Raw genomic sequence first — 72,089 nt, 5'->3', positions numbered from 1 at the left:
AGTCGCATTTTATCCGCATTGCTCAGTAAAGCGCTCGACATAGTTTGTGGCCTAATAAGCTGCTGCGTTGCCGCATACTGGTATCACTGTCTATCGGCAATATTTTCTCTGGATGCACCAAGCAAATAATGGGTGACTGGCCAGCGTTTTATGAGCGATGCAGACCGGAAGAAGCAACCTTCTCGTAAAATTTTGAGTGAGAACAAGAAGGTGATAAACGCGGCTGATTTGCACATTGATATATAATGTCTATTGGTGTTTGTGGCTAAAGCGCCCTTAGGCGTTGATGCACCCACGCTGACGCCTGGTGGCACGTCTCCTCCATCACGGTCGATGACCATGAGCAACCGTCGTATGGAAGCTGCACTACGCTGCACACGCTAGCACAACGCGAAAGACGAAGCACGTAACTGACACACTAATGTAACTGAATCGTCACCGAGTCAAATCAGCGCGTACAGCGCGTCGTAATTGCAGCCTCCGCGATCAACTTCAGAAACATTTTCAGAGCTAATTGCGGAGGATGAGTACGGTGAAGACAACGGCAACGCCACCTAGGTGGGGCGTTGTAGTGTTTCTTGATTTTAGCGTCCCTTCCTGGCATCGAGGCGTCGTAGTGGTGAGACCACCGAAAGTGTCATAATGCAGTACTTTTCTTTTCTGCTCGTGAGAACAAGCTCTCTCCAAATGCGTTTGTGGCGCAATGGGTAAAAAAAAAAAGCCCAATGCGTTAGTGAGAACCTGTGTTACGGGATAGCATTCGCATTGCAGTGAGGACACGCTCGCGAAATTGCCATCGTCATCACCGTTACTGCGATTTCAGTGTCGTCATCATGCTCCGTAGCTGTCGGCGTCGTAGTTGCTGTCATGTCGTCGTTATGTTATCGTTATTGTCGCACACACTCTCGCGACAGACACGAGACGGCTCGCCTTAAAGCCAAACGATACACGTACGTTTGCCGGCGCGCGAGAGCTCGGGCCCGCGCGCTTTACGCATGCGCAGATGGTGCAGGACAGATCGCACGCCTCGAAGTGTGGCGCGAGCCCAGACATTTTCTCCAGGCAGATATCGGTGCCTTGACTGCCTCACAAAAGTGCGAAACGATGGCTATACCAAGGCGAAAATAGTGAGCCATGTGGACGCGCGCTAGCGCGTCTTGTATAGGTTCAAACCGCCATTACTCTCGAGGAGTGGCAAACACAAGGCGCGTGGGCGCGAGCTGTCGCCCGCCGGCACGCGTACATGTAGTTTGAGCGTCCTCAACGCGCGGGGACTGCTTCGTCCTCCCCCCCAACCTACGTGTAGGTTAAGAGGCAGGCACCCCAGCTCGGTGGAATAATAAAGTTTTCAATCAATCAATCATGACAGCTTTACACGAATGCAACGCCGTCATCCGGCAACGCCTACCCGAAACGAGGCAATAGTTAGCATCACAAAAATGCACGGCAGGTAGCCTGTACCTGAAGGCTTCGCATTGAAACGCGCGTCACCATATACAGGCTGTTTCAGCGAACACTTTCAAAATTTATTTAAGGTTGCCTGTGGCATATAGCCCAATTCTATAGCTAATGAGCTGGTCTACTCGAAGAGGCGGACATTACTTGCACAAAAAATTGAAATGCATAATCGACTAATTAAAAAAATTACTAATTAAGTTTTTAACTAATTACCTGATGGCCCATATTGCAATTTACAAATTATAGCCGAGGACGTTGCAAGGCGGATCCACTTAGAATTAATTCTCAGAATGACACCAGTCTCGATATATTAATTCCCGAACTTTGCGGAAAAATGCATTGGCGTTCCAGTTAATTTTGTGCTTCAATGCAAAAAGCGACGTTTTGTTAAGAACCTAACTGGAACGCCAATACATTTCTCCGCAAAGTTCGGGAATTAATATCTCGAAACTGGTGTCATCCCGAGAATTCCTTCCAAGTGGATCCGCCTTGCGAACTCCACGGCTACAATTTGTAAATTACAATATGGGCCATCAGGTAATTAGTGAAAAACTTAATTAGGATTTTTTTAAATTATTCGATTATGCATTTCAATTTCTTGTGGAATTAATGTCCGCCACTTCGAGTAGACCAGCTCATGAACTAGAATTGTGCTATCTGCCACACGCAACCTTTAAACATTTTTTGAAAGTGTTCGCTGAAACACCCTATATATATATATATATATATATATATATATATATATATATATATATATATATATATATATATATATATATATGGATCCGCATCGATGTAGATAGCAACTACACTAGAACCCTCACTCTTGATGACCAGTGCACGCTTTCGTACACGTCTTAAAACACTTAATAACCACGCATAGTGCATGCTTCAAGTTTCTGCCCCGCATGTGTTTTTCGGTGAATGTCGTCAACATGCAGGAAATCTGCCTGCTTTAACTAACCGTGCTGATCAGAAAGCATCCATAGTTAACCTAAATGTCAAATAATCATCGTTATCATCATTATCAGCGTATTTTATGTCCTCTGCAGGACGCCGGCTTCTCCCAGTGATCTCCAATTACCCCTGCCTTGCGCTATCTGATTCCAACTTGCGCCTGCTAATTTCCTAATTTCATCACCCCACCTAATTTGCTGCCGTCCTCCACTGCGGTTAATTTCCCATCGCACCCATTCTGTAACTCTAATGGTTCACCGGTTTTCTACCCTACGCATTACATGACCTACCAAGCTCCATTTGTTTCTCCTAATGTCAACGAGAATATCAGCTATCCTCGTCAATTGACGTCTATTACTAAATGTTGCAGTCACCTACTCGTGTAGTCTTTATGAGCTGGCGTTTTCAAATGCTGTTAGAGCACGAAATCAAAGAAACGAAGAGGAGGAGAAGCATTTGGAGAGGAGGGTCTTGTACTAACATTTGCTGTATTTGCCGGTTGGAGTACATAATTGGCACAGCTCTCTACATACGTTTTGATATGTAGGCACTCTGGCGCTCTGGCACGATTACGCCTCAAAGAACGAACACCTCGCCAGTGTTTGCTCCTACGCCTGGACTACTGTCTACTAATATGTTTCTGTTTCCTTAAGTGTAATAAATCGACGGCAACCAACGACGGCTGTAGAGACGCAACATTTTTATAACTGCGTCCAATTATTTTCTAAACGAGTGAAAAAGAGTATTTGACTTTCCTCAAACGTGTTACAGTTTACGGAATACCAGAGCAATGGATACACAGCAGAGCGCACGCACTGCTGTGTATTCATTGCACGCACTATGTTCTACCTATCTGCAAAGACGTTGGCAGTAACTCTCTCTAACAAAAAGTAGACTTCCTTTAATTTTTCCCCTTTCTGCGAGGACGACTACGTGACGCGGATTTATAAGGTGTCGTGGTGGAACAAAGCGTCACAAAGTGGCTCCACCGGCGCCACTGCTTGGGTCTGTTTTTTCTCCAGTATTCCGGTATTCCGTAAAGCGTAGTGGTACTTTTACGGATGGGCTCAAACTGTTCAGTTGAACCTCGACGTAAGACGTACACTGCCGTAACGAAATATCCGATATAACGAAGTTAAAATTAGTCTCGTCTGTATCCGCGTGTAACGAATATGCTTATAACGTATATCGGATACAACGAATGTATTTTTTGGATTGTATGCGATTTCGTTTTGCCTAGTTTTGACTTTATTGTCAGTTAGTTGAAGGCCAGCGCGCAGGGTATCGCCCAGAAAGGGAGGCGACCAAAAATAAAGGGACCAGCATATATAACTGCCACATCTGTGCAGGCGACGTCCTTGGTGACCTGGGTGCCACCCCGGGAGGGGCAAAGGTCGCGCGTGCCGCGTTCCGAAAAGGCAGCCACCGTGTGCGGCTGGATTCAGCGGTGACAAGAATGGGCGTATGTTTCACCCGCGTCCTCCCCAACCCTCTTTATCCACTAGCAGCTGGGCTACTCAAACACAACGACCGGAGAAGCATTAGACACATGGGTAACAGAAAATAAGATTGCGCACGCACACGTCACAAGCAACCACACACAGACACACACACATGCACGTACGCGCACACACACACGCGCGCACACACGTACACGTACGCACGCACGCTCACCCGAGGTCGCTAGTCGCTGCACCACCCTATCACTACCCTACAGCCCGCACGACTGCATACACACGGGCCATACCGCTACGACATCGTTTACTACGCGTAAAAAAAGTAGAACGAAAAATTACGGTTCACCACCACAGAGACCGGGTTGCATTGTGGGCACACGTGTCGCGTGCCACCTTTGCTTGCACAACGAAGAAGGCTGGTCTCCTTCGCTTTCCGCCATCTTTCTTTGCTCCACCCCGATCGGGGAAAAAAAAAAAGGAAAACAAGGGAAAACAAGGTCGCGCGATTAAGTGCTGTACGGGATCCATCCGCACGGCTGTAGATCCAGTTCTCTCCTACAGCGGATGTCGCAGTTCTCTCTTTCTTTGCGCACTTGAGCTTTGGTTGGTTTTTTTTGTTACGTGTGTCGCGTTCCCCCTTTCCGCTTACATCCCTCTTTCCAAAGCATTGTCGTCTGCTCATTGTGGGCCGTCGTCTGCTGCGTTGTGTTGTCGTCCGCTCGCGCGACCATAGCAGACGCACAATGTGGCGGTCGTCTACAGTTTGGGGTAAAAAAACCGGGACCTCCCGCGTGCGTCCCTATTTTTTTTTTCCTTCTTCACACTTCCCGCTGTGCGGATAGCGTCACACTTCCGGTTTCCGCCGCTTGCCACTGCGCCGCCATTGTTTGGTTTTCGGGAACTTTAAATCGCCCCCCCCCCCCCCCCCCCGCACACAAAAAACCGCACACAAGGGGGCGCACGACCGAGTCCATGGGCTTCCACCTTTGCGGAGTGGTGCTAACTAAACCGGAAGCTAGACAGGACTTATTTGTTTTTTTTTTGTTTTTCTGTCTTTCTTTTGGGCAGTAAAGACATCCTGAGGTGACACGTCTAGCTTCGCGGGAGGTCGAGGTCTAAGAGAAACATTCGCGAGCGGTTCACGAGCCATTTGTTTTTGTGATACGGAAGAAAGGGGTGCTATATTATAAGAGACAGGACGTGACATCTGGCAACCCGTTCGGCTTCTTATCACGCTTTTTTCAAAAGCTGCCTGAACGGATTTTTTTTTTTTCGTTTTGAAAAGGTATCATCTCGTGTTTTGCCCTTTTTTTATTTTATGCTTTCGCGTTCGCTAGGAAAGGATGAGAGGTGGACAACATTGCTTAACCCAAAGTTGGTTCATGGATTATGCACGAAACGACGAGAACTTAGAGACTATGAACTGGTTATTACTTGCGGTTGTGTGCTTGTATGTATTAACACAAAGTAACAATAATGGAGAAATGACATGACGTCTGCGGGTTGCAGAAGGGCGAAAGGTGCTGACGAGAGAGGCACATCACTAAAAAAAAAAAAAAAATCATGAGCCATTCCACTCTGTGAAGGTGGATGACCAGAGAAGCTGTTTGGCACACGACGGAGAGCACACGACTTGCGTCGTCTTGCATGGCGAGCCCCTTGCGTCTGGCCTCTCGGGTAAGATCTTCATTGATGTTTGCCGCCCGCCGCCACTGATGGCACTCTCGCATCTGTTCTCGCCGTCGCTATTTGTAGGCCCGCTGCTCCTCGGGTGTACGCACTGTACGCGGCCTCCCCATTACGACGGGAGAAGGGAAATTCAAAATGGAGAACGGCAGCTTGTCTTGCCGACAACGCGCGACGGTGCCGCCGTCCCGGGAGACCGCAAGGAAACTAGGCACTCACGAATTTGGAACGACGCCAAAGAGAGGGCGGTGTGAACGTAGACATGGCCGAAGCGGGCCGCGCAGCGATAAAATTTTGAGAAACCTTTACTGTCTACCAGAGAGCCTACTGATCTGGAAAATGGTGCCTATTAATAACTAATTTACTCAAATGCATACCAAAGTGATGAGACGTGTAAGGTTTTGCTTAGAATGAAGCGATTTTACATCAAATTCGGGACCTGAGTTTTTGCTTACGGAGTTGAAAAATCCAATGGAACCCTATAGCCATAAACAGCTTCTCTGTAAGAAGAAGAAAGTTTGACCAGGTAGTCACGCATACTATCGCATGCTTCTAACTACTTAAATTGGCACACGTGTTCTCCAGAGAATACTACATGGCATCACGAAAGCAAAGTACTCAATGTTCGCCATACGAGCACGCTAAAGAACAGCATGGTGTCTGATCCCTACTTTGTCACCGTGGAGTTGCTGACTACTCCTTGATGCTGTTACTCCCGCATCAAGTCACTCTTTTGAGCTGCGATGACGCAACATGGGACATTTCTAAGGCTTCGTGGTTGAAGGAAATTCTTCGGATCGCACGCTTACGTGTGAGAATCGGTGTTAAGTGAAGCTTTCCTTGATGCTTGCGCAAGTGTTATGCGAACGCAGCGCTGATGACGGAAATGTTTTTTAAAGAATGGCACAAATGGAATTTAAACTCACGCAAATGCTGCACTAATGAGGCAAATGCAATTCACCGTTTGTCCGTTCGAACACATAACCACGCACATATACCTCATCAGGGGCATTGGCAATAATAACCACATCATCATCATCATCATCATCATCATCATCATCATCATCATCATCATCATCATCATCATCAGCCTATATTTATTTCCACTGCAGGACGAAGGCCTCCCCCTGCGATCTCCAATTACCCCTGTCTTGCGCTAGCTGATTCCAACTTGCGCCTGCAAATTTCCTAACTTCATCACCCCACCTAGTTTTCTGCCAACCTCGACTGCGCTTCCCTTCTCTTGGTATCCATTCTGTAACTCTAATGATCCACCGGTTATCCATTCTACGCATTAGATGGCCTGCCCAGCTTCATTTTTTTCTCTTGATGCCAACTAGAGCGTCGGCTATCCCCGTTTGCTCTCTGATCCACGCCGTTCTCTTACTGTCTCTTAACGTTAGGCCTAACATTTTTCGTTCCATCGCTCTTTGCGCGGTCCTTAACTTCTTCTCGAACTTCTTTGTTAACCTCCAAGTTTCTGCCCCATATGTTAGCGCCGGTAGAATGCAATGATTGTGCACTTTGAGTGTGCAATGATTGTGCAATGACCACATACCCAGTGTATCAAGTTGTTTGCTCGGTCCTATACGGCACCCGCAAAAGGAGAGAAAGAGACAAAGTAAGCTCCGCTTTAAAACGTGTCACAGGATGGCGCAACCAACGCTGCCGTTGCCACCGACGTGTCCGCTATTCCTGAATTCCGTATACTGTAACACATATTACGAACACGCCATAACATTCGTAAAGGTGAAGTTCGGTAGATGCTTTCACGGCACACCGACAGTCACTGAATTGAGTGCAATGTGTTGCTTACCTTATATATGTCGACCTTATTATTCTTTCGTTTTATCACATAGAAAGAGAACCTTGCTTTCAAGATACGCACTTACAATGCAGAGTTAGCGCGTTTTGTATCCGCAAACACGCGAGTGTTCGAGGACGATGGGAAGAGCCAAGCTGCCTAGTATCGTCAGAGTAAATTCTGGAAGATAAGTACAAGCAATAGAGTTGCCATGTTGGCATACATCAACATCACTGGTCGGCTGAGGAGAGAACACCTATAAATGCCCTCAAGGAATGCGCGATCCAGTCGTCTGCTCATCAATTAATTATGTTTAGGTTTACATAAAGACCGTTGTAGACTTTCATGAAACGGGATTGAATACCGGCCACGGCGGCCGCATTTCGATGGAGGCGAAATGCAAAAACGCCCGTGTGCTTGCGTTGTAGTGCACGTTAAAGAACTCCAGGTGGTCAAAATCAATCCGGAGCCCTCCACTACGGCGTGCCTCATAATCAGAACTGGTTTTGGCACGTAAAACCACAGGAAGAAGAAGAAGAAGACTTTCATGAAGCTATCCGTCTGCTACCGAGTCTCGCCCGCCAGCTCTATCAAAGTTCATGGCCACGTTGATGGTTATTTACGATAAAAAGTGTGTAACACACACTTTTTATTATAAGTCATCGTCAACACACTTTTTTGTTACGAACGAGACAAGAGCGAGAATCAGTGGCACCTAGGGCACGTATAATTAACGGTACAGGCGTAATCAGCAGCAATATAGTTGAACAATATGCCTTTTGTTCAGGGGGAGATGCGACCAGTCAAGCTGCCGGTATGCAGCTTTTATCCAGCCATCCCCACCGCTTATGTACATCTTTGTACTTATTGGTAAAATAAACTTCATTTCAATTCAAATTCAATTCAAAATTAACTACATTGTACCATAGACTACGCTATTTCCAGCTCTTGGTAGAAAAAAGTAAAAAAAAAAAATGAGGCGTCTCAACCAAACAAAGTCGACGAGAAAGGACGTCGACTTACTACATGCGCGTCAAATAAGAAAGAAAGAAAAAGAAGACCAGTGAAAAAATTGACGCGAATAAAAAAAAAATAAAGGTCCCGGAAATACATGTCAGGTTTCACACTGTCCATAGCTAGTAAAATAATCCAAACAAGGAAAATAATGCAAGAAAAATAGGGTAATTATGCAACATTGCATCGTATTTATTGCCACGATTTCAGTACATATAAATACATGTACCATGTACGTCGACCTTGTCTTCTTTCACGTCGACATTGGCCGACACGCATTTTTTCTTTTCTTTTTGCGTACATGTGTGGCAGTGCTAATGGCGAAGTTACCACTCAAGCTTAACTTGATTTTGTATTATCTGCAAGCGCATAATTCTCAACAAGAACTTTAGTTTGAGGCAGTTCGTTTGTAATTGGTGCTAAATCCGAAAATGTCGCGACAGCCCATGGAAGAAGTAACGGGATAGATCATTCAAACACTCAAGGCAAGGACATTTAGTTGTCTGTAAAATATCAACAAAGTAACCCCAAACAAGTATTGTCAGGAAATAAGGCCCTTTCCCAATGAGCTCTGTCCTATTACGTTAACAGCTGTTGTTTGTTGCAGCTTTTTTTTTTTTCGGATGCCTGCCTTTATAAAATTTCATATAAATACCGCGTTTTATGGTTGGAAGTGTCAAATCTACGTGCTTCTGCGTTGTCCTCGTCTTTTTAAATTGCTTAAACATAGCATCAGGTAACGGTAAATGTTTCGTTTGAGGACCTTTATTCTCCCCCCTTTTTTTTAAAGGAGGTAGTGGCAAGGACACTCCCTCAATGAAACAAGAATTGGCCTCCATGATGTCAAGAAGGCCACTAACTGGCTTTCTTCTTCTTCTTTTGGCACGTAAAACCCCAGAAAGAAGAAGAAGAAAGCCAGATAGTGCATCATGGAGGCCAATTCCTGTTTCATTGAGGGAGTGTCCTTGCTGAAGCTCTGTGGGTTATCCTAATTTGGTTTCACCCGGTCTAGTATAGCCCCACTGGCTCTCGGCATTTTTGGCCGGTTTCGCGGGCCTCTCCAAGCCCAAAATGAATTGGCCTGGACGAGGATTCCAACTGCGGACCTTGAGATTGGAAGCCTAATGTTTTACCTATGCTCCACGCCACCTCTTGGGAAATTAGGAAATTAGTGGGCAAAACTTGGAATCAGCTAGCGCACGACACGGGCCACTGGATATCGCTAGGAGAAAAAAATTAAATGACGGGGTTTTACGTGCCAAAATCGCGATCTGATTATGAGACACGCCGTACTGGGGGACTCCTGAAATTTGGACCGCCTGGGGTTCTTTAACGTGCACCTAAATCTAAGTACACGGATGTTTTCGCATTTCGCCCCCATCGAATCGCTAGGGGAGGCTTTCGTCCGGCAGCGTACATAAAAAATAAACTGATGATGACGTTATGATATCACTCTTCTGGTGTAGACCCAAGTTCATTGACCCTTCGCCTCGTAGGTGACAACGCTTCAAGCACCGTATACGACAGAACGTATACGTATAGCTGGCGTCGGATGGCAAGTCGTGAGAAACGAGATCGTCGACCACGCGACAAGCGCAGATTAATCCGGTCAAGAAAGTGTGAAATCACTTCTGGCCCTGAAGCTCGTCGTGTGTTTTTTCGACGAAGAGACTACGACCGACCCCACGCCGGGTTCACGCGGCGACCCCTGCAGGGTCACGTGACATCCGGACCGGAAGTTCGACGTGCTACACGACGACCACTCCTGCTTGCGGTAGCCAAGCGAAGACAGCGTTTCGTCTTCTGCTCGCCAAGGCACGAAGAGATGAAGCCAAATGCAGATGAAAAAGGAAAATGTAAGAAAGACGTAATATCATCAGAAGTACTACGAAGGACTTCGCTCACCGTGATATTTAAACATGCGAGAGCAAAACAAAGAAAGAATGAGCCGGCAAAAGCGGCGAATGAACTAAGAGTGTAGATTCCATAAAGTAAATAGCAGGCTACAGATGGGGCGCCATTCCGTTTAAATCCCAGCGGCTCAAGCAGAAGATAGAAAGAGACAAAGAACGGTCGTCTGCACTATAATGCTCGCTTACAGCACGCAAAAATAAGAATAATAAAACTGACTCAGAAAGATTGCATGCACGTGATGAGAGTAAGCAAGTACCTTACAAGAGAAAGCTCAAAAAAAAAAAAAAAAACAGTGAAACAAGTTCGGTCCGGTGCTCCGCTTGGACCGGAAACGGTGTTTAGAGGGCGCGCAATTAGGCGACCTAATAGGTGTCGCACGGCCTCTGCCAACGACCTTTACGGCCTTCTCCCATACACGCCCACTTCGTCTCTCCGCCCTCTACACGGAGGGTGTAGTGGGGTGCGTACGCCGACCGCAAGGTGGCATAGCTAACCAGACCCGCAAAAAAAAAAAAAAAAAAAAGAAAAGGAAGGGACGAACTGAACAATGGAAGGAAACCAGAGAAACGTAAACTAAAAGGAAAACAGCTTCGTTGAAGAGGATGCGTATGTTTGCGGATTGTCTTGCTGCACTTATTTTACCAGCATCAGACGCTGGGGGCTTCCCTCCGGCTAACCAGAGAATGTAGTGCGCTTATTTCCCAAGATTAGACGTCCGTTCGCACCAATGCGCTTGCGAACAGGTGATCAGTTATCTGGTATTCTCCTGTACAGTGCTCAATGTTGTTTCGTATTATCAGTCTTGTTTTATCGGTAACATTTTCTCATTGTGTTCGTATTATCGGAGTTTATTTTGAATGATTCGTAATAATGATGTATTATTGTTTCTCCATTTCTCTGGCGATTTCCTACCCTGCTGCCTAACAGTGCTATTTGCTTTGTCTACTACTTGATAGGAGGTCTCGTACAACATCGTGCTCTGGGACCTCCTTTAGTATATGCATTTATGTGTTAGACTTAGTAAGTCAATAAATTATGTTTCTGGTTCTGATAAAACCGAGGACGTTGGATAGAACAGTGGGACATAACCTAAAGTACAGTCCACTCTTACAGGGAACACATAAACGTTCATAAAGCAAACGCAAGAGGAATGCTTGTTGAACTTTACCGGAAAAGAGGGTTGAAGCGCTATATGGGCATATTTCTGCGCACACGAGCAGAGCCCGCATGGCATAAATATCGTATCTCGCCTACGGTCACTCAGTTTGAACTGAGCGTCACATTTAAGAGTGAAGCGTAGAGTAGATCCATCGCTGGGGACCAAAAGAAGTTCGTATTGTTCCATAACTCAGCAAAACCTTTGCACGATTGTGTGCTTCGTGCGTGATACGCTCTTATTCATCGGCGCATTTTTGTCCTCCGCCATTACGTCCCTACGCTGTTCCCGTGTGAAAACCGAAAGGGAGTAAGATAAAGTTGAAAGAGTGAAAGTTTTACCGCAGACCGTGTCGAAGCACGTGACCCGTGACGCCACCGACGCCTTCACCTGCGTGCTACGGCACGAGGGTCATCTGTGGACGACAGATGTCGCATGACTACCGGTGCATCCACGAGTTGGCAGAGCACAGTCTACGCGTTGAGAACGTCGTCGCACCGCTGTTCACACCGTACACAACGCATGACCTCATTTCGGTGAGCACAGACGCGATGCGATCGCGTGACGACACACTGTCGGTGGCCTTCCGTGCGCTGGTGACGTGCTTAATGACGTCAGGGATGAACGTGTGGCGAGGGCCGCTAGGCCTAACGTGGCCGCTACAGCTGCTGCTTTTTGAAGCTCGGAAATATCCGAAGCAAGATATGCGTCTCTACTCTACTGCTGCTGACGGATGGACGTATTGATTGGTTATGGATGTAAATAGATGTCAATAGCTTCTCCATTTTAGGAGGGCATTCACTGTTGGAAATTGACATTGGATATTAATAGTACACCAGTGCAGTGATTTCGACAGGGTATTTTTTCGGATTCCTTTGTTCTAAAATAAACCTAATATTATAGACTGATAAAGGCCAAAAGAACAGAAGGATCCCGCAGGCAAGTTATCTTCTGCCTTCTGCGGTGACATTACTGTAACGTCCCCTGGTCGCAAGTAGGCCGCCAATCTTGCAGCGTGCGGTGAGATGTCGCTTGCGTGCTAACGCCGGCTTCATTTATTTCGATTCAGAACGAAGTAGACATCCATGAAGACGAACTCAAAGGGGCCAGAAGTTCTTCATAAAACATTGATCCACAAAAGTAAAATTTTACTTTTTCTGTTGCATACATATATCAATCAAAAATAATAAATGAAACAGATTTAAAAGCAAAAAGCAGACGTAAAAAGATACATTTATAACATTTGCACGACACAAACTACCGATTTACGCATTCCTAAGCTACAGAGTATGTGTTGCTTGCCGGCGCTGTGGAAATTTAGTGCGCTGTCACAATGTTGCCATTTCGTCTATAGCTTGTAAAAAGATTTTAAGTACCCTTTGCTATTGAAAAAAAAAATACGCAGAACCACTCAAGTTATTCTCAGCTGCGTCACATTTGAAACTGTTATGCTACCCTGCAGTGTCTTCGCCTAAATGCCATCCTGCAGGGTCAGTTTGAGGATCTCCTAAATTGTTGCTTCTATGGACTCAGGCCTGCGAGTTTCCATGTCATCGCCAACGATTTCATAACAGTTTGTTTCCATAGAATAACGATTTGCTTTTAGTGCAGCTAGCAGGGTCGCCTCCTCCAAATATGCAGATCTGGGCGTTTGGCTGAGCCGAGCGGTAGGCGTCTGTGGCTGCTGCTGACGTTCGGCTTAACCGAATGATCGGTTCGTGTTAAGCGGATTTCTCTCCCCCCCCTTCCTTTTCTCTCTTTTTTTATTGGGTTAATGAGAAACAAACCAAATGGTCACACATTCTTCTTTATATAGGAAAATTTGATTTGACCGTGTTCGGCCTCATGGGAGCCTACTGTATGTTTTATTGATTTCCAGTGTTGGGGAAAAAATATGCATGGGGAATACCGTAGTCTAAAGACTGTAGGGACGTTCGTCTACTTGCTGCAATGAATTGTTTTTGAAAACAGGCTGACGATGAAATAACAGAAGGAAACCGGCGGCAAGTTCTAGCTTCTCCACCTTTGGCGGTGGTATGTAACGCCCCCTCGCGGCAATTAGGCCACCTAAGTCGCGGCGTGTGGTGACATGTCTTACGCGTGTCACAACCAGCTTCGTTCAATTCAACACAGATTGCTTCTGTTTATTCCCACTGCTGCTACAAAAAGTGCAATAGTCCCATAGCCTAACGACAGTGTCGTGACTGCTTTCGGCAAGGAATATCTAAAGATTACACGCTGACAATGATAAAATGACAGAAAGAGACTACAGGCAAGTTTCCGTCTTCGGCGGTGGCGCGTAACGCCCCCTCGTGGCAAGTAGGCCACCGACGTCAAAAGTGCGGCAAATGTGAGAGGTCTTCCTTCGTGTCACGGCCGGCTGACTTTTTCTCAGGAAGAACCCGCTGGCGCGCCGAAAGTGCAGCAACGTGGAAAGGAGGAACGGCGTTGCGGAGTTCGCGAACGGTGGGAAGAGGTCAGGCCGTGACGTAGTAAGCAGTAAGGACAACCCTCCGGCCACCGGCGTACTACGGGTTTGTTTACTACGCCGCGGTGAGCGGCCGGAATGCCGATGCGTGCGTAGCGTGGAGTTCAGAGGTCGCCGTAGGGTGTGGTGAGGGAGAGGCGGAGAAAAGAGGCAGTGAAGGAAAGGTGAGAGGAAGGGAACGCCGTGGTTTGTAGGAGGAGGTTGGCACAGAGCTCCCGTTTATTCGCGGTTGGCTGGTCGCTTTCTCCTGCTGGCTCTTTAGCTCGTTCTTTGTTATCTTTGTTTTGTGACTTCCCTGCCTGCCCCGCTCGCACTGCGATTATCGTTCCCATTAATGAGTAGAGTTGTTTGCAGCAGGGCGTGCGCAAAGAAGTCGAGAGGGCGTCGTGCTGGGAAAGAGCTGAGAAAGCGAATGAAGTGACGATCTTCGCGGCGTAGCGTAGTTGATTATTTTCAGTTTTTTTTTCAGGTTAAAAGTGTCTTTATTGCAGTTTTTTTTCTAATGTTTTTTTTTCTTGTTACGGAGAGGTGGGTTATTCTACCATTCGATGCAGCAGGCCGCTCTGCATTTATTTGCGGGGCCTTATATGCAGCCCATTTAAATCTATCTATCATTACTTTTTTGCATTGTTTCAAATTAGGTCACGTGACGATCCGTGTTACACTCTTCCAACTACTGACAACGCCATTAGAGGCGTTGGCCTTATGATGGAGCAAGTCTATGTAATGCGAAGGATATCTCAACACGGCGTTGTTCGACGCAATGCCAGTGGCATGTCGATCGAGGGCCAGTTTTATTTAGGTTTGGTATAACAATCAACACGTCTTTTTTATTTTTTTAACCGAAGCGTATATGGGAATTTTGATCACGCTCTTTATTGAATTAATATCGATCAACGTCAACTATCATTACACCTGAAGGGTATATCGAGCTTCTAGACGCTGTTGCGTCCCGAATCGGCCGGGCGCATTCCTTGATTGTTTCCCATCGAGGCAGGCCCTTTCATGAGCGTCGCCGAGACGGCGACAGTGCCAGACACCGACGAGACAGGCAAACAAGCGCCCCAACTAGGCAGTGCGCATTCTTTAGGTGCTTCCCACGATGCCACCCCCTTCATCAGCCGCCGCCTACTTATCGACGCGGCGCGACAGCAGCTGGGACGCGATGACAAAGAAGCTCACGAAGCTTGCCCCCCTTCGTTAGACGCGGGGATTAGTGCAAAGGCCATTCTCCCGACCCGGGCAAGCTGACCGTCGGAGGGCAAGAAACAGGTCACCGACTTTCGTAGAAGGAGTGTCAACCCCCTGTTTCCGGATTGCCTCGTCCTTGCTTCGAAGGTGCAACATTGGAGGCGGAGTTCAGCGAACAAGACGGCCCGTCTGATTGGCCGCATCAAGGTCATCTGATTCCCTAGTCGGGTCAACTAGGGAAGACCGATGTTTTATAAAGGATACACCTTGCGTGCAGTGGTGTGTCCTGACGAGTTCTGACATGTGCTCAGACATGTAGTGAGCTGAGACTTTCAAAGTGCTCCCCCATGGAATGGGCTTCGATATTTGGAGCCACTGTAAATATGTAAAATAAACCCTTTTTTCTCTCGCTCTTACTCCCGGACGTACTCATCCCTTTGGCTGAAGGCTCACCGGCCTAAACGCTACCCGAGTCTCAACAACCCGTTCCTAACAACTGGCAGCAGCGGCGGATTAATCCCCGACCCGTAACAAACGGATGGCAGCGCTGAGATGAAACGCCAACCCGTTCATAACAACGCCCTTTTAGAGGTATCTAAACACATGGGGTCCTTCTCACATAGCTTATTGTGCGCAAGATTTTTTTGGCAGATGACGGAGCCTTCGCAATTACTCAATTCTCTGAAGCGCTTGGCATCCATCTGTCCGCTCTGAAGAAATGTGCTTACGCACTCAGGGCTGCTGAGTGCGTAAGCACATCATCACCGAAGATATGCGTGTGCCCGGCATACCAGCGCCCTACGAACACATTCACTAGAAGTATGCACCAACTCTCATATATGTCATCTCATCACTCAATAATCATTCAGTGAGCCTGAATACGTTCGAGTATTCTTAACAACTAAATATACAGCTCTTACACAACCTCACGTAAGCGAGTCGAGCAGCTCGCAGATTTTATTATTTCAACCCCTCGCCGACCAGCACAAGCAACTTGTACAGCTGCCTCTTCGACTCCGTTAGCAACAGAAATGGAGCCGCATGCAACGAAAACAACCGCGCGATTGAACCACAGAAAGGAAGGCCGTATGTTCGCACCTGACGCCGCAAATCGGGGCTATGTAACCTCTCCGTGCTCCAGCTGCCATGCGGATCAAGAAAGGCCACGCAGGTCACATAGAAAGGGCGGGGATGAGGTTGTCCACGCAAGCTACCGACCGGATGACCGCGCTGGCCATGCTTGACATCGTGGCATCATCCGCGCAAGGAAGAAAAGCGTAGCACGCATGTGTGGGTTTGGGGTTGCGTGCGCGCACATTTTCTTCTGCTAAGCGAAGCGTCGTCCGCTACTGGGACGATTAACCCCTTCTGCAGACCATTTATGTTTGTTCGTCTGCTTCTCGTCTGGAAGCGTCGCTGTGCCTTCTGCTTCTTCGGGAGCCATTGCGTGCTGGAGGGACGCGGATCTCCAGCCGCAGCTTCGTATACGACGCAGCGAATGAGACGCGATCCGCGAGACAAGTGGCTATACGGGCACGCTAAAGGCGTATACGACGTTGTGCGGTGTGGGTTAATAGGCGGGGGCGTAAGTTTGCGTGATGACACTGCCGAGATCTATGCGGCTTTCATCGCGATAATACGTGCCGTGTGCAAAAGAACAGAAGATCCGTTTTCGTCTTGCAGCTCGGACGCAGCTGCGACTCCTTTAGTCACGGGATTGTTGGCTTCCTTCGAAGTCCCGTAGAAAGATCCGGTTAAGAATGCCATGGCAGAAGCGGACATCCGCACCGTTCCAGCTTGAACGACGACTGAAGGCGATGGCTATCGCGTGCACGACCGCACAGTAGCTCCGTGATGACGTTTGTCTTCCTGGCTGAATATTGCATCTATGCAGGACTCCGAATGCTGGTAGGGTTTACAGGTTGAAGACCTTTTCGCCACTAGTACTCCTAACATAGTCATACTAGGTCAGCCATAAGAAAAAATTGCAGCGCCAGATTTTTCTATACAGTAATTCTTAGCATGTATGTCTTTGGCTCCAGAATAGTTTGGTACCCGCGTCGTCGCGCCTGAGCTGTTATTTGACCTAATCGATGTTTGAGGGCTTCAACGTTCCACAACAACACTCCGGCTATAGATTGTTTGCATTGGCGTCGTCAAGGCCGCCATCTTGGGGTGCTAGCGCATCGAGAAACTTTGAACAAAAAAACATGACCGCACGACAACGTACGACAGGCACGTCTTGCGCCGAGAGTGATATAATCCCGAAAAAAGGTCACCGTCAAAAAGCAAATCAATGTACTTGCGATATGGTACATTAAAGCCATCGTGGCCGCCACGTTTGGGTACTACAGCGCGGTGAGAAGCTGTGTACGTGACGTCATGTGAAAACTATATATTGTGACACGAGAACCCGGATAGATTGTGACCATCGGGGCCTGCCTAACACTGACCTAAATCGAAGCGCACAATCAATTTTACGTTGCACCCTTATCGCAATCCAGCCAGCTAATCACTGTCGAAGACACGTCAGTGTATACCGGTATCTCACTTTTCCAAGTCACACAAGCTATGCGTGTAACACGAAATCAGAGTAGGACATATTGGATACCTAAATCCTGTCACTTCGAAGAAGAATATGACAGTTGCGTTACCACCGCTTCCACTTCTGTCGGTATCACAAAGATATGATGGACTATGTTTAGCCGGAGGCTGATTGGGCGCGCATGCGCTATGCAGTGCTTTCTGCTGTGAATGTTTCCTACCAGCAGCCCTGTGTCAAGTAAAGGTTATTTGTAGTCCAGCGTTTGGGTGCTGTCTGCTGTCTCTGCCCCTTAATTGTGTTCCCCCCGTTTTCTATAGTATCGTGTTTCAACAACAGCCAGTAATCGATCCTGTGACCTCGTGCTCGGAAGCAAATCACCCTGGCCACCGTGGCATCTGCTGTATGCAAAGCAGCGCTGCAGTTTAAGTGACTATGACGGCGTTCGCACATTGCGGTCCCAAATTATCGGTGCCGTACTGCCCAGCTGGATTGAAATTGTCACAGGAAAACAGACCAAGCTAATACGTTCACTGTCAACCGTTCTTTCATCAGTGCGCCTGCAGGACAATTCAGCCGCCGAAATATGAAGCACTGGCCGCTGGAATGCAGAACACAGTGTCTGATGCAACGTGGAATGACGAGCAGTTTACCAGGAACAAGGTTGGTGAGTTGACTGGCTAATACTATATTTGCGACTCGTATTCGCAAGTTTATCATTTTCTCTGGTAAGCCAGGTGTCATCCTGTCGCGCGAAAATAGGCAGACGAAGGGACTATACTGTAATGTCGGCGTCAAAAGTATACTGGCCCCACGATTCACAAAATGAGAATTTTTTCCCCCGAAACTCAGGCACATACTTTTGGCTACATAGGTTGAAGCCTGCTGGATGACACGTGCTACCGTTACAGTGTCCCATTCACTTCGTTCTTACACACCAGAAAAGAATTGGAAGCTGAGGAAACTGAGCTTTCTTTAGTTCTGTTTATTTATTTATTTTTCTCGCCGGACCCGCGTAGCGTAATCTTCAGATGTTCTACTGTGCAAATGCACTTTCGAGCGGATAAGTAGCCGCTGACCTTGAGGCAGCAACAAACCACTACACCGGACACGGCAGGGCTCTTCGTTTTCGATAAGAAACAGCTAGTCCGCATCAATATCGTGCGAGCGGCATTCGACTAACTGTTGAACGATATAATGCCAGCAGCGACTGTCAGTGATCGATCATCGACATCCGTTCCGTTCAATCAATCCGCCTCAGACACACAAGTCAATCCATACTCTCGGAAGAAGAAAGCGCAGCGTGTCGCCTTGCGAACTCGAGTCCCTTTATCTTTCGCTTATGTGGAACGTCAGTAGCAGAAGCAGCAGCAACAGGTCACCTTCACTCGCTTCAAGTATCAAGAATCTCGGCGCTATAACAGCGGTTCATTGCAAGGTGAGCGTGTAGAGCAGCGACGAAGCGTGTCGCTGTAGCTGCGAGAAAGGAACTCACCTTTCCCTCCTCCTCCCTCATTGCAACAAGTTCCCACGTGACGTCACAACCGCCAAGCGCATACGGCGAGCGCTATAGGCGGCGCTAATGAGTGTGACGCAGCCGAGTGGCCCTGATTAACTTCGCGCCACCGATGTTTGCCACGCGAAGCGTGAAACGTTCCCACGGTTCCCGTAGCTGCCGCTGTAGTATCGTAGTGGGCATGAAGCAAGTGGCCTGTGTCTGTGTGCACGTGCGTTTTAGCGTGCATTTTGTATAGGACGCCCTGTATATATGATCTCACGCGCCTAGCCTGCACCGGCTGCGCTATGGTTTTCCGTGCGTCTCAACCTTCTGTTTCGGTGTCACCGACCAGTCGCCGTACTCGCTCACTGCTTTCGGCGCATCTTAAGCGACGCTTGCTCTTTCTGAAATGCAAAGAAAAAATAAATTGGGCAGGAATCACTGGAGAAGATGATTGCCAGATTCAAGCGACAGCTTTCTGGTGTACACCTGCTGAGATATGCTGCTGGTGTCACTTAAAGGCTATCTTTATCAGTTGATGCTATATCAGGCGTGTGGTTGCTGTGACGCTTCGCTCCGTCCAGGGTCGGCCCGCACTGCAAATCCCTATTAAACACACATCGTGCTCTCGCATCAGAGAAGAACTTTATGCGCACAAGACGAGGACAGAGAAGAGGCTAAGACACACGAGCGCAGACTTGCAACACAGTATGTGTATGTGTACGCAGCTTCTCGGGCAGTCCTGGACGACAAATCAAGGAGGCCCAACGTCTACGGGTTCGGTCCAGTTTACTCGGCCAGACAGCCGTCCATGTAAAGTGGGAGGAAGAACGGCTTCTTGTACCGTTGTGCGGTGTAATGTGGGCAGACGATGACCGACAGTCCTATGAAACACACGTCCTGCCGCCGCGCAGTGCCTTCCAGTTTCTTCGATAAGCTTCTTGCTCGTATCCGACTGTCTCTGGCGAACATCTCGTAATTTACATGCCCATGTCCGCGCGCGCTCTAAACGTGACGTCACGTCTGAAGGATATTGCTTTTAGGCGAAAATGCAGTGGTGGTGGTGAAACTTCATTTCCGAAAAGGGTCCTGAAGGACACCCGACTGTTTGTCAAGGTGTAAAGGGCAGCTCCCACGTCGGGGACGGGGAGACCTAGGTTCTCCCCCGCTTCGCGGTCCTTCTGGACAGCCCAGAGTTGGTGATAGGAGGCCTGCGTCGCGCATCACCACAACATGTGTCCTAAGTTTACATGTCCACCAAACTGTGCACAATTGAATGATACGTTCTAGTCTGGGTCGATTCGGCTCATACGCCAAGGATTGGGGCACGAGTTCGTCTGATAGCAAGCGGAGAGTGACTGACTGCGCCCTGTTAAGTCCCTTGTTTCGTAGAGAGAATTCTCTACATCCTAAATAAAAGCGCTTGGTGAGCTCATTATATGTCTGAAGTCGATCATTAAAGACATTAAGAGGAGACGAGGGGGTCTGCAGGGGAGCGCGGCTGGCAAGTCCTCGCGCGGCCCTATGGGCGGATTCGTTAAGGTTCCGCTGTCCTCCCACGACAGACAATGCAGTGACTTAAACTGAATGATTCATGGGTTCAATAGCTGGCTGATTCATTTTAACGTCCCAAAGCAATGACATACTTCCTTTACCTTAACACGTGACGTCATGGCTCGAGGCGGCGCCCGTATGTTGTCGTTCTTGTCCCGCCGTTTAGCGCTCTTCCAATGTTATGAAAATGCATAAACAGGCTCAATTTTCCACCCTTCTTGCCAACTAGGGGTACCGTCAGACTGGGCTCGATCGCCTTTGTAACAGAGCCAGGGCAGCGTTCTGCCTCCCGCTTCTGGCACGAGCGCCGTTCGCGCACACATTATCGTTACTGCTGGGGCAGCTGTGCACATACCACACCGCACTGCATACACTGATCTGCGCGGAGCGGTCATCATTAACCTTTTCAATGTCACTGACGTACCGGTACGTTCTCGCCTTTCTGTCCCGCCATGTCACTGACGTCAGATAGGAATGTGAGGAGCATACCAAAAGAGCATAAATTGCCATTGTCCGGGTCATTTTCTCCCTTTTGCATAACGAAAAATAAACCGTTGTGCTCTTTTTTATGATATCCAAAAAATATTCCCAACGCTGGAAGTGCGTCACCTCCGAAAAAAACCCAACACTGATAGGCTTAAGGGTCAAGCCAAAGCTATCTAATCATTTCATTGGGCGCTGACAAAACGCCGACGGTTTTCCTTCGCTCTTATCTCGAGCACCATGGAGATGCGACCAGCATGGGTGCGATACTTGTAGAGCCGCGAGCCATGACGTAGGCGCATACATGAAAAAAAAAAGCGCGATAGAAATATAAGAAAGGTCTGTATAACAACGCAAGTATAATGTACCAACTGTTTTTCAAAACAGTTGGTACATTTTTTCCAAAGTGGTTGAAAAGATCAAAATATAGGTGGTTAATCACAGATTCACGCACTCCTGTGAAAGCAGAACGATGGGCGGCCTTCACAATTTGCGAGGCGGGCTATCGACATCGCTCTCAACACTCTGCCTTGCTGGAGAAGAGTCTCTTTCTTTTTTTAGAGGCTGCTCCGATCGAAAAATTCTGCTAACAAAATATCCACGCGATTTCGGAAGTAACCGTTGCAGGTGTAAACACGAGCGAGGGTGAGCTTTTCGTTGCGCCATTAAAAATTGGGTCCTCAAAATCGGTTGTCAATTCCGTCAAAGAACCCAAGGTGGTAGAAGTTAACCTGCAGTCCTCCACTAATGACTATGGCGTGCCTCACAATCATGTCGTGGTTTTGGCATGTATACAAACCCCAGAATTTAATGTATATTTACATTTTCGTTCTACGAACTCTCGAGAACGTTTTTTCTTTTTTTTTCCGCGCGGTAGAATGTGCATTGTGAATATACTATGTACCATATGCTTATTACAGAACGATTAAACTCTGCGCCACTAAATCAGTGCAAGAAATTTGGTTTTCTGTGCGCATAACCCATGCAGCTTGAGAGAAGTGTTCGTGTGCCATTTAGCCAGAGCGCACATCTCGAAACGGAAACAAAACACGGTATGCAATAAAACATCTTTTATTATAATAATTTTCATTTCACAAAAACATCATAAGCTGCTGAACCTGCAGCTTTTGCATGAGATGAGAGAATCGCGAAAAAAAGTATCCAAAGCAGAACAAACAAGTGAGACAATGATACTCTTATAATCTTCTTTACAAGTGTCTTTCAAACACATGTCATAAGTATTATTTTTTTCTTTATCACCGTAATACCGGTTTCATTGCAAGAAAGCACTAGTGCATGTGCAGTAAAACACACATTAGAGAGTTTTAGTATACCGTTACGACGGTTGTCGCCATCCATGCGGGCGCTACCTATGCTGTATATATGAACAGCAACGCACTGGCGCGGTTTAGCTACTATGCGCGAAACTGGCAGGTATCGGTAAAGGTAGCGCAGTAGCGGCATGCTAAAACTCTCTAATATGAAAATTGACAGAAGAGGCAAAGCAAATTTTTCAAGCGCTTCATAACACCAGAAAAACAAAAGTAACCACGGCAAAGCACACAGACCGCAATATACTAGAGCAACTGTCTGGCGAACGGAGGTTGTATATGAGTAAGGGCACAGCTTAAATAAGGCATACAGTTTCTTTAACATGATGAATAGGTTAAGTCGGGAGCCTGTATTCACTCGACGCATAGAAATTTACTGTATATAAATGTAGATAACTATTTCAAACGCAACCAGAAAAAATATGTTCCACAGCTCGTAAAAAGGCTAAAATTCAGAAATGCGCGAGAACTTGTGAACATGGTGGTATAAATCTACCCTAAGAACAAAAGGAGTACTGACAACTCCCTTTTTTGGGAGTAACGGCTCTTCCCATCTTTAACTTCCTGTTAGACAACTATTATACTTCTCTGTGGGGTACATTTACTCCCTTTGTGTTCAAAGAGAGCCAATGCCTTCATCAGAGAATGCATGCCTTTAAAAATGAAATAAAAAGCAGTTAACTACACAACGTACTCCCTTTGTTTTAAGTGTGTAGTGCTTTTTTAAATTATTATGAAGAACAGTTTCAAAGAGTAACAGCAAGGCCACGCATCAATGGAATGTATTGAACATTTGGCAGTGAGGCTGCTATGGAATGTCATTGGTAACGCTGGTAAACGACATAAACAGTATAAATTGAACAGGTAACACACTTTTTCTAAAAGTTCAAACATCGAGCGAACAGTCAGTTGTACATTTGCGTTTTGTCGGCGCGACAAGGGAACAAACGCTTTGCATATTACGACAAACAATTGCAACAATGCTGCATCGAAACGTGTAGGTCATTAATACAAATAATTAACCATCACAGATTTGTGTATAGTAACAAGATCAAGAGAACGTGGTCATGAATCGCATTGTCCCATTGTGCGTAGCCCAAATCGTTCACTGAAAACACCTTCGTAATTCCCTCCTTTTTTTTTTTTCGAGACTTCAGTTGCATCAAGGCATCTATGTCAAAAACAGTGTGAGTAAAAAAAATAATCAGTGAAACGGTTAACAGTAAGTAAAATCACTAAGTGGAAGATAATGTGGCTTTTTCTTTGTCAGGTGTAGCACACGCGCAGAGTTCTTGAGACCATACTGAGCGTTATAGCTAGAGAAATCAGAATGCTTGGCTGCTAAATTGTAGCCTACTAGTCAGATGACGTTACTGGCTAGCTAAAACTGTAACGTCGTTTCACCAGCAAGTTGTTTCGTGGCGCATCTATCACTATCCTTATGGTGCTAGTGATATTCAGGGAAAGTGCACTCCAAATGATAAAAAGGTGCTAAGCAAGTACCTTACGTGGAAAACAAACAAGACTGCCGAGTAGCTAAAACTCACTACCGCAATTCTACCAACAAGCTGTTCTGCAGTTATCTATTACGTCGCGTCGTTCATTGCAGTGATTTTTCTGAGAAAGGCCATAGTGCAAGATAAAGGGGCCAGACAGGTATCTAAAGAAACCTCACTACCGAGTAGCTAAAACTTCCTAATGCCGTCGAGGCTGTTTCCACGGCGACGCCGTTCGGAGAAAGATGCGTGAAAGGCTGAAAGAAAGTTGTAAATGGTGCACGCTTAAAAGCGCTTCATAGAAATAAAAAAAGTCAAGCTACATAACTGTGCTTGACTGGCCTGAGTACACTTGTGATTACGCGCTATAGCGCGTGGCAGAAACTCACTAGATAACCCTACTGGGCGAGGGTAAACGAACAATGAAACGTAAAATGTGTTCATGAAATGAGAATGGCGGTGGTTTATGTACATGTCATGGTGCTTTACAACTGTGCCACCCTGGCGGTGATAATGCAATATGTTAATTATCTGAGTGTCTGCACGGGTGATATTCAGGACGTTTTGTGATAATTAAAAAAAAAGAAGGAAAGGGGGGGACTAGACACACTTGAACCATTCCGTTTTGGTGCAGTGCGAACTCAATAAATTATAATACAATGCAAAAAAAGCAGACATACAATAATCACGCGACAAACAAAAATGAAAAAGAGAAGTGCTCTTATAGAATATATTAAGAAAGAGCCTTGGTAAAAATCTACCTGACTCTGGGTGTTCTTCATATTTGTGATGATTTCAATAGACAGCCATAGAAGGCTTATTTTGTTTCTTGGATGGGATATTCTATATGGGACAATTCCTTTCCCTATAATAAGTATCTCTGTTAATTCATAGCACCGGTATGTAAATGCATCAAAACCCTCGAGGGGGCAGCATTTTTGAGACGATGCGGTCTTGCAACTCCAAGGCTGCTGAGGGTTAGCATGGCGCACCAAAATTACATGTTATACAATCTTTTGAGATCACGTGAGCTTTCTTCTGTTTTTGGAAAGCAGATACTCTGTTCTCGTTACTGTAGAAAAATCACTGCTGGCAAAAATCATGGACTAGTCGGTGTTTTGCGTACGCACACCATGCAGACTATGAAACTTTACTGTACTATACGCATATGCATCAAAATACTCTATAGTTAAGCAAGTCCTCTACGTGGCCTTGGCTTTGGTATGTGATTGTGCCACGTAACAAACGCGTATTTCAGACACACCACGCGAACACCCACAAACAACTCAGAAATAGTGCAAACAGAACTTTTCACATTAAATGAGACGCCTATCCTCAGCGTCTTGCATTTAACAGAAATTAAATACAATCACCGTAATGACATTTTTCTATCGAAAACAGCAAAGATCTGGCACTTGCAAGGACATAAAACAGCAACACTAAGTGTGAAACGCGGTCTAGAAATATCAATGCCCGTTAACTTTCATTTATATTATATTATATACAACACTTTTTTTTTCACCCCGCAAGCTTTGCGTAAGATATGTGTAGTAGCGTGCGAGCGGAGGTTGTATGAGATAACCACCATATCCTACTCGCCACTTGTCCAACGACATAAGTTAACACAAAGAAAAAAAAAAAGAAAGTGTGCTTTGCAGAGAAGAGAGAGCTCTGGGACTCTGCAGATTACCGAGATCTTTGAAGCAGGGTTAGCAAATCCTACTAGAGGTGATAAAGCAACCTCGTTTTCTTTTCGTTCCTGTACAAACACTCTGCAGAACTTATGAGTCAACAAGAAAGTCAAACGTAACCACTACGATTAACAATGAACGAGCACAACTGAGTGCTGAAGAGTTTCGACAGCACTGCGTCAAAACCTTGGATTCGGTATGCCGAAATCGACAGGTTCAGATCTACATTGACGAAATGTCCAGCAGTATATTTCATAACTATAAGGAGGCATCTGCAGAGGCGAAGTTTCTTTGGCTTCAGTGGCAGTAAGCGTTAGTCCAAAGGAAATAACTAGTGCTGGTCTTTGCTTACCTAAACAATGCCGCAAGGAAGTTGATGAGATCTTCGAGTATTTGTAGCCTAACATTCTGTTGTAACGTGAACAGGCAGTGGCCGAAAAGCCCAGCGCAAATCTACGCCTGCCACCAGAAGTTGAAGCACGGTGTGAGTTCAAAGCGAACAGATGTTTAGGTTAAGCTGATGCATAAAGACGGCAGCAACTGCTGTCAGAAGTGTCTACATTTTTACAGCAAGCCTTGTATGGGAGGCAGGCAGCTCAAATCGCAGCATAAATGTCTGACACTTCCGCTACGTTACTACTTCATCCAGATTTGACTGTGTTCTTTTAATTCAAGGCTACGAATCGTCGAAATGTGCGTTTCTACTGGCAAACTGACCGAAAACCAAAGGTTAAGAGATGTGTAGTGGTGTCTCACGGCTACAACACTCCTTAATTATAGCTGTTCGTGACGGCTGAGAAGTGACATATAGGTAGAAGGAATGCTGAAATTATCAGGTCGCACGTAAATGCTCAATGTATATCACTAAGAAGATGCATTGAAAGTCGCCAGGAAAACTATCGTGCTTCAGCTTCAACAATACGGGCCTCAAACGAACAGTCATTTTCAACCAACAAAAAGAACAGTTTCAATATGATGCAGCAGCATCAGCGAGATGACAATCGACTCGCAATGCATAAATAACAGCCCATACACTTCTTGCGCCAGAACATTTCGAAAGACATTGTAGGCAGGCAGCGCGACATGCCTGGTTAAGAACATGCATCGAGCGTAGCAAATAGCAAGCGCTTTACAAACAAAGGGACTGCTTGCAACTCCCTTTTGCAGGAAGGAGTATTTAACTGCATTTTAACTCAAATTTCAGCGATTCTACGTTAAAGTTCATTTTAGAGAGTTTTGTAGTCCACGATGAAGTGTTTTGTGTCTAATTAGAATGAATACACTCCACCGGGGAGTAGGCAACCTCTACAAATCAGTAAGTCAAATTTTATGCCATTTTAAGAGCTCATTTTACTCCACTATAGAGTAGGTTAACTGAGCCTAAAGGAGGTGAACACACTACCCAGAGACGTACGATAACATTTAAAAGTGGAGTCGAGTTTGACTCCATTTTGACGAGTTACGTACTCCACGATGGGGCATACGAACTCAGTATGTGCTAAGGAGGGTGAAAATATTCCACCAGGCGGTACGTGAAGTCGAATGCAAGATAAACAGTCGCTCCCAGCAAAAGGGAGTTACGAGAACTTCTTTGGTTCACAGAATGAAAAGCGTAATGTCGAACGCGATACGTAACAGGTTTCCGAAGCGAAGGACATAGAATACATAAAAGTACACAAAACGGATATTGGACACACGGGAATGACGATCGCCTAGAAGTTGATGTCTTGAACATCAGTTGGCGTGTTGGGTTTACTGGACGGCGTGTCGGCGATGCAGGGCGTTACGAGGGTGTTGCTTTTGCAGCTCGGGAACGGTGTGACTGCAGCACTTTTCGAGTAAGACTGTTGTTGCTGCTGCTGGAAGGCGGCCACACTGGTGGCCATCAGGGTTTCGATTTCGAGAACGCACCGCCGGATCTCCACCTATCAGAAGAGGTAAAAAAAAAGATACGTTTAAACAAAAGTACGTGTTTCATTTCGAAGCAAGAGTTCAAATTTTATCGAGAGTGCACAATAAAGGTAATACAACGGAATCTCTTTGATACAATTCTGCGTAATACGTTTCTCGGGACAATACGTTTTTTTTCTTCTGTTCAGTTTTTTCTTATATATACAATTAATTTCGGATAATACGGTTTTCGGATGATACGTTTTATTTTCAGGTTCCCGTGAAGATCGCATCAACGATTCCACTGTAATTCGATTAGTAAACGAGAACGCGGTATGCTAAGCTGAAGAAGGGACACCAGAAATGGACAGGGGACAAATAGCAGTTCACGACATTGCTGTAAGGGTCCACTTCTGTGTTTGTTCGAATGCGTATGCAGTGTTTCCCGTAGGCGCAACAGCGCGTTCTCTTCCTTATTACAGCATTTCCGAGCAGCATTACCGCCTATAACTCTAAAATGGCGGCCATACTAAAAACTGGAGTTATGACAACTCTTTTATCCGGGGGGCGGGGGGTAACCGTTTCTTCCGTATTTAACTTTTAACTCCACTTTCGAAAGTTCTCTTATTTCTCACTAAAGTGCATTTACTCTGCTCGTCCCCAATCGGAACCCTGAACAACATTTATTCTCTACAGTGGAGTCAAATTACGGGCCAGCAGCTACACCCACAAGTGTGTCGCCAAGACAAGACGCTGATTTCGACGGTAATTTCGGCGTATTTTCAGCACGGCATCACCGCCTCACGTCGAATATTGTGTTTCGCATCCTACCACGCGATGGCCAATCCCTTTTAAACTGAAACCACCTGGAAAGCATTTCGGCCGAGATTACGGCGTAGCCGTTAGGAAGGGCAAATACCCGGGGGGTTGTGAACGCTGAATATGCGCCGGAAAACGCGTTGCATACGCCTATAAGCGGCGAAAGAGGGTGTATATGTATGTAACGGCCCCTGGACCTTGAAGGTATTGTAATAAATAGTAAATAAATATATAAATATATACGCACCGTCCGGACATTGGTGATTCTCTCGAGTGACGACATGAGCTCGTCCTGTGCTTCTGTGGTGTGCAGTGGTGTCCTGAGTCCGTGAACAGCCGCGGCTACGCTCGAAGCGGCCAGCAGTGCAGGAGTGTAGCCAACGAAGTGGTACTCTGCCAACGGGAAAAACAAAGAAGAGAGGAGCGAAAAATTAGAGTGGCAAGCGTTTCGGCGAAAGGCAAGTATTTCAGAAGCATCTCACGAAAGAGTGTACATTACTAGCGGGTCTCACGTCACTTGGAAAAATCATGCATGATACTCGGTTGCAACTCAACAGAAGGTATACCGAAGGGAACCAAAATGTCACCACATAGTGACACCATAATTTTTATTATAGACATTTTTAAGGGGTTGTTCGTGGAAAGGCTGCCAATAGTGCATAATACGGCATTTGAGTCTTATTTTGTCATCTCCATTACAAATACAGACTAAAGAGGACGCTGCACTAATCCGCCAGGCACTTGTACCACACAGCGATACCCAGCTGGCAAACCGGCGTGTCTGGTATGTGACAAATGCCCCCAACGCACTCCAAGGTTACTGGGAATGCCCCAGTACACTCTCTTCTCTGCAGTTTTTAATACGCTCAAACATGTAAAGCGAATAAAGTGCCAACCTCGATATAACGAAGTTCTACTTGCAGCGAAAAACTTCGTTATATCACCAATTTCGTTGATTCGAGGTTGCGTTAATGCAATGAAACTAAGATCGGGAAACAAAAAAAAGTTCATTACATCACGAATTTCGTTAAATCGAGGTTCCTTATATCGAGGTTCGACTGTAAAATGACGACGCACTGGTCCACAAACTTTCTTCAAGCACTGAACGCTCGCGTCCGACCCAAGAGGTCCCCGTCGGGAATGCGGGCAACTTCCCACAACTCTGAGTCGCCGGTCAACGCGCGACACGAGGGGACATTACAACGGAGGGAAATGCGTAATCTGCGTTCATTCATGGGGCGCTTTTAAAGGCCTCTTCCGTTAGGGGAGCCCCGCCGCGAAAAAAAGATGTTTCCTCCTTTGAACGAAGTCAACCGGAGGAGGGCTACGGTACCGGGGAAGTGCGGTGGGACACAGGAACGGAAGACCGAGCGCGTCGATCGGAGACTTCGAAGAGGAAGGAAGTGAACTTCCGGTCTGCTGTGGCCGATTTCGCAGCGGCGCGGTGGTGTATATATATATCCACGCGGTGAAGTGACGCGACCGATACCTTCTTCCTCATTATTGTATTCTATCCCCATCTCCTGTCTCGTTGCTTATCAACACAAATTCGAAGAGCGACGTCGACACAGCTCAAAAAACAAACATGCGGAACCAGGGTGTCGTGTGTCTTGTCGAAGTACATGCCGCCCCCACTCACTCGTCCAATGAGAAAAGCGAAAAGAACGAACGACTCTTGTCAACGGAGGAGATCGCGTAGTCTCTGCAGTTAGAAAAAAAAAAGAAAGACGGTTTAGTTGAAAGTGGTAGACCGCTGTTTTAAAACGTTACGGAACTGTCTAAATTAATTTTTTTATGGTGGTCGCCTCGGTGGCTGCAACAGTATTCGAGCATTCCCGCAGCGTCTTCCGAGAGGTCTTCAAGCTCTCCTAAGGGGAGCCGCGCATAGGCAAATAGTAATTATAATCCGAAAGACCGGAAAAGAAAAGGTGTACAACCGCGCCGCAAATAGCAGCAGCCCACCCTACCACGCCCTGTAGTCTTGCTTCCATTCTCCGAGAAGAGCGGGCCACTGCGCAGCAACCAGTTTTTACGAGCGCGTCGCCTACAGCGTGTAACACTGGAAGGAACGGAGGTCCCGACCTTTTATTTCGTCCGCGCTACTCTACATAACCTTGTGCCTCCACGCTCTCCTTCGATACATACGCACTTTCGAGAACATCCCGGTAGCAAAAGTAAACAACGAGAAAGGAAAGCCGGAGCGAAGCCAAGACAAGCCCAGCGGGAAGTACCTATACGCGGGGCCGAGATCGGAGGAGAAGGGGACAAGGCGCCCCACCCATTTAAAGGTCCCCCCCTCCGTCCGTGGGACCACCTGTCCTGGTTTTCACCTCGACAGGGGACGCAGCTGAAAGCGCTCGCCCGTCGCCCCTGGCAACGTTGCGTTCGTCTTCGCTGGACGCCATTTTTAAAGTTTCCGGCCGTATGTTCCGGAAGCAAGGGCCGCTTCCTCCTCCCTTTTCATCGCTGCACACGGCCCGGCGTCCGTTCTCGCCACGCTGCAGGTCTAGGCCACGCCAGTGCGCCGGCTCGCTCTGATGTACGAATTCTTGCAGGAAACTAGATGGTTTCAGCGGCGTGTATACAGACGGAGGTCACTTTCAGCGCGGTCTTTTTGAAGGAACGCCAGACACGATGTCTACTCGACCGCAAGAAATTTGTCACTTGCATTGAAGCGGCTATTTCTCGAGGGGAACGTTCAGCACTTTTACACGAATAAGTGTGATTTCCTTTAAGATTTTTTTTTTTTTTGAATGCGTAAATGTTTTGCTCGTTGCTCCCGATTCCCTTATGTACACCACTTTGAATCCCTTGTTAGCTTCTCTTAATACTGTATTTACCATTCACGATATCCCCCGTTTTTTTTTCGTTTATTCTTTATTTCATATATTTATGTATGACGCAACGTTTGTATAATGTGTCCGCCCTATGTAAGGCTATCTTGGTCTTTAATATCTACTGAAAAGAAATATTTTATAAAAGGTAAATAAATAGCCTGCATTTCATTGCGTCTACCACATCCCGCAAACCTGGAACGAGCCCTTCCGTTCTGCATAGGTCAAGGTGTACAGAGGTCTACCCGGCCAATAACCATTATCGACAAAAAAAAAAAAGACGCGAAACGGCTGAGTCATCATGATTTCTTCCGCGCTTGCCAACTACCGCTGCAGTAGATTGCAGGGCGTAGCCGAAGCTTCGCAGTTCCAGCTACTCCCCCCCCCCCCCCCCCCTCCCTCATACTCCATTACGAGTGCACCGTTCATTATGATTTGGCTCTTTTGGGTTGTAGTTTCGTGCCAAGGTGTATCGCGCTGAAGCCCCTGGCATGGAGCCCTGGCCGGACATTGGCCGCGCCTGATAGACCGGGGAAGGCCGTACCACGGACGACGGTGACGGAAACGGCGGAGAAGGATAAATGAAAGAAAAGGGGGGGAGCGCGCATGGACGCTTCACAAAAGACCCGGCCATCTGTCGCTCCGAAGAAGGCTCTGACCAAGCGGCAGCAGCAATCACGCAACCGTGGCGGTCGTAGTCGTGTGCATCTGACCGCTCCCCGCATCTGCTGTTTTTTTTTTCTTTTTTTTTTTGCGCCAACAACCGCGATACGACGAATACGTCCGCAAATTTAATCAAAATATCGAGAGTGTTGATGTTGTAGCGAGAGAGACACAGCGACATGCTTTTTTTTACCAACATTCAAAAAGCATAACTCGACCCAACTCCAACGCTTCTTCGTCATCGCAACTAGAATGCGAGCTCTACCGATTCGCTGGCGTCTCTAGCCGACAACGCGTCGTCATCCTGCATATTAACATCAGGCCTATCAACGAAGTTTTCAATGGTTGGACCCGACAAATACTAGATGCTGATCCCGCACAACACTTCCCTCCCACCGAACACATACATCGGCGCATCCTGGCTATCGTAAATTTTTTTTTAATCTCCTGAAAAAGATTATATGTGTGAAACAGGCCTTGACTTTCTTTCATTTTTCGAAGAACGTCGGCCTCAAAAGAAAGTTTCTCGAAAAGGAAGATCAACATGCTAAGACGCGAACACGTAATACGAATGCCCAATTCAAAACGCAAGTAAACAGTCATTTTTTACTCATTGCTGTCGGTAAGCGACGCCGGGTGGGTTGAAAACGCGGTCGAAAACGACTGCTTGGTTTTTCGAGCCAAGAGCAAAAAACAAAAACAAAGCTAGATAAATAAAGTCATCGTTGAGCGAGTGATACCGGAGAACGCGAGAATAAAGCTCGCCGAGCCTTTGTGCTCGTATTCGGCGAAGCCCGTTCGTTCCTCAACTCGGGGCTGGGCGGACGGGTTCGCTGCGCAGGCGAACAAGCAGTAATACCACGCAAGGTGCGAATCGAGCTCGAAGCCGAGCCAAGCCGATCCAACAGATCGCGCTTCGTCGCAGCCAACACAATGGTTTGCGAGCTCGACACAATGGTTTGCGCAGGGGGGAGGCATCCCGAAAAGCCCTCCTCGACAGCTTTTGGACGAAGCTCGAGGGAACCAAAGGCTTCGTTCGATCTGTTCCTTCGCCATTGATGATTACGGGGGTCTACGACTCTGCGACGTTTGTTGGTTGGTAGGGAGCGCGACTCTGCCTTCCAAGAACAAGCAGCCGGAGTGACGTCACAAGATGGAAAAAAGAGGACAGGAAGCTATGGATGACGTGCTTGCGCCGTTTGTAGTACACAAAAAGCTGTCTACTATAGCTCGATTCCTTGGTTCGTTTAGTACGGAGTGCTGCGGTTGTTTATCGATAACCTAAGTAACTTATCCCCGAGTGAACGCTGTCCGAAACCCACGTGGTTACGCGTAGCCAGTTCGGGAACGCGTTCAAAACCGTCTTTCGCGTTTTTTTTAACGTCGTTTCCGGTTTACCAGGCTTCGCTGACAACGAGACTGAAGCGTGGCATCGCCACAAGTGCGATTAACCAACCCAGCTTAACTCAACGTTACTATTTAGAGCTCATTCAGGCACGCGAGTACTCAGAAAAAAAAAGAAGAGAGAGAGCTACGGTGAAGCGCATCGCCGACGCAGACGCGTGTGTGCGCTAGTGCGTGAAACCAGCGGTAATGATCATGTACTCCAATCGAGCCAGGTTTGGCGGAGCGAAGGACTGTACTAATAAAGGCGACTGGCTACAATGGCCGCGGAAGTTGTACGCTTGCATAAATGAAAAGAAAACACGCGGTGCATTGTAAACGCACGTGTAGTCGCGCCTGTAACTTTCAGCGCGCGGAGAGCATAGAAATAAGAGAAACATTGTGCCCGAACTGAAGCGAGTTGCGCGCAAGCTGCGCACAACCCTTTAGCGGGCGCGGGCACCGAGGTTGAACTCCAGGCTCGGCTTTATTTTTATCCTTGTCTCGCTACAATTCTTTCAAAATTCGCGATTTCTGCGAACAACTGTGCAGCTGGGCCACACGAGGGGGCGCTTACGTACTTTCTCCAGTAGAGGGCGGTCGCATTTTTCAGCCGAAACACATATGCGAGCGGGCTATATAGGTCCGGGGCATTGCACGTCCAACGCAGCAGTGCCCTTCGGAGTACACACCGGTTGGCATCGAAGTACAACGCCCCCGTACGTACTGAGTCGGCAGCTTATTAAGCAAAAGCAAGTCTGTGGTGAAGAAGATGGAGTGGATCGCCGCGCGAAAGAAGGGAGGAGAGAGAGAGATAGAAAGAACAAACTATACATATATTTTTTTATTTTTTGAAACAACCGCAAGTGGTAAAGCGGCACGATCGAGCAACATCTGTATGCATCAGCGACAGTCCACGCGGAACAGATGGAAAGCAGGCCGGTACATGTGCGACTTTCTGCTTAGAAGCGTAATCAACGCGTACACGATGCAGCTGAGCGGGTTAGGCTTTGATGTAGTACTTGTTAGCTATGGCATACTTTGCAGTCGTACCACGTGACAGTGCGCTTGAGGTATACACGTAGTAATAGGGAAAAAAAAAAAAAAAAAAACACCAGGACAGCGTGTTTACAGCAAAAGGCAGTGCACAGCGATAAGTGCCGACGACCGCAAGGTGGCGGTATACTGTCGGAATTTGAGGAAACGTCGTCAGCAGCTATCTGGCAGACCGCGATCGTCTGCCACAATCGCTACAGCAGACGACGAGAAAGTAACAACGCTCACATAGAGGCCACCCACGGCATTACGGTTCCGGCACCGAACGTTTCTCCGAACCACTCCACATGCTCTCCAATCTGCATTGGTCCAACGCTTGCTCAATAAAGCGTTTCTGCTATTCGTGAATATTTGAATAAATAAATGGGTGTTGGCCACAAGCACATGCTTCCTCCTAAAATTTTCATTTCAAATTAATTAAAACGCAGCTTCTCTTCGACGTACACCACACAACTCGACGTAGACGTGTCGGCTGCGAATGAAACGGTTAAGCTAAAGAAAAAAGCCGATCCACAGTTCGACAGTGCACCTGCTGGTGCGAAACTGATGCCACCCGCATCCGCACGTCGTCTGCTTCGCTCAGTGCAGACGACGTTGAGCGGACAATTTCTCACCGCCCCTCTCAAGTCCCTCCCAAAAGTAACTCACCACCCCCCCCACCCCCCATCTGACACAACTTGCCACTACCCGACAACTTTGTTAAATAAGTAACAGCGCCCTTACGAGAGCGGATGCGAGAGTGCACGAGCATGATGAGCCTGTTACCTTCTGGCCTTGACACGAGCAGACGAAGCACGTTGCCCTCTTAGGCAGCCCAGATGGCGCGCACACCGTCTCCACAATAACGTCACAGCCGTTGTGACACCGCTATGCAGGCCATAATTTTGCAGCCAGACAAAGAAGTCTGTAATACCGACGAGACCAAGACCAGGGTGTCTACAGTGTATTCTAGTTAGATGGTTAGGGAAAGCTTTCGGCTAGGGTGCCAAAACGCAAGCTATATATTCGTATTTTCGAGGTTCCGTAAAATAGAGAACCTATTGAGCCGTTTATTGGCATTGACCTGCAGGATAGCCCTAGCACGAGAGCCTGATACGAAACTGCGGTGCGTTGCTTGCTCCCTGAAACCCTTGGCACACCTTGCTTAAACATTGCTTAGACATCGTTGGATGTACACGTTCGAGGAGTGGTTTCCTTTTCTTAGGTTTCACAGCACTGTTTCCCGTATTCAGTGAACGCGCTTTGAGCCCCCAAACTAGATCTTAATAAGTACAGACTGCGTCTGTTTTCTTAATCGCATTAAATGACGGCTGAGCGCCCAGACGCAAAGCGCGCTGACTGTAGACGAACTTAGTACCATTACAGAGCGTTATTGCGTAAGCCTGCGACCATTAGGCGAAGACCAAAAGCGGTAGCTGTAGTTCCACTGGTAAGGTTACGATCGCTTTCATCATTTAAACAAACATTCCTGCCACATCTGCACCCCCTTCACAGCATTCACCTATGCCCTGCTCTATCACCACGCTCATAACTCTATACAGCAATCAAAGTGACACCCCCCCCCCCTTCCTTCCCCCTTCGCACTGTTTCCCCATCTCAATAGCAGACGACAAAAGCAGCAGATGCCGTCAGTCAAGCGCGCACGCACAACCACGTGGGTCAACTTCTGCGCAAAAAAATCCATCAAAAAGCCAAGCAAGGACAGCGGTATACGCGCAGAAGCGGACACGTTCTACTAGAGGGATGAGGAGGGAGGGAGGCGATGGCGCAGAAGCATGCTGAAGCAAACAGCCGTCTGGCCCCTCTGAGCGGACAGCCTGCTGCGGTCCGGACGACGACCGGGCCGGCTGTATTAAATGACGTCATGCGTGACGCCACGTGCCACGAGTGGCACGCGCCTGTTGTCACGACACGAACGCGAAGCTTCGGGAAGCCGATGCTGCTATTGACACTTTTTTTTTTTTCTGTCCTATGTTCCGTTTCCGTTTTTTTAAGTGCAAGTCTATTTGCCACGAAACTTGATGTACACTTATTTACAACAAAAGCTACAGTTCGGCGTTTCGGAGGACCAAAGTTTGGACCAGCCAGTTAAGGGGCACGAAGCCTGGAATATCAGGCTAACCTCTGCTAGTGGACTACGCTTCTGGGCAATAGCCAAATAGCAAAGTGGTCGTTCTTACGTTGCTAGAGACGGCTAAGCCATAAAAACGCGCAGGAGCAACAAATTAAGGATGACGTCGTCGCCCTGAGGTTTTCGCACCAGTTAGCCATGACGTCGTGGATTTTGAGAGCGGCCACTCGGGTGTGGTTAAGTGTGTTAATCGGTAAAGAAAGACAATATGTGGCGTACTAAAGGAATCAAAGACCGCAAGTTCCAAGGGTAGACGACGACAGGACTCGCCCAAAATGTTCGAGGGGGCGGGGGTGAAGAACTGTCTCCGGTTGCCACCGGCAGGTGGCGCTCGCTGCGCAAGTAGCGCGTTGAAACGTGCTTGAGGTGACTGCATAGCTCTGCTTCTTGCTACTATATGCGGCTTAAAACCAGCAGTCCTGCCCGAACACCCCTCCTTTCACGCTGTCAATCCCCGTACCCTGCCTCAATCATCCATTTGCTCTCTGCAGCGCCCCCTGGTGTGCTTGTTTACCGACACCCGGGGTTTGGACAGCGGTCTGCCTGCTGTGTAAACAGCGAGTAAAGGTTTAGAAATGGGGCGAAGAGGAGAGGGGCTTCATCCAAACGCTTGACGCGGACGCAAGCGTTTTGAGATAAGGCCTGCCCGAATGCTGATAAGCATCTGACGCGCGGGACCTTGTCCCGCCAGGCAGTGCCGCCACCTAACCGGGGGAATTTTCAGTCGATGTTAGAAAGGCGCTGCCATCAGGATAGCGGACGCGCAAAACGTAATACCTCTACGCGAGCTGCGGCGCGGCCGCCGAATGACACGTTTTCAGGGTTTCATTACAGCGTCGCACCACGCCGTCCTGATTATACATAGCGGAATCGCTCACGATTAGGCTTATACTACGGGAAGTTCGGCGTCCACTGTCTATGTCAACAGCCAACCGGTTCAGCCAGAGCGCGAACGATGAGTTTACCAGTTTAACATTCAACTTTTCACTGACATGCTATAGTTTTTGTTTCGAACATGCCTTGAGGCTTCTTATGCTATAACATTTGTGAAAGTGAATTAAAAAAATACATTTTCATTGTCGGTTCACTTTAAGCTACAACTTCCAGGTTTTCTATATATATAAGATGACGCACTATCAATTGTATACCGAACGCTTAAAAGAAAACAATATCACTGTAAGGCGGGCACGAACATCACGCAGCATGCTAAAACTTCGTAAAAGTTCAGAGTTCGGGCATTCAGGGCGTCATGGAAAAAGAATAAAGCCAAATCGCAGGACATGAGCGATAAAGGCAAAAAAAAAAAAAGAACAACCGACTATTACGCGCCGACCCCCGAATCTGTATGGCGAATCACGTGCACTGCCACCTGGCCAAGTACAAGTGGATACGACCGCAGTGTGAGAGGCTCGCACGCACACACACACAAGAAACAAAACATCGCGCTTACAAACACGCGAGACCTGGCACCACCACTAGCAAAAAACACAGCAGTTGGAAGTTCGAAAGCCAGCTTTTGAAAGCCAAGCCAATCCAAGTGCGCACGCAACGCGTCAGTAACCAAACCATACCGGGGCAACAGAGCAAAGAAAAAAGCATTCAAAAAAGACAGGAGTAACACATTTCCAGAGAGGAAGGCAGCAGCTGTGAACAAACTCAACAGCCGGCCGGTGAAGTGCGCGTGCCGAGCACGTGGCAGTAGCCGGCAATCTCATAAGCGCGATGGGTAGATATAGATATGGGCCACGCGTCTATATATACGGCCAGGGCTGGAGAACGGTACGGAAGCAATCGATTAGCGGCACGCACGCCGCGCGTGCTTCACACCTGGATGACGGCACTGAGGGAACGGGAGAAGGCGGGAGAGGGAGCTGGAGTGAGTGTTCCGGAACGCAGACAAGCCAAGCCAAGCCGAGAAGCGGGGAAGTTGACTTCGAAGAAAGAAAGAACAAACGACAGAAGGAAAGCAATAAAGCACTAAAGGTTCAAACTCAAGCTGGAAATGGACGGATTTAGAACAGAAGTGCAACTGTAAAAGACAAAAGCCAAGCCACGCCAAATAACGGAGACTGAACCGAAACAGACGGTAAACGAAGAAACAAAGACGGAAAAGGGAGGCAACTAAACAGAAAAAAAATAAAGAAAAGGTTCTTCCAAGGCAAGACAGATAAATGAGGCAACAAAATCTTCTGCGAGAGATAAACCCTGAACACAACTGAAACACAACTACAAAAACAAGAGACAAAAAATAAAGCAGCAGAGAAAACGGAATCCCTCCGAGGGGGAGTTAACAAGTAGGCTCTGGGTGCGTGACGCGGCTATTTTTTGGGGAGGACGGGGGGTTATCCACAGTAGCCCGCTTAGAGTATACCTCGGGTGCGGGGACTCCCCTCCCGCGTACCTGCAATCAAGGCTTTGCCCGCCGCAAGCCTTCGGTTTTGACAGACGGGTTCCCTTCCTCCCGTTAACTACGTGGAGAGCATAAGGCCTAATACAAGCTAAGCCCATTTCCTAAGTACAAGTCTATAAAGCAAAGCAAGAAAGACAACATAGACTGGCACGTGCAATCTACGTCGGTCATTTCTTCCCTTCTGCAAAGAGACAGGAGAGCGTCAGCTCGTGGATAACCTCTGCCGAAAAATCAATAAGCGTGCCTCTCGAAAGAGCTATAGGGAACTCAGAAGCGAGAGAGCAGAACGAACGTACGAAATCTAAAAGGGACCGGAAGCAGCTGGGTGCATGGGGTGCTTGCGGTGGGGGGTCCTATCAGCGCTTGTACTGCGCCCAGCGCGCCGGCAGCACCACCCCACGCCCGGCGAAGTTGCCTTCTTTCATTTCGTCGTAGAAACCCCGCTTAAGCTTCGCTTCATAGCTCCACATCTGCGCGATGCCCCTACAGAAGCAGAAGGGCGTTCAATGCAGACGATCTGCAAATGAAGTTGCAGAAGCATGGTGGAGCAGGGTAGCAGACGATCTGCAGCAGTATTTCATGCTAAGAAAGGGGGCACAGCACGCGACCAAGTTGCAGACGACTTAAATTCTTTATAGCAGACGACGACCCAGCCGTGGGGACCAGACGACGCAACAGCCCAACGCGTTTGGCAGCAGACGACGTCGTCGACCGTAGCTAAAGAGGCAAAAGAAGAGTTCGTCGGTACCCTGCCTGCAAAAGCGGTCTATCCACCCAAGTTAACAAAGTAGTAATATAAAGTATTACTTGTTCGAAGGCAACACAGGGGCGACGGGCTCCACAACAAAAAAGCTGCCGCACGCGCCGAGCGCGTGCCGGCTGCCACGCATTGTTGGAAGAGGAGAGAGAGGGAGGCATTACGGGAGAGTAAGTCGGAGGAAGGGAGAGCAGACCGTAAGAACTTCCGATGCATCCAGGTGTTCCGTCAGTCCAGCACATCAGGCCATTGTCCCCTCTCTTACTACATGCAAGGTACAGCGGGGCCACTGCAGGAGAGCACGTAGTATACGCTCGTATTCACGCGCAACAAAGCTGACAGGTCGCGCTGCTGCGCATGCGCCGTCTACATGCAGGCGCGTGGTAGGTAGATGAAAACAACGAAGGCCGGCGCAGGAGGGGGCAAGAATACCAATCACCAATTGAAAACCGAGAGTGGGGGGAGGGGAGAGAGAGAGGAAAGTTAAGATTGTTGGTGCATGCATGCAGCAAACGAGCTCTTTCGAAATCAGCAGAATAAGGAAAACGACACCGCTAGCAGCTTGGTGATCTGATGATGCCTGTGCGTCGCAAGACAGGCAGAAGCAACGCATTTTCGGACAAATGATGCTGAACACATGCCCTTACACACAGACTCTCTTCTACAGAAACGCAGCTCGAATTCCGTTCTACAGCGCCGCAACTGGAAAGTTAACTCAAACGACTGGAGGAAAGGTTTAGACATAAAGGGCAGACAAGACTGTCACAGCCAGAAGAGCTAGGCCTAACTTCTTTGAAGATCGGGGACTCGAGAGAAACCCGCATTTCACGGTTTTCGTGGTACAACAACATGGCGGCCCCGATGATGACGTCATCAGCAAGCCGCATACACGTCACGACATCAACTGCGGTGCAGTATATTGCAGAGATCAGTTGACCACTCACCGGTTGCGCAGAGGGAGATGAAGGTGTTGGCGTGCCTCCGCACGGTGTCGCCGCGGTCGGCGAGTCCCAACATGGCGACCAGGTGGTCTACGAAATCGTTGGCCACTACCGAGGCGACGTCCCAGTTGAGCCGGTTCAGGACCTGCAGTTCCCAGGCCTGCGACAGAGAGAACACGGTATCACTGTCAACAGGGTGTTTGCCACATTTTGAACACCTTTAGAGGGGCACTGTCAACGGGTTATTTACCGCACATATTATTTTCTACACCCTTAAGGGGCCACTGAAGATTTCTTCTCAGTGACAAGTGAAGCTGCATCAATTAATTGCGCTTTTTTAACAACATAGCGGCCACTCTCACCATGGCGTCGTAAGCTAGAACACATGAAAACAAAATCAAGAAACGAAAGGCACAAATGCCAACGCTATGGTGAAGTTCCCCCTACCAGCTCGCGATCACGTCACAGTACCTGGAACGTCAGCTAGGGTATAGTTAATTTTCTTTATCGGTAACAAAGAACTGTATTGCTTTCTAAGGAAACCAAGAACACAACCTCAGAAATTTCGAAAAGTTTTCCTGGCAGTAAAAGAGCCCAAACACTATAAAATAGTCTGAAACCGGTGAAGTCACGCTTAAGTAGCCGCGTTGAAGTTTCCGCACGAAATTTGAGCAAACTAAGTTTGCTCTTCGTTGTTTTTTTTTTGTTTTTGTTATTACCCAAACTTTTCCTCTTCTTACGGTACCGAAGGTAGAAGAATAAAAGGTCCGATTAGCGGCTGAATGAAATTATCAGGCAGCACAACTCAGCAGAGGATCTGTTCTTTTCCTGGCAACGTGCCAAAAGCTAACACCTACGAAGGCGACTTTCGGCCGTGCACCTGTCCCCCCCCCCCGTAATTTCGTGTCACGTGATTGCCGCACCTGCAAGGTGCGGTCAAAACGAGGGCTGCTCAACAAGACGTCATGTAGACGTGGAAAGGAGGTGGGTTTTCAACCTCGCTCTCTTTCTCCCCGAAACTCTACATTCAAAGCTCAAGGGCCCGTGGAAAGATTATAGTTAACAGGGCACGCTGGTACCGATTCATAATTGCCAACAGCGCGAAAATGCGAAAGACAACAGGAAGGGCAAATGCAAGTGCCCGAGAGCGCCATCACTACAAACTCAAGCATGTAACGCGAGACGTCACTGCAGGTGTCCTCGAGCGCGGTCATGACCCTAACTTCACGCGTCGTTTACCACCGCCACCTGTCGAAATAAATGTAAGAACGGGCATGAGAAAGGGGTGAGCCGAAATAAACATCACGTGTTGCCTACCGTTGTGCCTAAACAAGGCGATAGCCCCGAAACGCCTCGTAACTCCACCACTGCAGGTGACACAAAAGCGCACCTTGCTCGCTTTGAAACCGAAGTTTCTTATATACGCGACAGGTTGCCGGTCGTGAAATCGGGGAGGTCGCCGAGACAACGTCGGGTGCGGCCCAAAGTGAAAGTGGGAGAAACAGAAATAAACAAAAAAGTGAAAAGGTCGACGAATAAGCAAGCATTCCATTGGTCGAGCCACCTGTATTAAAGGGACTTCGATGGCACGACCCTCTCGTCTGCAGCGTGTGCTAGCATGTGGGGTTAAAGGGCAGTTGTGTGCCGCCTAGCGGCGCACAATGGGCAGAAAAGGTGCAGAAGGAAAGCAGAAGGCAAGCAGGAGATAAACAGACGACAGGCAGAAGAAAAGCAGAAGTTGATGCACAAGAGACGCACCAACACAGGTACGATTGATCAAACTTTGAGGAGCCCCGTTCAACGCGATTCACCAGAGACCTCTTCCCTCCAAGATGGCGGCGGCCAAGCACTGGCATACATTTCTCCCCTTACCCTATACACCCCCAGCGAAGTAGAACTTGAATAAAAGCGCTGTCAGATGCCCCCTGGAAGAATAGTGCAATAGATGCCTCGCACGCACGCACGCACACACCGCGTTGTGCTCACACGCCGAGGTCTGCGTGGTTTTGAGAGAGGAGGGTGGCTTCGAGGGCAACAAACGGAGACATGCACGCAGCGACTTGAAGGGTGAAGCAGCAACAGATGGTACGCGGTTGCAGGAGCCAACGGCACCGAGGTAGAAGACGATAGAACGAAGAGAGAGCGTGGGGTGATACAGCCCACGAAGAAAAAGGTAACACCAGCAAGCAGATAAAAAAGAATGAGAAAAAAAAAAAACGAAAAAAACGGAGGGGCGGTGGGGTCACACGCAAGATGTGCATCCCATGCTACGAAACGACGCCACAACCTGCCGTACGGCAAGTGCATGGGGGAACGGCTTGCAAGGTGATAGATACGCAAGCTGCCTCCCCCCTTTTTTTTCTCACTCTGTCCCTTGGCCCTTTACCAACTTGCATAATTTGCCCCCCCCCCCCCCTTTTTTTTTATTTCACGTCACAGTCGCCAAAGTCTCAACAAAGGGCTTTTTTTTTTCTTGCTTCAGTAAGTGCCCTCAGCGTCACCATTAATGCACGGTACAACTGAAACGACCCACTGCATCCTTAAATGAAAGCACTGCATTCTTAACGGGTCATGTTATCAAAAGATAGGCACGTTATTCGCAAATCGGATTACGTGGTGATGCTGTGGCTCCGGTGTGAAGTTGCATCCACTGCCGGTTCAGCGCCGTACGGACTGGCGCCTTAACTCCGCGGGAGTTGAGCTCCCACTGACGCCATCATCGCCATATATGCTAGATGTCCGCTTAAGGACCATGGCCTGTTACAGCGATACGTAATTACTTTTGCCTTGCACCAGTGGACTCCATTTAATGCCTGCGAATTTCGTAATGTGGTTAATCGTAACCACCTGCGTTTCTTCCAGGACAGCGCGTTATGGCAACCTCATGTCACCGTGCGACTTAATTCTCAGAACAATGCCCAAGGCGCGCAGGAACCCGACATCCTTCGGCAGATTCCCACAGTCTTCATTGTGACAGATCCTGCTACATCTGTGCGCTTTCGCACAGAAATCACTACAGTACGTAAGTGCTTCGTTTCCTTGCACTGACAGTTGAACGCTCGCAAAGCCCGACTCAACTTGTATACTTATAACGAAGGCGAACATCGTGCAGTGTGACGGACCCCCCGACACAAGTCTCAAAAAGTTTCCCACGAGAACGCGAAGGAAAAAGAAAGGGTTAAAGAGAACCAGGCGCTCAAAAGTAACAGGCTTCTTCCTCACTTTTCTGACAAGGGCTGACAGGGAACTGTCAGCGCGAGACAAGCTTGAGTGCTAGTGTTCACGCAGTGTTCGCTTTGATACTAGCTAAGACGAGTCGGCGCCATCTGCAAAATGTTCGTCAGCGGGACAGCTGGCACGCAAGATCGTGAGAAGAAGAAAACAATGTTGTCATTCGCGTGATCCCCCTCAAAGAAGAAGAAAAAAAAGCAGGCAGTACTTGCTAATAAGGCAACAACAACAACATACGTACATCAAACAGCGTGCATCAACGTGCATCAAATCGCGGTGGACCATGCTTGCTTAGGCTCAAGTGACACGGCGCTCGCTAGATGCCGCCGTGGTGCTGGGCGTGAATAGCGCGCGTGAGGCTGCCGAGCATAAAGACACTCAATATGAGCAGGACCATTCCGTAGTAAGTCGACGAAGCCAAAGTATGGTGGCGGAAAAAAAAGCGTATAAAATGGCTATAAGCTCTCTTTTGAGATGTGCAGTTTGCCGAGGATTCGCGCTTATACGGTTGCATGCGGCGTTTTTATATCCACACATAAGACGAGACAAACAGAGCTTCGACATCTGCATGAATGAAATCGTTCTAAACGAGACAGTTCTCATGCAAGAAAATAAAAGAGAGAGCAAAGCTCAGCTAGCTGCAACAACGATCTTCTGAAAATTAAAAGCAAGGACAATGCCACAACATGCATGTAAAGCAGCATCAAGCGAAGCGACACCGTCCAGCGTCTGCAAGGTTCAGGACAGCTGTATTCTGGGACGTCTTGACTCATCGTTTCCATTTGTTTCCCTCAGCTGCATAGATAGATCTCGTCACGAATGGCAGCTCGCGCAGGCTGACTTCGACAGCTATGACGAAGCCAGACACGTAACCACCGAAGGGTGTGCCACAGATTGCCGTCTGCTGCCGTCGCCAGACAAACAGCGCTTGCAGAGACGCGGCAAAGTCACGTGACGGGAGAGACTTAGCCGCAGCCGATGTCAAAGCCAGAAAAGAGGGAAGCTGAGTGTTCGTAAACCCTACCGTGGACCAGAAGCAGCGTTAGTCGGTGCACTCCAGAAGGACAGTAATAGCAAGGCAGATCTTCCATCATGGCGGAAGCACAATGGCGTATTGTACCGGGTACGTCGCAGCACGCGAACTTGGCGTCTTCTGGCCAACACATACATAGACGCAAACATACGCACGCACGCAAACACACACACACACACACATTTGGGATTTGCACCTAGTCACTAGAAGAGAGAGAAAAAAAAGATGCCCATTGTGCACGCCGCCTGGCTTGTTGCGCCCGCGGTCGGAACCCGAAGGCGCCGATCGTCAATCGGCTGCAGCTGGAATCGAACAGTGTTGTTTGCGGAAGGCTTTGTGCGCCTAGCGAGCGATCTTGACATTTGCCGGTGGTAGCTGTGATGGCCTTGTCGTATAGCTGAGTAGTGCGCAGACTGGGAGTTGTGTAGCCGGGTCTACGATAGCCGCTGGGATCGGACTGTAGTTGTAGCCTGTCCGTGTCATCACAGAGTTTTAGCCTGTCGGTAAACATATTGCACTTTAAGGCCCAACCACAAGGAACAGGTTTCCGCCGGATTTTCGGCGTCGGCCGGCTCTCGTACTTCGCTAGCATTTCGGGCGTCGGCGACGTGATCTGGCATGGACAGACTTCGGCGTCGACCGAAAGTAGCAATGCTCCTGATGACGCCGGCCAGGGTCGACGTCGAAAATTAGTCGGAAACTTCTTCCTTGTGGTTGGGGCTTTACGGGTTGCTTTGCAGTACGTTACGAGTCGCTTTGTAGTAACATCGGATATGTCTGCCGTAGTAGCAGCGGCTGTAGTGCCATCTTCAAGCACAACTCAAGAAGGAAAACAAAATGCCCTATACGCTAATGATTGTTGACGCCAACTACTGTGCACGAACACATCAGTAGAACATGATTTTTAGGAATTATAGTACTGTGTGTTATATAGTTGACGTCAGTGTCACAAGGTGGCGACACCGGCTCTGTCGCGCACATTTCTCTCTCCGGTTTCTGGTATTCCGTGAAAAGCAGTACGTTTGTAACTCTGCGTACAAGCTAAAACTTTCTGTTAACGGAATACAGGGGACGTAGCCGCGAGCAGCAGCCCTAGGGGCGCCCCCTCGTGCCTTTCAACTCCAGTACCACAGCTCACAGAACTGTCTTGTAATGACTGTGCACTGCTCAGACGCTGTCGTAAAGGTGTCGGTAGTGACGTAGTCATTAATACGTATTGATTCCTAGCTTTTCCTTCAAGGAGAACAGTTATGCAAAACATGAACGCTTTGTGGTTGAACGAAGTGCCACAGGATACCGCTACAAACGTAGCTGCTGCCGTCCACATCAACGGTGTTTCCGTAGACGAACTGATTAAAATTCCGTGTTACAGCATGCACGATTTTTTTCTTCCAGCGTCAAGTTCGAGTCGCTTTGTAGTAAGATTGGCTTCGCACGCATCCATTCATCCACGGGATAGTCTGAGCGGTGCCTTCCGGCCACCGCCCAAAGCATTGACAAGAACTAAGGAGGCTGGCCACCGAAAAACAAAAGAGAAAACGGGTATTGTTTATGCCAGGCAATTACGAATCACCAGACTGCCTTTAAGCAATGCACGCGCGCGCCCGGAAGCGAAAAAAATCGAAGTTGTCAGCAAAGAATCACGATAAGTTTAAGCAGAAGACGAGCGGTTCCTCCCGCACCTCCTGGCCCTAACAGTTGATTTGCATAATCGTTGGCCCACGGCACTCCACCGAGCCAGTGGAGAACCACTCCGGCAGGTTACCTCATCCTGCCTTCCCGTTAGCGCGAAGTCCCGTTTCACGGATACACACGACAATGCCGGATGTCGATAGCGATCTGAGCTACTGCGTGAAGGTGAGGTGAGATAAGACGGCGGAAAAGAAGGTCATTTGTCAGGTGGCGCAGAAATTGGCCGAGAGATAACCAGCCCCATCTCATCGGATAACCAGCAGTGTTGCATAAAGACGGCACAATTGCACGCAGCTGACTCGACATGGAGGAACTTCCTCCCATCTAACTCGCTAAAAAAGACGACCCATAGAATTTCAAGTTTTTTTGTTCCTTTTTTCGCGGTAGCTAGACTTTGTTGAGCTGAATCGGCGGGAAGGCATTGACCTCAGCCCACACAGGGAAGCGGCGAGGGGAAAACGAGGGAAAAAGGTGAAACGAAAGCGAAGCAGAAAGAATCCTCAACGTAATCGGAGACCACAGGTAAAACGCAAGCGACCAGAAACACGAATCAAATATGAAAATACTGATAATGTAAACCAAAGCCGCAGAAGCAAGCGGAAAGTAAACATCTGAGCGAGGAAGGTGGCTGTCAATAACGGGAAACAGAAGAAAAAAGAAAAAGAAAGACTAAGATACAATCGTACAGAAGGGTTGCAGACAAAACAAGCACGGACGGAAGACGAAAAGCAGACGAAAGCACAATGGTACAGAGGGCGCGGAGACGAAACAGACGGACAACGCTTAGCCAGCAGACGACAAGCAGAAGTGGACAGGAGAGAATGGGGGCAGGAGGGAGGAACGGTGCCACGCGGACGACGTCAAATGGAGGCGATAAAAGTAGACAACTGCCCAGACGTGCGGGGGAAAGTCCCTTCTGACGTCAACAAGCAAGCACACGTCGGCCACGCGTTCGGCTATTCATCGGACGTCAGGAGGCACGTGGAAGGTGAGGACACAAAGGCCAGTGCAAAACACGCACAAAAAAGTGAAGAGACGACCTCCCGGGGTCAACCCTTTCTTTAACAACGGCAGTGGAGTGAAAGTGTCAGAGATTGAACGCGTCCATCCTGAACTTGAACGGAGGTCCGGTGATCGCTTGGCCTTTCCCGACGCCTCCTCAGTGTCGCTTGTTTAAAGTGACCTTTGACCCCCGCTGTGAGGCGTCACGAAGGCTCCCTTTCCTCGGGCCACTATTCCTACTCACGTTGATTTGCTTGTTTTTTGTGGTGGCGGTTGTAGTTTTCCCTCGTACAACGCAGGATCCGAGCGAGCCATTCAAAGACTTCGGCTTTCGGACTGACCATGCGCCTGCCTTTGAAGTCACGTTCGAAACGCGACCGCTACCATAGGCTCCGCCTCCCGTGACCCCGCTTTACGGCTGCCGTAGCTCCCTGCTCCCTGGGGGGGTTCCGATGTCATTCGCTTCTACCATAGCGTTAGCCCGGTCCCCTCCCCTTCCCTCTCGTGGAGGCGTAAAACCAGGAAGGCAATCAAAACAAATTTGTCGCCTTTACGGTACGGGCGGGGTGAAACTAGTCTCTGATTTCACGATACGACGCAGGGTGAAAGACCGTCGAGGTGGCCTAGAGCGTACTTCTAAAAATGGCATAGGCCAAGCCCACTTATATCAAACGACTGTTCGTACTGGACGACGATAACATCTCGTTACAAATCTCACGTTAGAAATCTCGCAGACGCGACAGAGGCGTCACAGAGCTGTCGACAGCTAATGCTGTTGGATGATTGTAGCGATATATAGAGCGACAACTGGGGCTCACCTGTATCTCCTGTGCGGTGACCGAGCAGTCAGTGTAGTAGACGAGCGCGTCGACGGCCAGCGCGCGGGTCTGACGTAACTTGGAGGCCAGCAGGAGGCAGACGCAGCCCAGCAGCTGCAGGTGCAACTTCCGCACCGACACCAGGGACAGGTACCGGTCCAGCAGGTTCATGGCGGTCGGGAACACCGAGTCTTCGCAGCCCTGTTCCTCGCACACCTGCGCGTTGAACAAGGAACCCACGTCAACGGTCAAGTCCACCGTATAGCACAGCACAATTTCGCCGCAGCGGAATCTTCTGGTGAACACTTAGGGCAGGTATAGGTACACGACGCGAACGGTGGGGGACAAGGTCGGGTATTTCGGGGGACCCTCGTAAGGCTAAAGTGAGCCGTTACGAAGAACTCAGTTATGTGAAATGGGGGAGCGAGGATTCGGTACGGTGGCATTATACCGAATGCACGGCTGATGAATAAGTGGTACATGACAAGAGATCCCTCAGAATCGACAACAGCCGCCTCTGGTAAAATGAGCTCGAACAAGAAGCCCGGAAGACACCGGGGGATGTGAGACGCAATCCTGTTCATAAGTCAACTTGCACCGTGCTGAGTGAACAGCTCGACCACGACTGGAAATCATATTCTCGGACGATCACTTTGGGCGGTATACTATCGCTCCCGCGTGACGTAGTATATGCACGGTGCGTTGGATGACTCCTGCGGTTTCGCTCAACCACCCACTCAGCTCGACCAGCCAATCGAATCAGCGCACACTGAAAGTGATACCTACGAAGGTGACCGTCCGAGAAATACGTCCCCTAGTTAGCTGCTGGCGCGAGGATTCGGTCGAGCGACATCGTTACCACGTAGTTCCTGTACATGCCTTCGACGGAGGCCCTCGCGCCACACAAAAACGCTTAAAACGAGTTATGTAGTTGAAGGAAGCGTCACCACGTATCGACGCCAGCGTTGCTACTGCCGCACGCGGCTCCAGTAAGCCGACAAGACCCTGGTAATACGTTTACCTGTCCGTACACGTATTGCAGTTTAATGAATACCGGGGACCTCGACGTGAGCTGCTGCGCTGGTTACGCCGTATTGTAGTGCGATAGTTTTATTTATTTCTTTTATGTATTTATTAAAATTCTTTCCTGGTCCGAAGTTTAATCGGAGAGCACACAAATCTATTATTGTAGCGTCCGACCATAGTCTACGTATCTACTCAGTGGCGTTAAGCATCGGCAAGAATATAGTCATTAACGAACAGCGTTTCGTGTCATTCTCATTCAGCGAAAACTGTACACAAAAAAGAAAAATGTCCCGGTTTCACTCGAAAGGCGAAGCATTGATGGCGATAGTAAAGTATTACACAATTGCAGGAGGCAAGGTTTATAGTTTTAAAGGCCGCATAAATCCCAGTGAACGTTCACTTACACTTACGAAGAGCACCGGCAGCGGGGAGAAAACGCTGCGCTTCGCCCTGCCTATCGCTTCACCGCGTCACCTCCAACACGCTCCATCTCACAAGTAGTTTGCAGCACTACGGAAGCTGCAGGACTCCTTAGCCAATAGGAAGGCCGAGTGCCCCCTCAAAATGTGTTCATCCGCGCCGTGTCATATGCTCACTGCCCCAGTGATACGCGGCATAGACGCGCATGCGCTAAGGTCCTAACATGTCACCCATCGCTCTAACGCATCGTATACCAAGCAAGAATAAAACTCTCTAATCTCGCTAATAATCAGACAGTTACGCCTGGAACTATATTCCACTGCGCAAGGATATTACCTGTGTACACATGGTACCTTCGGCAGTGCTGCAACCGACTTGCGAGATGCGAGTTAAAAAAAAATAATAAAGATACACACCATGCACACATAACTGTTACCACAACAACTATTAGCGATTAAAAAGCCGCGTTGAAGTTCTTGTTTCCAATTTCAATCATGCGACTTGTCAAGTGGGCCAAATCAAACGAGAAAATTGCAATAACTGAACTTTCGCAAGCGGCCACCTCTTGCATTACATCTCAGCCTCTTAGAAGAAAATAATAGTCACAAATAAATCTGCGGGAACTTCATGCGAAAACATCGCGCTTGTAAATAGAGATCAAAGGATAGTATACGCTAAGCTGATGCGCGACAGCACCTCAACCATGCTACAGCGGTACCTAAAGTAACGATGCAGTGAAGACGTCACTTAACTATCCAATACGTTAGCAGTACTGACAAATCGGCCGCTCGAAATAACGCCGAGACGTTATCAGACACGATGTCTCACAAAGCGACATCTACTGAGGAAAAAAGGTCTCGGACACTGCCATCCAATATATGCTACCAGAAATGCAAGAAAGTCAAGCTTCAAGATAATTTAACTGATTACCTGAGCTCCGCGACTAATAGGCTAAACTACCACTCGATTGAGAAAAACTTTCTTTGACTACATGCGCGAGCGATATGAATAAAAAGGAGGGAAATAAACATTATCACCACCAGCCATATAACTGTCAAACGCGACGGTAATCGTGAAACTAACTGGGTCTACTGTAGATAAATAATGATGCAAACAAACAAACTAAACAGATACTTGAGGTGTTATACACGTTTCTGTTATTCCAAAATGTATACCTGATTGAAAACGACAAATAAAATCAGCGGCCTGACGCGTTTGTTAAGTTTGCCACTAAGACGGTTAATAATTTCTAATAATAACGTAAAAAGAAAAACGTCATCTCTCTAAAAGCGAAAGAGAACCAGAATTGAATACGGACGTGTCCCACGAAGCGCTAAATGAACACGTCCCTAACCCAGTGCCGGGTTATACAAAACGAAACTTTCGCTTAACTCGGTACTACGTATTCACACTTCATTAGCGGATAGTTCGAAGGCAACGATAGCCGCATTTAATCGCTTCCTGAAGGCTTTTAAAACGCGAGTGCTAAAAAATTTGAATAAAGCAGCGGAATGCGGCGACCTCGTACCACACTGCACTCACGCCATCGGCTAATGCGAGCACGTGGTGTTCAATACCATCAGGAAACTGTACGTACACGTAAAGACGCCGAACTGCTTTTTCAAAGCGTGTTTACGCAAGCCACAATACGCTGACTTGCAACTGGACTAAGAGCGACTTGGTGTTTTAACAGAAACGAACCCGACTTCGATCCATTTCGACGAAGCGGCACGGAAACCCCGTTTCACTTTTTTAAGGGCTTCGTCACAATAGACGGCAAGTCGCTTTTTTTTTTTTTTTCGCAGACTACAAAATGGTTTCCTGTGAGAGGCCCCTAAGTTATACAACAGAAAAACAGCGTCAATCTCGATGGTGTAACTTCGCGAATAAAGCTATTGCTCTTGACCGAAATCCGGCAATGCCGGCGGACGCGCCAGAGGGTCAGAGACCAGCCGCATCGTTAGCCGACGAAGTCAAAAATAAAATAAGAAAACGCTGAAAAAAAAAAAAAAGACAGTTTACCTCGGACATCCACAGTGCCAGCGTTTTCCTCATCGGTGTCTGAACCTCGGTCTGCACGCGCCTGCAGTAGTCACACGTGACAGCGTAGCGATCCTGAAGTCCCAGCAACCTCGCCATGACGACGGCGTCACCGACGATCGCCGAATCGTGCGATGCTCGCGGTGTCTGTCCCAGTTGCGGCGCCTCCATGCACATGAGATCGACCACGTCTTCCATCGCCGACGGTTGGTTCGCGGGCAGCAGTTGTCGCAGCGCCCAGCTTGGGTGGTTAATCCGATCACGTTTCAGTGTGTACGCAACGACGCGGCCAAGCGACGACGAACACGCCGAAGCGGACGAACTCCTAGCTGCAACTTCTCACAGTTGCTACGCACACGACCGAACGAGACGGCTGCAGGCAGTCGTCTAGTTTTCGAAGAGCGAGTAGCGGTGAGAACTTTCGCGAGAGGGTGGGGAGGAGGTGAGAGGGCAAAACTCTTTTTGGCGAGGAGGTCGCCCCTCGGCTTTCGTCTCACTGGTGGGGACGGCCGATGAGAGGAGGCTTTCGGATGAACACCAGGAGGGAGGTAAAAGTGAGAGAAAGGAAACAGGGTGGGTGTAGGGGAGCGCGATAGAATGAAGGACCGTCGGCAGATGAAAGAACGCTCCCGAAGAAGCGGACTCTTATTATTTTACTTTTTGTACATGCAGCACCGGTCCGTGCGCTGTCTGCTTTTTTTTTTTTTTTTGTCGGTTTGTGTGGCCGGTTAGCCGACCGCGGTTAGCGTGCCGCGTTCGGCGTTTACCGATGAGACAAAGGTGTGTTCACACTGGCGATTTACAGTAGTGGCGCGACCCCGTTTTGACGCGCTCTATGCTGAAGGCCAACTGCAACGATAGTCTACCTAGTTTTACGTTTGAAACTCGACTGGATAAGTCACGAGGAAGCTTGTAGAAAAAGGCGCATTTAATGCGATTTAGCACTCTTAGGACATTTCACTCACTCTCTGGTAGCTATGCATCGGTGTCTCTAGACATTTTCAGCCGGGTCACTGAGTAGACCATGGTCTAATGGGCAAGGCATCGGGTTGCTGAGCTGCTGGAACCGGGTTCCAAACCAAGTGTCGGACTAAGTTGGGTCACTGATTATGTGACACTAGGTATGTAACACTCTTGAATGACGACAAAAAGTCCTTTAAATTTTCCGCTGCTAGGAGGAATCGAACTCGCTTCCTATATATTCAGACAATCTTCTCTGAATATTTTCACACATGCATCTCGACGGCGTCGGTAGATATGGCGCAGCGTGTACGTCTGTGGGAAGCGCGATAGAGGAACCCGGTGGCATACACGCCTCACACATGACACGTTTCGGCGTTGGCGGCGTGCCTCAGCGTAACCGAGCGAACGAGCGCAGCGAAGAGCGAAAGCGAACGCGTAGCGCAGCGGGGGGATGAGAGACGCGAGGAGGAAAGCGGAGGAGAGTATGGCGAAAGCGTGAGAAGAAAAGCGTAGTGCTGCGACGATGGCTACGAGATGGCGCCAGAGTAGCGCGCGTCGTCTGCAGTTGCGGGTCACATTTCTGCAGTAGCTGCTCACTGAGAGATGGCGCCACTAGGACGCGAGCTTCCGTGTCGTCATCATCGACGTAGTCGCGTCGTCACATGTGTTCGCGGCGTCTTCGGCTGTTCTCGTCACTGTGGCAGCTGGCTGAGCTATCGCTATGGTATTTTAGTATAGCGCCACCGTTCTGCAGTTACTGACAGCGCTTGCCGGAGACGGCGCATGCGCAGTTAATGAATCGGTAACGGTAACATAGCAACACTTGCACGCTCATTGTACGCTGGTCCACATTGTCCGTGCCGCCAAGTGACCAAAGTCACTAGTGAAAAGCCAATTTTGTAGCTGTTCAGTAATCTTCCTGTACATCTGTGATGCCCGATAGCGTAATTTAGCAGTTTTAAGCCCTGGGAACTAGGATGCCACACTGAGAGTAGCGTAGTCGTACATTTTCGCAGCTAGCGGCTCTTGTCGCGTGAAGGGCGTATGGGATGATTAAAAGCCATTACGCACAACTGATTCCCCACGTACACAGAAAGTCTGACTTCTATGTCAACTGCAGCTGCTTGGAAATCGTCATTACAGACTTTTCAGAGTCATCATGCAATGACAATGACCAACACATCCTGGAGACACTTTAAATGCCTATATGACGTCTGACCACCGGAACCACTTGTTTCTCTTTGTCACAGACCGTATTTTGCTGTCTGATGTCATAAGCTGTTTTCCAAGCTTGAGAGGAGGTCAAACGCCGACGTAACTTTCATGAAGGTGGTGTTCTTGATGGACACCCCACCAGCAGGGTGTGAGGGCAACTGCCTCGGACGCATAGTACACCAGGTTAGGACGGCGGGGACACCCGCCATGTACCTCGAACTCGGTCACCTTGGCCATCTCCCTGAGCATATATGCACTGCTGTTTTGTGTGATATGCTTGGAACTTTCGCTTTAGTCGCCTACTAAAAGTATATGTGTCTTTTACTGATCATTCAAGTTCGGCACGCTCCTTTTCAAAGCCACACTTGTAACACGTACACGACGCGCACCAGGTTCAGAACCGGTTCCACTCTAAACTGGTGCACCTCACGCTCACCGCACGAGGTGCATTGTCACCGCGGCACGTCCACCACGCACGATTGCTCGCGACGCCCTCTCGTCTTCGCCGTGCACGTGCTGAAGTGTGCGCGACACGGCACGACGACCGCGGCTGTGTAGGTATACGCGCCAGAGTTTTTCGCAGAAGCCTCTCGCAACGCCGACGGCAGGTGTTCGTGTATCCCCGAGTGGTGTTCGGACTCGCCTGAGCGGAGTTACACCCCTCTGCCCCCGCAGAAGAGCGGGGCGAAAAAAGAAATGTCCCGCCTTGGCCTCGCTTGGGAACAAACTCAGCCACACTGAGCCTCTGAATTCGCCTCACGCGAAGTGTGTCATTGGTTGACGGGGTTATCGTACTGGAGCATAGTCAAAGTAGACAACTGGGCTAAGTTTGCGCATTTTCGAAGGCTAAGACAAATTTAAGAGCAATAAAAGACAAAGGGACGAAAAGAAACAGTAACTTCGTTTACTGATCAAACTGCGTGATGTTTGTAGACCGATGACATCACCCAATGAGCAATCATCGTACCAGAGAAACATAATTTAAACAGACGTGCTGTCAATCAAAGATAGCTGATCTCTTTACGGTTTAGTACCAATGAACGGGATGCCGTGGCTTGTCCCCTGCTTTTTTAGATACAAAACGCCTGTTCGGTATACGACGCGAGTTCGGCACAGGAGTTCGGTACGCTAAGCAAGCACGCTCGTGTTCTGAACATTTCATTGCGCGTAAGGAGACGTCCAAGCTTTAAATCGAGCAGCCGCCGATAACTGAGGCCACGACTTTGTTCTTGGCACTTGCTGGGCCCTGCATGCCGTGTACGTCGCTTATATCATAGTTTCCTACAAAAAGTAGAGTAAACTCTGGCACTGAAGCTGTTCAGCTACTATGGGAATAATGTTTTGTACAACATGCATGTGTATGATCTTTGGGCTGCGGTATAAGCCGTTCTTGTGGCGTGATTTATTACGCTTTGACCTTCTAAATTTCACAAGCGATCCTAAGTTTTCTAAACCCCGCAATGCTATAAGTATCTGTGCACCCGCATGATCATTGAAAACTGTTGCATTCTTAACTCAATATTTGTTGACTGCGACCAGTTTACAATGTCACAAATACATCTGAAGCCAAAGAGGGCGAAGTTTAGGCAAAATCATGCACTACCCATCATGCCTATGCTCGCTCTAACCAACTTGCTTGTAGCTCCCTCTGACATTAGTGCCAGGCTTCCCTCTTGTAGATCATTTTTAGGAAACTCTAAGGCTTAGATGGCTTTGGGTTTGAAGTCACGCGAAAACCTTAACGTGGCAGACTTTTCGGCTCCTCACGTGATTTAGATTCTCTGATCAGAAGCTCGCTGTTGCAAGAATTCACCCGAAAAATCCATGCCATACATTGCAACGCTGTACGACAGAGACCGTAAGCGTCACGTTCTGTCGCACGTAGGAGAGACTGTCGTAACGTTATGATTGCGGTGTTATGACTCTGTACGTTTCCCGTCCCCACGCTGTCAATAAAGCTTTTCTCTTGCCGCGTTGCCATGCATGCGTAGAATTGGGCGCGCGTTCCCACGCGATTGCCATGCGAGACCTATCATGCGTGTCGCCATATCGTTCCGGAGCCAATGGCGCCCGCAGCAGCAGAACGAACAGGGTACAGGTGGCGCTCCGCTCGAATGCGAGAGGTTGGATGGCGGTGATGTATAGCGTGAACGAGTGGAAGCCGCCCGCCATATTGGCGGAACGATTCATGTGCTCCACGATATCCAATCGACTGTGCGGCTCGGAGACATTTGACGGATCAACAAAGCCAGAGCTTGATCTACAGTGTGGTTAAACTTCGGTATTTAAACTTCGTACTATGCGGCTGGTGAGTACGGGGAAGTGCAGCAAGTCGGCAAACAAAACGAAGGCCACAAGCACATATATCTTCCGAAGGGCATTAGCGTCCTGCCTGAGAAACTAAAACAAACTAAACTTCACCTGAAAAGCGCCTTCAAAAATTCCGATGAGATTTTCTTGCAAGTAAACGTACTAAAGCAGAATGTGATGTGCATGTAATGTTTCGGTTTCCGAAGTCTATGTCTTGTGCACGTGAAGCGTTAATGTTGCACATTTTCGCTTGTATTGTGTACAAGTAATAATCTCTGCGTACTTACGATTTAAGACCACATACTAATCACTAAGATTTTATTGCACATATGTCGTAAACGACACTTTATAGTTATACGAACTCCTTCAAGAACACATTCCGACTTCTGGGGTAGAGACTGTGTAATGTCGATGTATTCTATTTTATATGGTTACCAACAACTTCTGTGTTGTTCATTTCTCGAATCTGGTTGTAACTTCAAATGCGCTGGTGACGTCAAGCAGGCAAATTTGCGGAGTGTAAAGTAACTAGAGCATTCAAATTTTTCGGCAAGCCTTTGTCGCGAACCATTTGGTTCTTTATTCCATAACCTCCTGAGCCAACGTGATCTTTAATAATATTGTGCAGAAATGTGAGCCACGACCATATATGCTGTAATTGGACAGGCAGATGTAAGCATAAATACCTAATTCGTATGGTCGTACTGCAATGGGAACGTCGCGCATACGTTAGCCGTTAATTGAAACTGACTACATCGGGGACACTGTGAAGGTAGCTAACGTCGCAGCCCAGGTGCAAGAACAGTGAAGTGGAGCACTTTGTCCACGTAATGAGAACAGACGAGCTCATTCTGGTACAGGTATTAAGGATGAGTTATGGTTTGCAACACGAATCAAAACCGATCTCTGAGGAGGTTCTACGATGTTGCAAGGTAACGTAATGAGGTAGATTTTGTAAAAAGCGTCGGCGGAACAATTTGGTGCATTCGGTTTCAACTTATTTCTGTTGCGCGCGCATGCCATGTGCCATCGACTTCATGAGAAATTAGCGGATCTAACCAGCACACTCCTCAAAATGTCAAGCACACATTCGCTTCTCCCTTTGCTTATTCGTTAGTTTCTCTACATTTGTGATTGATTTCATGTTGAAACATTACATTTGATCTCGTAACCAACCGCAGAAACACATTTAGAGGGGGGCGAGAAGCGCTGCATGTGGTCGGTCCACAGGGATAAGCCATGTGTGCCCATCCTCGTGTCGTCTGCTACGCTCGGATGGCCCGGTGGGTCACGTGACCCTAGCGGGCTGTTTTCCATCGGAACCGTGCAGGTGTCCCGCTTCGGACCAGCTCTCCGTTCCTGTTCTAACATGTCGCCGGTCCCGCAAGCTATTCCTTCACGCATCGCCAATCCTTATTGTCCCCTTTGTGACGTCACACTCTGGCGGAACACGTAGGCGAGCTTGACACTGCTCTGTCGCCAGCAGGCCGAGAGGAGTCTACGCCATCGCACGCATCGCGGCCTCTGAAACCAGGAAGCCGTGGAGATGGGAAATAGGAAAGGCCATGGGGATCTGTCGGACCCGGTTAATTGCTATCACTTGTCGCCTCACTGGTCCCGAACCTGCTGTCCTCTTTAAGTGACTCTAGCCCCTAACAGGTATCGCGATGAATGAAGTCTTGCCAGGAAAGCCATGAAAGTGTACATTATCCGATAAAGGAGCCTCGAGGAGGCAAACTTGCCACAGTCTTGTGGCTTTGCGGGTATCTGATTATACCGAGTGTTCCAGTGAAGACTTTCGGCGATTAGAAAGGTTCAGCCATTTTGGATGCATAATTGGCATTATGGAATACTGAAGATGCAGACGTAAGCAGCAGCGCTGGTGGCGCCTTTATGGGAGACACTGAATTCAACAACTGCGAACAAAACCAGCGCATTTCCTTCGACGTGGAGCGATACCTGGCGGCGCGCAAATTGATAAGCATGACGCGATGAATGCATCTGGCGTGGATACTGAGGGCCGTATAATGCGCCTTTACGTCCCACAAAACAAACACAGCGACTACCAACCGTGGCGACCATATACCTGTAGCTGGGACGCTCTCGTTTCACGCACCATTGGAGATGGTCGTCGTCTCTTCTATAGCTTCACGCAGAGTGATGGCTTCCAGCCGCGACCATCATTGGCTGCATCATTTCGCGTGCTGCGGCTGCTGCGAGCGAGTAAAGTATGCGTGGAAACCGTGACTACGGTTCACGTCTGTACGCATGCAGCTTGGCAACCTCGTCAGTCGCGGACTTGTTAAAGAGGCCGTAAAGCGGCCCGTCAAGGGGGCGCTGCGAGCGACTGCGCCTTCCATCGTTAGGCTTAGTTTACGCGGGACAGACGTCTACGCGCAGTCGCGGCAATTGCGTGCAGCGCTACGCGAGTGGCGCTTGCGAAGATACTTTTTCTAATCCCGAGCTGCTCATTGTGATGAAGTCTTGTATAGTGTACAAACATCTGGGGCATATTAGGGTGCCTCGATGTCCTCCTCGCCCACCGCTACGTGCAGGGTGGGAACAACCACGTCGTCTGCAACGGCGTCCGCCGTTGCATAGCCTCTCCATCCTGCACATTAACAATAAGGAATTCTCGCCTCAGCTACTCTCATGTCTCAGACAGACACGTTAGTTTTGACAGACAAGTCAAAGATCGCGCGACAATACGAGTAGATGCATGTCCGAAGTTTTTATCCCTTCCCGCGCTTCATGCTGAAAGATGGGCTTACGCGGTGCTTCACAACTGTCGCCATTAGATGGTCCTGAAACCGGGTAACGTCACCTTGCGCACAACAAAATAGTTCCCCGTCTGTAAGTGTCACACGAGAAAATGGTAGCTGCATTTCATGAGAAATGAAGCAATGCGCCGATCATGAGTATTGTTAGCTTGGTGCTCTTCTTGACGCAGAAAAAGTTCACCTAAGAAGAAATATCGATTTGCGTTGGCGGAGGGATACGTTCTAGATCTAGCTGATCTAACGAAAGTAACCAATGTTGAAGCTATCCCCATTGCTGCACACATTTGCCGATACATGGACAGCTCATGTAAGTGGGTTGAAGAACCCTTGCGCTTGTTGGGCACGCACGCCTGAGCACAAGTGGGCTTCGTAAGTGTGGAAGTTTGTGTTCTTTTTCTGGTGCTATGTGTTTACGGCCCGTGCCAGCTGACGAAGGATAAACCTGCGCACGACACTATATGATCCTTTAAGTAGCCCGAAATCGCAGGCCGATCGTGTACGTACACGTAATAAACGATTGTTGTTTCTGGTACCGGGATTTTATGACGGCGCGTTTTTTTTTTTTTTCCTGTTGTGTCGTCGAGTTCAACGGGTGTGGGCAATATTATGCAGCTTGGACAGATCGTTTCTCAAATTTAAAAATCTGTTATTGTCATTAGCTGAAGTTGCAGCTAGTTCACCGCCTCACCTTTTGAAATAATAATGACGAGATAGAACAGGGAGATTAAATAATCTGACGGAACCAATGTAGACGTTAATTCGATTAGCATTGAAGCAATGCAGTGACGAAACGCATTGCCAATGCAGAAACATGTATGCAGCCCAGCTCCTCGCGCTTTCCACTGCACGTATTGCGCCATCTGGAGGTGCCGCCGCGAAGTCCGCGCGTGACGTCACTTCGATTCTGCCGAGCTACGGAAAAATGTTGAAAGATTTTTTTTGTCATTGAGAGAGAGAGAGAGAGAGAAACGGAAGAGGGAAAGGTAGGGAGGTTAGCCAAGGACGTGCCCGGTTGGCTACCCTACACTTGGAGAGGGGGGGAAGGGGAAGAATAGATAAGGAGAGAAAGGAAAAATAATAGAGTCAGTCATTCGCACAGACAGTCACAGAAGAATGTCCGCTGTAACAAGCATTCGTACAATCCAGTATTCTTCACGAACTGCAGAAGGGCTTTTGCGCGCAAGAATGCATAGGCCGTGGCCCAAGGATCTTTTCTTCCGAGAGCGTTCTTTTATCTAACAGGCTGAGTTTAGCTTGAAGAGTGCGTCGTTGAGTGTCAAAGGATGGGCAGTGACACAGAAGGTGCTCGAGAGTCTCATCGCACCCGGACAAATTGCACGCCGCACTGTTGGCCATCCCTATTAGGAGCGAATAGGCGTTGGTAAATGCGACGCTCAATAGCCACAAGCGACACAGTAAAGTTGTGTCGCGACGGGAGGGTCCAGGTGGTAGGCGAAGTCTCGAGTCATTGAAGAATATCACATATGCAGTGGCACACACCCATTGACCCAGATGGGCGCCAAAGAGGTTAATTGAAGAGCGGCGGATACCCAGCGCCACGATACCAGTCACCCAAGTTGGTCCGACGGTTGGTTTTGAACCCTGCTCCCTCAGATACTCTACCCATTAGGCCATGAATATTCATTGAATCAAGTTTTCTAGAAAATTGTTAGATAGATAGATAGATAGATAGATAGATAGATAGATAGATAGATAGATAGATAGATAGATAGATAGATAGATAGATAGATAGATAGATAGATAGATAGATAGATAGATAGATAGATAGATATGGCCAGTATAAATGGCTGGCTCCTTAGATGATGTCCCAACCGAAAAGTAACAAGTTCAGACAATACGTGCAGGCAGCTAAAACAATGTAACAAGAGGCAAGATCAGAATTTAATTACACGAAGGAACAAAGAAAGTTGCTTTGCGAAAGCAGAAACTCAATAGTACGTCTAAACGAAGTACACCCGCAATGGATGAAGGAGGAACAATGCGACAGGCGTCCTGCGAAAATGAGAGGGGCAACTAGGTGTAGGGAGATTCTCGGAAGTCAAAAGAGACAAGATCGCCATAGTCCGCCTCTTCTCGGTTTCTTTAACGAGGCTCACGAAAGCAAAATCAGCATAGGGGGCACTGCGTGTGCATGGCGGAGGTATCTTGGCGTCTTGAATGATGGTCACGAAACTTTAATCGGCATAAAGGGCGTTGAGTACGCGTGGTACGTAGTGGTGCGAGGGCAGGGAATACAAACCTGCTGGCGTGCCCTCTCGCTGCAATGCGCTCCTCTCAATCTTGCCGCCACGCCACTTCCCCGGAGTTACCTCCACGCCCTCTTCCTCACACCAGTCCTGCCGCTCACTCGAATAGTTTGTCTTACGTTTGCTGCTTTCGTCTCGGTGAACGGAAATGCTTCGCACCGCTGACCCCGCATCGCGTAGTATAAGTTAGTCAGTACGCTGTGTGCTCCCCACAGAGTTGTGACCTCTCTCCTCTGCACGCATTCGGTCGCTCGGGCAGAACGCGGTCCCACGGTCCCTCTTTTTTTTTTACGTGAATGGGCGCTCGTAATGACGCCAGAATTACGTCACGCACGTACGCGTGTGCGTAAGAACAATGAATGGAAATACCCTTCCCCGCTTTCCTTTTCAGATCCTCGCTTAGCCCTCTTTTCTTTGTATTGAAATGAAAGTAAGAGATGACACCTAATCGCAATTATAGCGGTGACAGCTACTACTTTTCGCTTAGGGATACAGAGAGTACGAGAAGGTAACAATTAAAAGAAAAAAGAAATTGTATTTTCGCATCACTGCAATATAGAACGAAGTTCACACCGCCGTTTTTCAAACCACGACAATTTCTGCATTCGGACGGACACTTGACATAAACTGTAGCGCGCATGATTATCTGAAAGTGGGATCAAATATGTTTAACATTAAGCGTGCGACGCGCGGTGCTGTGTTGTCACCAACTGCGTTGCGTGGGAATGTCGCAGTGGCTATGGGAACGCATCCGATAATAAATTTATCGAACCTAATGCAAGAAGGGCTGACTGCCGCTTATTCGTCTGTCCTCAAATTCGTCTGGCCTGCGCCTTAGCTTGCCGAAAGGAGGTTGCACTCTGGAGGATCCACGTGGATCCACGTGATCCGAGCTACTTGGACGTTCATTGCACAGCCTCCTCCACTTGTCTGTCCATTCTGCACTGCCCCAGCCACAGGGTAAAACGATGGAGCCCCTCCTATAGGGACCTGTCCGGGACGTTTACGAGGCCCCGCACCCACCACCTGCGCGTGCTGGACTACGACCCCGGTCGACCACCTAACCTAAGACACTGAACCCATGGTCCTCAGCACCGGCCGCTGCTGTATACTTCAAACAGGAAACAATCCTCTTATCTTTTGGTTTAGTTTATGCCGTAGGGTATACTGGCGCCGATCAAAAAAAAAAAAAAAAATCCGCCTTCATTTTATTCTGTGAAAGTGGATGCACAGAGAAGCTGTGACCTACGTTACGCAAGCGCCACCACCGCAAGACGTCGCACCGTCGAGTTCAGTGTAGAGTCCACGACCTCGTTCGCGCCCTTTCCATTGGTGCATCGACGCCGCGGTCCACGTTCGCAGCGTCCGTACGCTTGCGCGTAATCCGCGTTCACGAGGTGAACGTCCCTATAATTTTTTAACAGTCTTGCCCTGATGTCGATTACGGTCGCAGCACACTCTGCGCGACCGATGCAACGGACAGAGCGCCCAATCATAAAGGACAGATACATCGTGTGCACACGTTCTCGACGGTACGACGTCTTGTGGTGGTGGCGCTTGCGTAACGTCGGTCACAGCTTCTCTGTGCATCCACTTTCACAGGGTAAAATGAAGGTGGAGACTTTCTTTTTTTCATTCTAGTAGACCCTCCGCCTGGCGCAAGTGCGTTATTCAACAGATTCAATTTTTCAAAGTGCGTCACAAAATTTGTAAAGTGCGACTTATACACAACCTGCAGACATGATAGCATCGAGACGAAAACTTGTCTTTGTCGACGCGACGGTGTCGACGCGACGGACGCAGAAAATTTGCCGGGGTAGCCATATACATCATCATCATCATCATCATCATCATCATCATCATCATCATCATCATCATCATCATCATCATCATCATCATCATCATCAGCCTATATTTTATGTCCACTGCAGGACGAAGGCCTCTCCCTGCGATCTCCAATTTCCCCTGTCTTGCGCTAGCGTATTCCAACTTGCGCCTGCAAATTTCCTAACTTCATTATCCCATCTGGTTTTCTGCCGACCTCGACTGCGCTTCCCTTCTATTGGTATCCATTCTGTAACCCTAATGGTCCACCGGTTATCCATCCTACGCATTACATGGCCTGCCCAGCTCCATTTCTTCCGCTTAACGTCAACTAGAATATCGGCTATCCATATACAGCTTCGCTGCAAAAAGTCAATGTGCCAAGAGTCGGGGTTTCTGGGTTTCCTACCGTTGGTGGCATGGTCGGCGCCCCCCGTTCTCGAGGCACGCCGGTGGTCGGCGCGTCGTTCAATCCCTTTAAACACCTGCGCCAATCAGCGATCCATGAATCGCCACCCGGTCGCTGCTCTCCACATGTGCTACTTCCACATTCTGTTCTTCGTCGTCTACTCAGCATGTAAACGTGGGGCTCCGTGCGCTGGAACCAAGGTCCTCTCCGCTCGCGCTGCTTCTCGTGTTTGTTGTAGACAGAAACAAAATCCGCGGCAGTGCGAGGGTCACTGCGACAGAACGCAATGGTCGCCGCACGCAGCCGAGGCACTCAAGGCGCCGTCGCGTTTGCATACGTGAAGCAGTGCCCCAGAAGTGTCGTGTGCGGACACGTCAGCTGTGAGTGCGTGGTTTGTTCCAACACTCGTTGTGGAATCGAACAAGCAAGAACAGCTACATCGGGCACGGTCAAACTTTCGCTTTTGACAACGAGTCACTCTTAGGGGTTCTGAAACATCATAAATATTGTATTTTTTCTGTGGGGAGTGTTCGTTTAGCTGTAACAAAATGTACACCCGTCGTCACACTATGTTTCGTCTAAGAATAGCTTTTTTTTCACGAAAGTAGCAAGAAATGGCATTTTAATCGCGTGAGGCGGGCGTTGTCCAAATAGAAGTAACGGTTCAAACCTCCCTTCGTCTTGTGAAACATAGAGAGAGAATAAACGTTTATTAGTGATTCTAGGGTTCGGGTCTTGAGTGCTTAGTCTTCTTCATGAAGAGTTTGCTGGATGAAGTCGACCAAGGATTCCCGAAACTGTGGCCCGGCAACCCGTCGAGCCACAGTTCCGGGAATCCTGGTGGTCCACTCTTCCCAGGAGTCTGGTCGGACGAAGTGAGAAATCAAGTGGCTTTACGTTCGAAAGAAAGCTAATGGCGGAAATAACAAATTTAGAGATCAACATATTCTCTTAAACGAGCCCTGACATGACATTTTAGACTTCTCATTTTTTTTTGTCGCTTTAAGTCAAGGTCATCGAAACACTAGAAAACATACTGGCAAACCTCACGGCGTCCTAACTGATTTACCATGTACGGTTTATTACAACGTGTTTCGATTTCGTTTCTCTAGAGATGTCTGTGTGTCGTGACGTCATAACACAGAAGGTGGTCACGTGGGGGCAGAACATCGCTACGTTGTGGCACTCGCTCCGGCTGCCCAGGTATCGATAATTTTTTGTTATTTCGCAAAATGCTTTACAGATAGAGGTATACAGAAGGAGGTCCCTTCGTAAAACTGAATCGGGACCTCCTGTTCTTGGTTAAAAGTTACAATGGCAAGGACAGTAGCAAACAGTAATCTGCTATGCTGCGAATCGTTATGAAGGCCGATGTAGTAGCTGATTGATTGATTGATTGATTGATTGATTCATTCATTCATTCATTCATTCATTCATTCATTCATTCATTCATTCGCTGCTATGCACTCCGTGTACCGTTCGTGCGAACAGCGAAACCGATCATCAGCGTGCCGCTTCAGTAGGTCGTGCCGTAGGTCGACCCAGGAGAATGACCGACGCGCCGCATGTTTAGCGTAGGTGCCAAGCAGGTGTTCGTCGGAGGAACGGAAAAGGGGATCGTCCTGGAGTGGAAGGAACTTCCTCCGCTGCGCCTGCTGCAAGTGAGTCCCCCCCCCCCCCCCCCCCCCCCTGATTTCTTCCTCCTGGCTTAGTGGCGTTATAAGGCCTTCTGGCAGAGGGGCGTTCCGTGTCACCGGGCCAACGTCCCACGCACGGTGCCACTATAGCATCTCGCCGTATACAGTGTGTTTATCGTACGCAGAGTATACGTAACGCTTTGCGTACGACAATCTTAAGCAGAGCCGGCCGGGTCTATGGCCTGGCGCTATACCAGAGCTATAGCAGCCGGGTCGCTTCGAGTGCGAGAGAGCAGATGCGATTAATCGGCGCCGTCCGTGCAACCACCCTTTTGTTTATGTGTGTATTTCTGTTGCACCAGTTGCAGCCGGCTTCCCAACGACAAGACAGCTGAGCTCAAGGACCGCTGTGGTTTTGCACGCTTGGCTGGTTCCGCAGTGTCGCCGGCTGGTTTTTTAGTCTCCGTCACCAATCCACGACGTTCGCGTTTATCGAACTGTTTTACTCGAGGAAAGGAAATTTGCACCTTTTACGGAAACTGAAAAGGAGAAAAAATAGTGAACGCTATGTGTAGCGATAACAAGCAACAGAGACGACATTAACGCTAGCTTTCCTGGAGCAAAGTTTTCAGGGGAAGGATAATATTGTACGTCGGCAGGCAAAGCGGGTTGTTGCGGATACTAGAACGTGACGTCAAAGGTACGGTGAGACGTCAGAGCTGGAGTTTGAATGCGCTGCGGTTATGGGGCAGAATTTACGAAGCGTTTCGTGAGAGCTGTTTGCCATTGGATGGCGGCGCGCCTTCGCTTGTGATATGCCAAACATCGCGATTGTCTGGCAACTCATCGACTCTTATCATGAGTTTAAGCGTAAGAACGTCCTTTGCGAATATAAGCCTCGATGACGCCTAAAAGAACACCGACCGAAATTCTTCGGAAAGAGTTTACAGTTTCGAGAACTCCTTTATTGTTCAAATAAAAAGAATACAGTAAAATAAAAATAATAAAGAAAATCGTTGAATATTAGCTCCAACATTTCTCCCATTTCATTCGGAAATATTTTCTGATATGGCACACCGCGCTGACATCGTTAACCTAGATGGTTCTAAAGTGTGTATACATATAGATTTTCTTAAAGTTTAATAAGCTAGCAAGCAGCAAGCAAACAAGATATCCGCAAATGAAGCATAAGTCGTCTGTTGGCTTTAATTCAGCGACCTTCCGAGTGTTACTGAGGTGTTTCCGCCTAATACCGGAGGGAACTGTACTCAGTGCTTTCAACTGCCTCCTCTATCTCAACAGGGTCAGGGGAAGGATGTCGCAGGTGTTCACGAGCAGCGAGCGAGAGAGGACGCGAACCCTCAACCTCTTTGCTAGCAACAACGACAGTACCCTCCTCTTCTCCTCCTCATAAACTGCGTTCATGCGCCGCGACATAGCGTCGTATACGTTCCAACGGTCAACCAGCGCTGGATCCTACGCCGGATAGCGCGGCTGTTTGCTCGGGCGGCTTAATTGGCGAGCAGGTGATCGCTGCCCATAGCGCCGAGTGCCGATCATGTGCCGGGGGTTCGCTGGCACTGCAGTTTATTTAAAGAGTGGGGTCTCTGACCACGCAGCTTGTGTAGAAGGTGTGGAGGAGAGAGAGAGAGAGAGAAAAGGAACGCCGTGGAGGCGCGTGTCGGAAGGGGAATCCCCCACTTGTCCCGCGTCAACTCGACACGACGCCGTGGATTTTGAAAGCGTCTAGTTGAGTCTAGTTATCGTAGTCTATTCTAAATAGAATAGAACAGACTTTCTTTAGATAACGCACTCACGGTACAGTTGTAAAATAGGTCGACGTAAAAGCAAGTTAATGCCCGACAAAAGTATCAAACTCGTCGTCTCCCTCAGAAATATAACGCCTAGAGCATAGCAGCAAGTGGAATATATATATATATATATATATATATATATATATATATATAAAGAAAGAAAGAAAGAAAGAAAGAAAGAAAGAAAGAAGACATAGATGTGGAAAATATGAAGTAGTTATTATGGGTACATTTCCTACACACACGTGGAACATTATTAAAAATGTCAAACAAGTCATCAACGTGAGCACTACACTACGTTTTAAAATAACGTATATAATTCAGCCAAGATAAATTTGACAACTTTTCGTGCGTCTAAATGTGTTTGAGAAGAGGGGAAAAATATAATTTTCAAGTTATATTTCAAAATATAACTTGAAAATTATGACATCCCCTGACGCACTTCCGAAAGCCGCAGAGCGCCCCACTCGGCTGCGGGAGGTTGTGGGTTCGATTACCACCGCCGCCGGGCACCCTTCTTCTTCTTTGTGGGGTTTAACGTGCCAAAACCAGTTCTGATTATGAGGCACGCCGTAGTGGAGGGCTCCGGATTAATTTTGACCACCTGGGGTTCTTTAACGTGCACTACAACGCAAGCACACGGGCGTTTTTGCTTTTCGCCTCCATCGAAATGCGGCCGCCGCGGCCGGGATTCGATCCCGCGACCTCGTGCTCAGCAGCGCAACGCCTTAGCTGGCTGAGCCACCGCGGCGGGTCGCCGCCGGGCACCCACCGGTTCAAATGGGCACAAGCGTACCCCGGCCTGGCGTTCGGCTTCCTTCAGGGGTGGTACGCTTGGGAAAAGGCGCCTGCGCCCTGAATTCCCCGTCGAAACCCTCGTGAGCACAGAAAATTTGACGGAATGATGGAATGTTTCGCAAGGAAATATTTCGAAATAAGTTTTAAAAATGCCCGACGATTATGCGAAATTTGAGCGCAGCTGTATACGTGTTTTCATTTCGCGATATATTGAGGCAAGGAATTTTAGAGCAAGATCACCGCACCTACTGGCAGTGGGCCGGTACGGTCAGCGTCTTCGCGGAGGGAGGGGCAGTACGGGAATGCTGACATGATGATCGGCATCGGAGCCAGCAGTGGAAGAAGACGAAGGCACGAGAAGTGGCACGAGCGCGTTCACGCGGTTACGCCGAGGAATGGCGACGCTCAACCCAGGAACGGGGGCGCTTAAGAGCTGCGCTCTGAAATTTGCCAAATTTCGCCCGAAGGGCGAAGCATTGACAGTGATAGGAAGGTTTATCATTGCGCTTAAACTCCTCGGACGGTGTTCTAACTATACCCGGGTGCGACATGTTGGCCCGACGCAACACATTTTTCCTTTTGTTTTGCCATATTAGTAATCAACCCTTCACCGTCGAATGAATGAACGTACAGTTTAAAACGTACTTTGCCATGCTAAACATCTTTAGTATGTCTCTTTAGCGTCCGTTTAAAGTGAATAGTCGGACAAACGAAACAAAGCGCAACAAACAGCACTTCCGTTACAGCTACGAAGCAGAAGTCTGTAGGAAATACAACGGTTCCGGCTGCCCGTCCCGTTGGCAGTTTGCTTCTGCGATGAGCGGTGAAGGTGGGCGGGTTCACGGGGGACCAATTTTCTCGGCGCAGGTGCGTTCGGCGCGTTCAGGCACGAACACTGCGGAACGTTCAGTGGCGGGAAACTTGCGTGCGTGCGTTGATTCGGACCTCGGCACGCGCAGAGATGCCGAAGCACGCGAACGTCGCATACGTAAACGCGAGGCACGTCTCATTGGAGCGGCTTAGAGACAAAAACCATCTCCGTGTTGAGGAACCAGGAAGGGGTGGGGGGGGGGGGGGGGGGGGTAGTCTGTGAGTGTCCACATAGTGTACATGTCCACGTCGTCGTCTGCTGCTGATGCGCTGATTGGCTGGGCTGGGGTACACGTCAGAAGGAGACAGGCGCCCCAGCCCATCAGCACTTCAGCAGCAGACGAAATGGGCATGTACACTAGGTGGACGCTTACAGAATGCCCTCCCTGGTGCGCCGGTTGTACCGGTCATAGATGTTGCTACCAAAATGACTAGATAACACTCAGCGCCTAGGTCAATCAGCAATGGAAGTGTATGACGCCGGCGCAGCTAGAAAACCTCTGTTTTCGGAGATATCGTAGACGGTGACTAGGTGGACGACACGAAGCTTTGATCACAGCTGCAGACAACACGCAAAAGCGCTTTCGGAGCTGATTAAGCTATGTCCAAACGGTGCAAGCAGCGTATATGGTGCTTGGTCTAAAAGCGGGACTAAATATGTATTCCAAACTATCCAAACATTCCGCTCATGAATTCAGTCAGGATTAGTATTTTTTCTTCATTTTTTTATTCGGCAAATATTTTGAAGCAGTGGCTTGTCAGTTTCTGTCTCAGTGAAGTTCCTCGGTGCGGCCACTATCTGATTATTTTATGCCTAATCGCTCGCGGGTGTGCTCAGTGCCGATAGATTTGTTCTTGCTGCGCACGGCTTGAAACGTAGCTGTTTTGTATACTGTAATACCTTGTAGCAAATATATATTACAGCTAGTAACTCGCTTACTCTTGTGAACCGTCACGAAACATTCAGCTTCGACCATTCGTGCGCCATCGGTGTAGTCCGTCATTTATTGTGCGTATATAGTGCGCATATATTCAAGTGTGCATCCATTCACTTATTCTTAACACGTTGGTGAAAGAGTGGGCGTAAGTTTCCGTGCCAGTTGGAGTAGATGTGTGCAGAAACTGTGCGCGAAACTTACTATGACAGGAAGCGGCACTACTCCCTTCGTCATTGTTTAACGAGCAGTACTCACTGTTGCCGACGTTCCTGGGATGAAGCCCTTTCTTTGAAGGTTAGCGATACAAGGCTGGCGGATGAGAAAATTTCTGTATCATCGAGGAAAGCCGTACATCACGAAGTGCCGGTAACACGTTCGGACAGTTTCAGCAGCGGTCCGCGAACTTGGCCACAAAGATTCATTCTATTCCTTAACATGCCAGTGACTATTTTTGCTGCCAACTATTGCACACGTCTTCAATCCACATGATTCAATCTAGCATGATTGGAGCACAGTGTTTTAGCGAAAACTCAGTTGCATTTCCGACAGCTGATCGCACAGAAGCAAGGTAGAAGCGGTAATGGTTTCGTATTCGTGCGCGGTCACTGAGGAGAGGTATGGCGCGCCGCCGTGAGCGCCATCTCGTTTCTCTAAAACAAATTGCTCCGCGAAAAGGGTCAATAGCCATGGAGAAGGAGAGCGCAAATGCTGCTCAACAGCGCAGAAGAACGGAGAAGCTTGACTCATCGGATCCCGAAGTAGTTGCCTGGCAATTAACGGTTGAGCGTAGGAGGAATGAATACATGTGCCACATAATACGTATACCGCGTGTGTGTCATTGGAGCAGCAGTAAGCATGACAATCAAGCTAATCCTTGACAATCTAGACAACCAGGAAAGCTAAGAATAATCAGCTGAACCTTTGCTAACGCTACGTATATCCTGGCATAGCCGAGCTAAGCCACTGCAACTTTTTTTATATGGCTTTATTCGCGAAGCTTTATTTGCCTCTTATAGACAGATAAATTTCCAAGCAATCGTATACTTCGGAACTCATGAAGCCAATAGGATTCCGAGCACATGCACAATCATTGCAAATTGTTGCAGATGTAACGCAACGTTCTTTTTTTTTTCAAAATTATCAATTTTCAAGGTCACGAAGCCATCTAAAGCCAGAAGAACGAAGTTTAGCCGAATCCATGTTCTACTGTGCGTCATTCCTATAGGCTGATTGAACCGCCCTGCTCGCAGCCACTGCCGACGCCGCTAGCAATTTTTGTAGGAAAATTGGTAGTATAGGGTAAGCCGATTCGAACCCTTAAGGGTGCTTTCTGTCTATAATTCACACCCCTACACCCTTTATGGGTGTAAGACGTGATGTGTGTATGCACCCTTCGAGACCATTAAGCGTGTGAATTGGTCTGCAGTGTGTACCGCTGACCTGCATGCATGCGACCGGAAGTCGACTGGCGCGCCATTGCGTGGTGCCCGGCCAATGAGCTCGAATGACTTTGGCGCAAACGGCATGGCTATAGCTTAGCGGGTAATATAGAGGACTCAGGCGGCGCAGAGTACAACCGAAAAAGCGTCAGTAGCAACGAACGAGCACAGAGTCCTGTATCGCAGGGACGATAGTGTCCGCTGAGTAGTTTGGGTCCACAATTTCCAAAGCTAGATCCCTATGGAGAGATTTAGATACAATGGACGCAAGCTGCTTGCGCATAACTTAATTAAGGGAGCTTACCGTCGGTCGCACAGCGCACGACTGTTTTTACCGGAGCTTACCGTCGGTCGCACAGGCACTGTTTTGTTTTTTTAAGGTCCTGCCAACTCTTCCTTTTTCTTTATTTTCTTCTTCTGCTTTATTACCATCATTGTCAATATATTTTACGCCCACGGTGGAAGGGACCATCAAGATTAAACGGAACACTAAGTTTAAAGAACAGATGACAGATGATTTTACGCCCACTGCTGAATGAAGCCCACACAAGGTAATTTCCAATCATCCCTATCCACTTTAATCAGCTGCCTGCTTCCTACACATGGGAATTTCCTTATTTAATCAAATCGTCTAATCGTGTGCCATCCTTTGATGCGTCTCATAGGTTCAATTGACATGTCAAACACATGTATTTATTAAAGTTTTATTTTCAAATTATTTTGCGCGCCTTTCTTTAACCCTGCGTTATCGGTACTTTAAATGAACAAAGAGCATGCTATTATCAGCGTGGGCACAGCGTTACTGACAGTAAAGCTATAGCGAGCGCAGAGGGTGAAATAAGAACAATGCGCGTGAGATTGAAGGCGATTAGTGTTCGGGGACACGTTAAGCGCAAATAAGTGTAGAACTCTTTGGTGTGCAGTGAGTGCAGCATTACGTACGATGACCCGAGTAAACT

At 48.3% G+C, this 72,089-nt stretch overlaps 1 protein-coding gene across 1 annotated transcript; it reads right to left on the bottom strand.

Moving 5' to 3' along the window:
• Window positions 1-22,277: 22,277 nt before the first annotated feature.
• LOC119464896 (G1/S-specific cyclin-D2) lies at window positions 22,278-52,274 on the bottom strand. The gene is made up of 5 exons (XM_037725770.2): window positions 51,849-52,274; window positions 48,381-48,596; window positions 40,608-40,764; window positions 28,677-28,822; window positions 22,278-27,645 (listed from the first exon to the last, which is right to left on the bottom strand). Exons 1-5 carry the CDS (start codon window positions 52,062-52,064, stop codon window positions 27,433-27,435), a joined length of 948 nt encoding a protein of 315 aa, XP_037581698.1. The 5' UTR covers window positions 52,065-52,274; the 3' UTR covers window positions 22,278-27,432.
• Between the last annotated feature and the right edge of the window lie 19,815 nt (window positions 52,275-72,089).

This window comes from Dermacentor silvarum, chromosome 9 (assembly GCF_013339745.2).
Source record: "Dermacentor silvarum isolate Dsil-2018 chromosome 9, BIME_Dsil_1.4, whole genome shotgun sequence".
Classification (NCBI taxonomy): Eukaryota; Metazoa; Arthropoda; class Arachnida; order Ixodida; family Ixodidae; genus Dermacentor; species Dermacentor silvarum.
Note: the sequence above shows the minus strand (reverse complement) of the source record. Positions and strands in the feature narration are given on the sequence as shown.

What these genes read in the sequence shown, in the direction of transcription:
- LOC119464896 (XM_037725770.2), bottom strand. Translation starts at nt 52,064, where the DNA reads ATGGAAGACGTGGTCGATCTCATGTGCATGGAGGCGCCGCAACTGGGA. An exon ending in TCACCGCACAGGAGATACAG is followed by an intron (nt 40,765 to 48,380) that starts GTGAGCCCCAGT and finishes TCTCTGTCGCAG; the next exon opens with GCCTGGGAACTGCAGGTCCT. An exon ending in CATCTCCCTCTGCGCAACCG is followed by an intron (nt 28,823 to 40,607) that starts GTGAGTGGTCAA and finishes TCCCGTTGGCAG; the next exon opens with AGTACCACTTCGTTGGCTAC.